Here is a 70,078-nt window from a genome sequence, read left to right on the forward strand (position 1 = left end):
AAAGGAGATGGAGAATAAGCTATCATGCTAATGGTCACCAAAAGAAAGCTGGAGTAGCCATACTTACATCAGACAATCTAGACTTTAAAATAAAGTCTGTAACAAGAGATGAAGAAGGGCATTATATCATAAATAAGGGTTCTATCTATAAGGAAGACCCAACAATTTTAAACACTTATGCCCCCGGTGTGAAACACCCAAATATATAAATCAATTAATCACAAACATAAAGAAACTCATTGATTATAATACCATACTAGTAGGGGACTTCAACACCCCACTTACAACAATGGACAGATCACCTAAGCAGAAAATTAACAAGGAAACAATGGCTTTGAATGACACACTGGACCAGATGGACTTAACAGACCTATTCAGAACATCTCATCCTACAGCAGTGGAATACACAATCTTCTTCAGTGCACATGGAACATTCTCCAGAATAGATCACATACTGGTACACAAATCAGCCCTCAACAACTACAAAAAGAATGAGGCCATACCATGTATATTTTTAGACCACAATGCTATGAAACTCGAAATCAACCACAAGAAAAAATTTGGAAAGACAACAAATACTTGGAGACTAAAGAACATCTTACTAAAGAATGAATGGGTTAACCAAGAAATTAAAGAGGAAATTAAAAAGTACATGGAAGCCAATGAAAATGATAACACCACAACCCAAAACCTCTGGGACGCAGCAAGGGCTGTCATAAGAAGAAGTATATAGCAATCCAGGACTTCCTATAGAAGGAAGAAAGGTCTCAGATACACAACCTAACCTTACACCTTAAAGAGATGGAAAAAGAACAGCAAATAAAACCCAAAAACAGCAGAAGACAGCAAATAATAGACTAGAGCAGAAATCAATGCAATTGAAAAAACAAAACAAAATAAACAAACAAAAAAACAGCAGAACAGATCAATGAAACCAGAAGCTGGTTCTTTGAAAGAATTAACAAAATTGATAAGCCCCTAGCCAGTTTGATCAAAAAGAAAAAGGAAAGGACCCACATAAATAAAATCAAGAATGAAAGGGGAGAGATCACAATCAACACAGCAGAAATACAAACAATAATAAGAGGATATTATGAGCAATTATACACCAATAAAATGGGCAATCTGGAAATGGAGATTCCAGTTCCATGGAATGGAAGAAATGGACAAATTGCTAGAAACATATACACTATCAAAACTGAAACAGAAAGAAATAGAAAATTTGAGCAGACCCATAACCAGTAAAGAAATCGAATTAGTAATCAAAAATCTTCCCAAAAAACAAGAGTCCAGGGCCAAATGGCTTACCAGGGGAATTCTACTAAACACATAAAGAAGAGTTAACACCTATTCTTTTGAAGGTGTTCCAAAAAGTAGAAATGGAAGGAAAACTTCCAAACTCATTCTATGAGGCTAGCATTACCTTGATTCCAAAACCCACTAAAAAGGAGAAATACAAACCAATTCCCCTGATGAACATGGATGCAAAAATTCTCAGCAAGATATGACCAACCGGATCCAACAATACATTAAAAAAATGATTCACCACGACCACATGGGATGCAGGGCTGGTTCAATATCTGTAAAAAAAACAATGTAATACATCACATCAATAAAAGAAAGGACAAGAACCACATGATCTTCTCAATAGATGCAGAGAAAGCATTAGAGAAAGTACAGCCTCCTTTCTTGATAAAAACCCTCAAGAAAGTAAAGATAGATCATAAAAGCCATATATGAAAGACGAACCACTAATATCATCCTCAGTGGGGAAAAACTCAGTTTTCCCCCTAAGGTCAGCAATATGACAGGGATGCTCACTCTCACCACTGTTATTCATCATAGTATTGGAAGTTCTAGCCTCAGCAATCAGACAACACAAAGGAGTAAAAGGCATCCAAGTAGACAAGGAGGAAGTCAAACGTTCACTCTTCACAGACATGATGATCTATATGGAAAACCCAAAAGATTCCACCAAAAAACTGCTACAAGTGATCCATGAATTCAGCGGTCACAGGATATAAAATCAATGCACAGAAATCGGTTGCATTTCTATACCAATAATGAAGTAACAGAAAGAGAAATCAAGGAATCTATCCCATTTACAATTGTGCCAAAACCCATAAAATACCTAAGAATAAAAGTAACCAAAAAGGTGAAAAATCTATACAGTGAAAACTATAGAAGGTTTATGAAAGAAATTGAAGAAGACACAAAAAAAATGGAAAAATATTCCATGCTCATGGGATTGGAAGAACAAGTATTGTTAAAATGTCAATACTACCCAAAGAAATCTACATATTCAATGTAATTCCTATCAAAATAACACCAACATTCTTCAAAGAGCTAGAACAAACAATCCTAAAATTTGTATGGAACCAGAAAAGACCCTGTATAGCCAGAGCAATCCTAAAAGAAAACCAAAGCTGGAGGCATCACAATCCTTCAAGATGTATTACAAAGCTGTAATCATCAAGACAGTATAGTACTGGCACAAAAACAGACACTTAGATCAATGCTACAGAAAAGAGAACCCAGAAATGGACCCACCAACATATGGCCAACTAGTCTTCGACAAGGCAAGAAAGAATATCCAATGGAATAAAGACATTCTATTCAGCAAATGGTGTTGGGTGGACGGTGACATGCAGAAGAATGAACCTGGACCACTTTCTTACACGATACACAAAAATAAACTCAAAATGGATGAAAGACCTAAACACAAGACAGAAAGCCATCAAAATCCTCAAGGAGAAAGCAGTCAAAAACCTCTTTGACCTTGGCCACAGTAACTTCTTGCTCAACATGTCTCTGGGGGCAAGGGAAACAAAAGCAAAAATGAACTATTGGGATCTCATCAAGATAAAAAGCTTCTGTACAGTGAAGGAAACAATCAGCAAAACTAAAAGGCAACCAATGGAACGGGAGAAGATATTTGCAAATGACATATCAGATAAAGGATTAATATCCAAAATCTATAAAGAACTTACCAAACTCAACACCCAACAAACAAATAATCCAGTGAAGAAACGGGCAAAAGACATGAATAGACACTTCTCCAAAGAAGGCATCCAGATGGCTAACAGACTCATGAAAATATGCTCAACATCACTCATCATCAGGGAAATACAACTCAAAACCACAATGAGATATCACCTCACACCAGTCAGAATGGCCAAAATTAACAACTCAGGCAACACCAGATATCAGTGAGGATGTGGAGAAAAGATCTCTTTTGCACTGCTTGTGAGAATGCAAACTGGTACAGCCACCCTGGAAAACAGTATGGATGTTCCTCAAAAAATTAAAAATAGAACTACCTTAAACCTAGCAATTGCACTACTAGGATTTATCCAAAGGATACAGGTATGCTGAAGAGGCATGTGCACCCCAATGTTTATAGCAATACTATCAACAATGGCCAAAGTATGGAAAGAGCCCAAATGTCCATTGACAGATGAAGGGATAAAGAAGATATGGTGTGTATATATATATATATATATATATATATATATATATATATATATACATACCATGGTATATATGGTGTGTGTGTGTGTGTGTGTGTGTGTGTGTGTGTGTGTGTATATATATATATATATATATAATTGGGGTATTATTCAGCAATAAAAAAGAATGAAATCTTTCCATTTGCAACAACGTGGATGGAACCAGAGGGTATTATGCTAAGGGAAATTAGTCAGAGAAAGACAAATATAGTATGACTTCACTCATATGAGGACTTTAAGAGACAAAACAGATGAACATAAGGGAAGGGAAACAAAAATAATATAAAAACAGGGAGGAGGACAAAACATAAAAGACTCTTAAATATAGAGAACAAACTGAGGGTTGCTGGAGGGGTTGTGTGTGGGGGATGGGCTAAACGGGTAAGGGGCATTAAGAAAGACACTTATTGGGAGGAGCACTGAATGTTATACGTACGGATGAATCACTAGAATCTACTCCTGCTAACTAACTTGGGTATAAATAAATAAATAAATAAATAGTTACCATGTAACCCACAATTCCACTAGGTATATACCCAAGAAAATTGAAAACATATGCGCATATATAAACTTGTACACAAATGTTCATAGCACCATTATTCATAGTAGCCAAAAAGTTGAAACAACCCAAGTGTTCATCAACTGATGAACTGATAATTAAAATGTGATCTATCCACACACTAGAATACTATTTAACAATAAAAAGGAAACAAGTGCTACAACATGGATGAACCTTGAAAACATTATGCTAGGTGAGAAATAACAAAAAGTCACGTATTATATGATTCCAGTTATATTAAAAGTCCAGAACAGGCAAATCCATGGAGACAGAAAGTAAATTAGTGGCTGCCTGGGGGATGTGAAATGAGGAGTGACGGCTGATGGGTACAGGACTCCCCCTAGGGGGTGATGAAATGTTCTAAAATTATTCTTAAAATTTATGATGGCAATGGTTGCACAACTCTGTGAGTACACTGAAAACAATCTGAATGTAAACTTCAAACAGGAGAATTGTACAGTATGTGAATTAACAAGCCATTATAAAAACATATCAATATCAGCAAAACAAAAAGATGCACATACAAGGATATACATTTTTATAAGTTATTTATAAGATTTTAAAAGTCAAAAATACCTAAATGCAAAGCAAAAGGGGTCATAAAATAAATTATGTTTTGTCATAATGAATAAGTATTAAGTAACAACTGTAAATCACCTTTTGAATACTTATTAACACAAGGAAATCTCATGCTCTAATCTTGAGAAAGAGGAATAGAAAATCTGCATTTAGACATATATATGTGCAAGTGCACACACATACACACACACATACACATACAGAAAATTTATTTTAAAAATCCACAATCAGTGAACAATGGTTAATATTGGGTGGTGGGGTAAATGGTGATTTTTGTTTTCTTCTCTTTCTTCTATAGTTTCTGTATTTCCTACACTACAAAAATGTTTATAATCAGGAATTTGTTTTTTAAAGATTGAGAAAGAAAAATTATTTCCAAAACTGACTTAAAATGTATAAACTATAAGAGCTGAATTATGGAACATGTAGCCAAGCCTTCTAATTTTACTGATGATGTAACCAGAGCCCCAAGAGGCTCATTGTCAGCCATTTGTCTGTGTATGAACCTGAAATAGTCCTTTTCTCTTCTCTGGTCCTTTTCTTTCTCTCTTCATGAACCCCCTACTCACCTATACACACACACACACACACACACACACACACACAAACAGCACAAAAAAAATTGAGAGATAAACCTTAAGGGCATTATGTTAAGACAAATAAGTCAAACAGAGAAAGACAAATACCATATGATCTTACTCATACATAGATCTAAAAAAAAAAAAAAGAAAGAAAGAAAAAAAAAAACACCTGTGCTCATAGATACAGAGAACAGGGAGTGGGCAATATGTGTGAAGGTGGTCAAAAGTACAAACTTCCAGTTAGAAAATAAATAAGTCCTGAGGATGTAATATACAGCATGGTAACTGTAGTTAATGATACCATATCGCACATTTGAAAGTTGCTAAGAGAGTAGATCTTACTACAAGAAAAAAAAATTGTAAATATGTGTGATGATGGATGTTAACTAGATTTATTGTGATCATTTTGTAATATATACATATATCCAACCGTTATGCTGTACACCTGAAACCAATACAATGTTACATGTTAATTATATTTCAATTTTTTAAAAAACTAACAACAACAACAAAAAGATTTGAGGGATTTCTTTTCTCAAACTGGATCCTGTTCTAAAATTCCTACAGGATTAGATAGAAAGACCCACCAGTCTCCCTCCCAGCCCATTAGAGGGCAGTAGCAAGTCAGGCCAGGCTAAGACCTCAGCACAGTGGATAAATGACAGAGAGAATAAACATCATTTCTTGGCATCAGAAGCAGACAAACTTGATTAAAATCATGCTGACCCTGGGATGACCGTCTTCAACTTTCTTTGGCAAGCGTTAGCTTAAGGAGTCTTTTGAAGTGGGGCATTCTGGTTCCTATCCCACACGAGCAAGAAATGGATGATGCCCCAGGGAACTGCCCCAGTCACAGCTCCCAAGTTTTTTCAGAGCAGCAGCCCATAATCACCTCATTTTCCTGCTCCAAGTGTTGTCAGAGGGATTCTCCAGGCTTTGGCATCCTGGGAGGTAGCACAGATGGAAGGCTGGAAGAACACAGAGTGAATCCTTCCATCTAAATGACCAGCTGCCGATGCTGTTCTTTGAGAGTTCCAAGCCCTCCAAACAAAAAGAAGAGAATCGGGCAAGAGACAAGAGCCTGGTACTGCTCAGCAGAAACAAAAGTTCAGAAAATTTGGCAAGCCTCCCTCTTCCCAAATGATTCCCAGGCAATGGTAAATTTGGAAAGTGGTCAGTGTTGAAATTGAGGCACATGGGCTTGGCTGCAAAGGCTGATGGCTCCTCTCTCTCCACAACGTGTGAAAGTGAAAAACACATTGTTGGAGGGAATAGTGTCCACCCCTTGCTCTTAAGCTCAGTTAAAGAACCTTATCCCAGGCAGGTAGGACTCTACTATAGTCTGGAAGATGACCCACATTCAAATCCCAGCCCTGCCACTCACTGGTCAGGTAAACCTGTGGGCATTTCTCAACTTTTTTTTTCTTCATTTCCCCACATGTAAAAGGAAAGTAATATTGATAGAAGATTATATTAATAGTTCCTACTTCCTAAGAATAAAGAGGATTTACATAGTCCTTGACTCATTATTAGTACTCAACAAATGACAGCTAGTTTCTAGTGTTAGTGGTTACAGGGATAAAATATAGAGCTTTTTCACTCCCATTTCAATCCAACATACTGAGGCCTTTGCTATGAAGAAATCTTCTCTTAAAGGCCCACAAAAAGCTTGTGAGACAATCAGTCATTCAAACCAACTCAGCACTAATACATTGGATAAACCCACATATTATAAAGCTAAAAACTATATCTAAAATCTGCCTCAGGTTGTATATACTGAAGTGCGTTTCTTTTCTCTTCTAAGCTGCCAGTTGTGGAAGTTCCTCCCCAAAGGCAAATTTGCTAGGATTTGATGTGAAGGCTTAGAAACAATGTCTATACTTTTAGAAGTTGCTGCATCAGTAGTTGAAATGCCAAGTAACTCCCCATCATTGATACATGCTAGGACAAACACTTACTGTAAGATTAATTAGTAAGGCTCATTGTATTTTCTAAAATGGTGACAACAATAGTTCCTGTTACACATGGTACTTCTCCCATCAGGAGGTAGGTTTGTGTTCCCTCCCACTGAATCTGGAAAGGGTTGGAATAATGTCATGTGACTTCAAGGCTAAGTCATATAAGACAGTATGGCTTTCTCTCAGTTTTCTTTTGAATGCTCATTCTTGGAACCCAGTCACCGTGCTGTGAGTAAAACCAAGCAGAACATAGAGGAGACATGTGTAGGTTTCCATCTAGCAGCCCAGCTGTGGTCCCAGATAATAACTCCCATCAATTGCCAGACAAATTACTAAGCAATCATTCAGATGTTTCCAGCTTCAGAGGCTGACTCATTTCCAGCCTTTGAGTCTTCCCAGCTGAGCTCCTAGATATCATGGAGCAAACCAAACTATCCCATTGTGCCCTTTCTGACCCACGAAATCTGTGGCACAAGAAAATGGTGGTCATCTTATGCCACTAGGTTGGGGGATCACTTGTTATATGGCAATAATACCTAGAATAGCTAACAAGCATGGTTGTCTCACATTTAAGCAAGTGAGACTTTAATGTCTGTAAGATATCACCTACTTTGCTGAAATCTTGAATTCCACAATGAGATATTTATTCTTTGAGCTTAAAGTATTATCCCTTTTGAAACATAGAGAATAGACAGTAGCCCCAATTCAGGAGCCACCAACTATTAATGGTATGACTTTGAGAAAATCACTTAATATGTGGGTCTTATGTTGCATCTCTTTCCTCCAAATCTAATCTCTGTTCTTCCTCCAACCCCTGATCTGGTATCCCAGATTAACCTCACAAAATACATCAGTGAACTAGCTTCCAGTTAGATGTGACCAATAGCAGGCACCAGCAGGAGACCCAGAGAACAGCAGGGAAGTGAAGTTGAGGTATTTATTCTTGCAAAGGAAAAACACTCCTGTTTCTCCTCTCAACACTCTACTCCCAGTAATTCTGGTCACCAAATATGTGGAGAGGTTCCCACCCCAAGCAATTCTCAGACACCCACTCGGTGTCCTGTAATTTAACTCAATTCTGACACTCTTTACCTGAAGGGAGCATCAGATCCCACGGGTTAAAGGCTGTCCTATAACATTGCCCCCATTTTAGATGCCAATTGCAAATCCAGGTTATCACCTAAGCTTCTGACCAATTTAGTGGCTATAAAATGAAAGTGCCCATGACCCCTCCTCAGGTTCACTCATTTGCTGGAATGGCTCACAGAACTGAGGAAAGTAGTTTACTTACTAGATTGCCAGTTTATTATAAAAGAATACAACTCAGGAACAGCTGGATATAAGAGATACAGAGGGCAAGGTATATGGGAAAAGGCATGGAGCTTCCCTGCCCTCTCCAGGCATGCCACCTTCTTAGCACCTCCACATGTTCACCAACCTTAGAAGCTCTCCAAAACCCATAGTTTATAAAGCCTTCATTATGTAGGCACGATTGATTAAATCATTGGTCATTAGTGATTGAACTCAACCTCCACCCTCTCTCCCCTCCCCAAAGATTGTGGAGTAGGAATGAAAGTTCCAACCTTCTAATCACATGGTCAGTTCCTCTGGCAACCAGCTCCATCCTTAGGGGCTTTCCAAAAGTCACCTCATTAATATAAACTCAAGCATGTTTGAAAAGCGGCTTGTTACGAATAAAAATGACACACTTATTGCTCTTATCACCTGGGAAATTCCAAGGAATAGAGATGAAGATAACATATATTTATTATTAGAAATCACAATATCACAATCCTCTCTCCCTCTCTATGGGGTGGCCACAACTTGTCAGCTTCTCTCAGCCAAGGGTCACAGCTCCTCTGAGACAGCGATCCTTACACTGTTCTTTCTCCAGCCCTCTCCTTCTTCCTCTCCCTTCCTCTGACCACCAGCCTCCTCTCTCTGTCTCTCTCATTGGGTCTGTAATTGCTCCCTTCCCAGCCCCTTCAGGCTTTGGGGTAATAAAAGCACCACTCTACTAACTCCGATGACTTCTCTATGGCCTCCCCACACATCTGCAAATAATTCCTCAAATTGATCAATCATGCCTTCAGTTTCAGAACTCTGAGTTTCTGATTCTTCATTGTCAAAAAAAGATTCAACCCACTCAGCTTCCTAGATCAGTCAAGATAATCAACTGAAAGTCTCAGCCAGGGCCAATAACAAAAAGAGAAAGCACACTGAGCATTTCAAACAGAAGGGATTGAGTAGAAGGAATTGGTAACACTAAATTCAGAAGGCTGAAAGGGCAAAAAGAGGATACTAGGTAACTCAGCTATTAGTGGCTGCAGGACTGGTAGAACCAGTGGAGGAGGTGGTGTTTCTAGGAACTGAGTGCTCCAAGGGGGAACCGCTGCCTGGTCAATGCCCAAACGGGGCATTGTGAAGGGTGGTAGTACATCCTTGCAGGCTGCTTCCTGGTTGGTGCTGAGTGTGGCTAACACTGTCCCCTCTGCAGAAGGATGGTAATAAGAGTGTGAATAGGAAGGAGTTTCCCTGGCCCTCCTACCTCCTTTTCTCTCCCAAATTGGCCTCCCATGGGCAGAATCTAATGCAAAACCAGCTGGCATAAGTGTCTTAAGACCAGAGTCTGAAACTTCCTAGCCCAGCATCATAGATCAGAGTATGAAAGGTGGGGCTTAGGACGGAAGACAACAAGTAAATAACCAATACATATGGGCACTGTAAAAACATTCTGTACTGTAGTTATTGTTACCCATAATTGAGAAAATTTAAGTAGGTATCTACACCTCAGAATGAATAACTTTTCCCAGTCTTTTCCCCAGAGCAGGCTTAATAAAAGCTATGATATTACAGCCCATGATTTCCAACCTTACCAAGGTTTTAAATGTTCTATCTACCCTGTGCTTCCCCCAGAATATCAAAATGTCCCATAAATTCCAACCAAATCTCCCAGACTCCTTTTATAAATAGAGCAGCAATATATAAATTCTTTTTTCACACTACTAATGCCAATGATGGTCTCAGAAAAGATGAGTGCCACCAAGTGTCAGCAGCACCTAGAGCACGGTGATGTCATGGGGGTAACACTCTTGACCAAGGCCAGCCAAAACAGGGTTGCCTGCTGCTGTGCTCCTCCTCCAACTCCCTCAAGAGCTGATGGATAATAGTTCCCCAAAACACCATCTCCATGTGTTGACAAGTAAAGCCCTCAGCCCAGCACCCTTAAAGCTGGAGACTTACAAAAATTTCATTTCTGCAGGTATCAACTCCTGCATTAGAGTAATGGTTTTTAAACTATTTTTATCAATATATGCTTTTCTGTTTTATTTTTGTGAGCACAGCCTGACATAGAACCCCAAATATAAATAAAATAGATAAAGCTGGTTATGCATTAGTTGAAATGGGAGGGTCCCAGAAACTGGCCTGATGCAGCTGTTGCCTGCACAACCTTCCCCTAGAGTTTTCTGGGTCTCTAAAGAGCTCAGGTTGAGTGCTCTAGGACTAGAGCAGTCTTGGTAAAGTTTAGTAACTTCAGACATTCTTTTTTTTCCCTAAGTTTATTTAATTTGAGAGAGACAGAGAAAGTATGAGCAGAGGAGGGACAGAGAGAGAGGGAGAGAATCCAAGCAGACTCCACATGGTCAGGGCACAGAAGCTGACTTGGGGCTCAAACTCATAAAACTGAGAGATCATGACCTGAGCAGAAATCAAGAGTGGGACGTTTAACTGCCTGAGCCACCAAGGTGTCCCCTTCAGACTTTCTTTAACATAGCTATAAAGTAGCTTATAGGTATAATTGTTCTGAATATGCCAAGTATCAAAGGCTTTCTTCTCACCACATTTATGTTATAATCCCATGTAGAAATTCCTCTAGTTTCTCCTATAGACACTCCCATCTTCTCACACAGAAAGCCACAAAACCCCACTGCACAACACATTTTTACACTACAGCTTTTCCAAAGATCTCCAGACTCAAGTAAAATGGAAAAAAAAAAGTTGTATTTTCAGTACTGTATTCATGACACAGCATCTCCAGCTTCAGAGGAGTGGCAGGTGCTGGTCTGCTCATAAGTTTTCTGCAGCCAACACGGAACTTGGAGAACAATGCTGGATGGAGCATCAGCCCACTTGGACTATATGGTGTTGGTATTGTGCTTGAGGTAGTCCATGTATTTCTTCTGGAATGTGCTGCTGTACAAAACCCAGGATGGGATCAGGTTCAGGAAGCTCCGCTTAAATAGACAAAAACATGAGTGTTTGGGGGAAAAAAGAAGAGCAAACAAGTTACAACTAAACATCTCAGTTTATAGTCATTATCTTTAAAAATATTTTTCTTTTTTTTAAGTTTATTTATTTTGAGTGACAGACAGAAAGCATGAGCAGGGAAGGGGTAGAGAGAGGGAGAGAGAAGATCCCAAGCAGGATCCAAGCAATCAGTATGGAGCCCAACACAGCACTCAAACTCACAAATCATGAGATCATGATCTGAGCCAAAATCAAGAGTCAGACACTTAACCGATTGGGCCACCCAGGCGCCCCTAAAAATATCTTTCTGACTACTGAACTTAAGTCTCAAAATCTTTTAAGCATTTGCTAAAATTTAAAAATTTTGTAGCACTTTCTCAGCAAGCAAGATTTTCTCAGAAACCAAAACAGTCACTTGTACAATCGGCCCAGAAGAAATTCTAAATTAAGAGAACTCTGTTCAGAACTCACCCCACACCCCTTTCTCCTTCTCTTAGTAAGCACTTCCTCTTCCTGGTGCCCAATCTCCCCAGTGTCTTCAGGTTCTTTTTACCAAGGTTCTACTAAAATGAGATTCCAGAAAACAGTCAGAAATGCTCTTATTACCTTACACAATGCCTGAGGCATAATAGGTGCTAAGCAAATACACAAATGCATAGATGAATTCACGAACAAAAGTCTGACACAGCAAGGTATAAATTACTAACACAGAGCATTTTCTTGGAAAAGGAGTAGGGTGTTTCAAGCCAAGGCATGAATGCTTAGTTGGCTGCATGTCAGGCATAGGCACAAGCATTGGAAGGCTTCTTGCCCTCAAATCATACCCATGTCCTATAAAACTGGTCCAGACCCCCATAAAAAATCATTTTGTCTACATTGTAATCTTGGGCATCCAACATTCCTGCTCCCCACTAAACAACAGGCTTTCAACCAGAGGAAGATGTGAGCTTTTCAGGGAGTGTTCATATTCTTCAGACAGCTCAGATTCTCAGACCATTGCATTAATTGAGATATTTCTAAGCAGGGGACCAAAGACAGCTTCTGGGAACCAAAGTAGAACTCTTCTTCCACCAACCAAGTCAATGAGTGAATGCAACTTCTTCCTCAAGGACTTCATCTTTCTCTCCTTTAGAGCTTTTTAATCTTACAGCAAAATCAAGCCCTTTCATTAGCTCTGCCTTAAACTAAATATTTTGGCTTAGTGAAGTCATCCATAAAGAAAATAAATGATTCCAGGTCCCTAGAAAATGTTCTAAAAGGTCCCTTCTTCCATCTCCATTGCTGTCTACCCCATACCAACCTAGAAGGATGGTATAGATGAAACCAGGAAAAGCATGACATTGAGCTAAAGTGGACTTAAACCCTAGCTTCACCATTACCAGTCAAGTGGCCTTAGGCATCTGATCTAGCTCTGAACTTAAGTTTCTTCAACTGTAAAACAAGATCCAAATGACCTACCTTACTAAATGATTAGGAGGATTAAGTGAGGTAACCTCAAGTACCACACAGACTCTACCTTAGAGATTCCATTCTAATGTCAGTTCCTGCCCTAAAACTCCTTGGGAGTAAAGAGCATGTTGTCTTTGCCTTGCCTTTTTGTAATGGAATGGTTTTTTGTTTACCAGTCGATTCTACTTGATTACTCATAACTTTAGATTCAACAATCTTTCTAAGTCCCGGCAAACACTAAATTGGCTTTAATGATTTGTGTGTTCTCCTTTGCTTTCTCTTTTACTTTGACAGGCACAAGGACTCTTTTGCCTAGTCTGTACTTGGCATCTGTTTGCCAGAAGAGATCTGATCTGTTACATAAGAAATCAAAAGAGAGGAGCTCTTGTGTGGCTTAGTCAGGTAAACATCCAACTCTTGATGTCAGCTCAGGTCATGATCTCAGTTTGTGAGATCAAGCCCTTCATTGAGCTCTATGCTGAGAGTGCAGAGCCTGCTTGAGATTCTCTCTCTACCTCTCTCTCTCTCTCTCTCTCTATCTCAAAACAAACAAACAAACAAGCAAACATTACCAAAAAAAGAAATCAAAAAAGAAAAGCCAAACATTTTTTTCAACTTTTGACATCTAGAATTGCATTATATAGCAAAACAACATCCCTGAAAGCCAGGCTATTGGCTCAAGAAAACATTTTCTAAATGCTGATGGATTCCATTAAAGACATCAACATCCCAGAGGATGTGTGTCCTTTGATATGTGTGTCCTCTGGGCTTAGGCTGGGTAGAGGGCTGGGGAACAAGGGGATTCAGATAAAGAATATGAAACTGTGTTAAATAAGTAAGGGTGGCACTGAAGGCAAAGGGGGAGATATGGAACATTATCTCAGCATGGTGAGGGAGGTGCTGACATTCGTTTATCCAGCATGAGTCAAGTCCATGTTGATGGTGATGTGGAAGTGAGAGCCAGAGCATGTTTATGAACCAAAGCTGCAGAAGGACTATGCAGGGCTATGGCTGGATGAGGGAAGTAGCAGAGATTCAGAGGTCTGCAGTTATCAGCTGGCAGTTCACTGGCCAAGCCAAATGGACAGAAAGGGTCACCAAGCACCAGGTAGATGTGGGACATCAGCCACACACACTTAAGGACCAGCAGGAAATAGTGGAGATTTTTCTTCCCAATATCATCTCAGTGAGAGAGTCAGGAGAAAGGGATGCTCCCAGAAAGACTGAAAACTTTAAATAATAGACAAAAGCACATTTTCTAAATATGTAGTTTAGATTACCAGATCAAACTAAATTTAAACTCATTGTACATTTGTTTATCCACCACGCAGCAAGTGGTAATCTGGAGAAAGACCAGATCAGCAATAGGCAAAATAAATATCTAACGGTGTTTCTGCATGTCCACTTTGTAAAAGTGTGTGTTAAATTGGTGATTCTGCACACTGTTGGGGTTCTACAGTAAAAGTAGCAAGTAGTTCTCTAAGTCAATTCAGTATCTCTTGTAGAGTCTCTGTAAGTCCCAAGAGGTAATTGAATGCTTTGGGAAGATTTAGTGTATTCACCCATGAATCCTTCTAGCACCTGAGAGAGAAAGAGACAGTGGGGAGAAACCGAATTCCCATGGTAGAAAAGCACATGAGGCAGAGGAGAAAGTTGAAATATGAAGGGAAAGTATAGATCTGTCTAAAATGTGTTGGTGATACCAGCAACAGAACTGCCCTGACACTGTGTGTGTTTGTTTTCAGTATCAGCATGCAACAGTCAAATCTACCTGTGTTTCATGTTTGTGGTTGCTTCTAAAAGCAGCCTAGGGACAGTAGGAACTCCTCATACCGTATGCCACTGAATTTTATTCCCACATTTGGTGGAGTCCATGCTGTGCAAGAGCCAGCTTGTTCTTGCCCAAAAGAGCCAATCATGCACACTCTTAAATTCAAGTGCCATGACAACACAATGGTAGCTATAAACTCAGCCATGGGGGAGCTCTTAAACCATGGAAATCAGCAAACACTATAAATAAAGGTTTTGGGGTTTTTTTTTCCTGGAAAGCCAGTTAGCTAAACATTTCCTAACACAGGGGGCCAGAGAAGACATTAGCAACCCCTTTCACCCCCACCCACGGAAGCTCCCTGTGTCTTGGTCTGCCCTTTCCAAGCACTCAGGAAGCCACCTTACTTTTTGAGGAAAGAAGTGAGGCAGCCAAGGGTGATATTTGCCAATTTTGGGATTATCTATGGTCTGAGCACCCAGGCCTCCAGCTTCTCCTCTTTGCCACATATGCTCTTTAACTGGCTATATTACTACTTAGTAGCATACCCTCTGGCAGCACTAAAGGAAACGGTTGACTGTTCCAATAGCAAGGAAGAGCTCTGCTGGGGTTGCCTGCACACCTGCCTCTCTTGCTTTGAGAAAGAATTTATCAGTTACCAAGATTTCATGGATGAGGCAGCCACAGGTTTCGTCTCCAATCATGACATAATTCAGTGATTCTTTAACAAACTCATCAGCAGTCTTGGTTACCATGTTGGTGTTTAGATACTTTGTCATTGGTGTTGAAACAGCATAGGGGGTCAGCACCTACAATGGGAAATAAAGGCCATAACACAGGAGCAATCTGTCCACACCTGAGCAATTAACACTTATTTTAACCACCTCTTCATTTTCCAATTCTGTTCTTCCTGTAAAAAGTCTCGGGATCTTAACTGATAATGGAGCACTGAAAAGGCATAAACTGGCACAGAGCTGTGAATCAGAAAGGCTGGTTTCTGGTTTAACTTTATCACTAACTCAAGCTGAGACCTTAGCCACAACCATGTCAGGTGGTTCAAATGTACATGGGGTGACTGAGGACATGAGTTATCTCTTAGACATGGTGGCCAGATTTCAACAATAAAAATGTAGGACACTCAGTAAAATTTGAAATCCAGACAAACAAGGAAAAAGATTAAAGTATAATATGTCCCAAGTATTACATGACCTACACCTATACCAAAAAAGAAATTACTATTATCTGAAATTCACACTAAACTGGATGTCCTATATTTTATCTGGCAACATTGCCTGAGAAGTTTATTTCTAACACATACAGCCAAAGCTGGAGCAATGCAAAGCTCTCTGGATTCACACTTTCACGCTTCAGTTAGGAGCCAGGAGTGGCACATACCTGATGATCTTTCCTATTGTGGTAAGAAAAATAAACAATCACACATTGTGCCTTGTAAACTCAACACCATGTTTCCACCTGGGATCTCACCACACTGTGTCCTAGCATGAGATTTCACAATGGGGTTTCTTACTTTATTCCCAGACAGAGACCTCGGCATCTTTAGAAAGAAAAAAAAGATCCATGCTTGTTTTCTTGGTTTTATTTTTCCTCACATCACATTTTCTTCACATTGATGAGGGAGCATAAGGCATGTTGAGGGCAAAATACAAGCTAGCGCATGCATGCACACACACACACACACACACACACACACCCTGTGGGATATGTGTGATATTCCTCAGGGATGCCAGGCTGCCCAAGAACAAAGGAAAGGAAAGAAAACAAATGGTTAACTGTAGAGATCACAGTTGTACAGGGCATGGGTCTCCATCAGTTTATAAATATCTTAGTAAAGTACAAGAAAAAGGCAATCTTATCAATAGCCTAATCTCCAGAAACCTATAGACTCAGTTTCCTGGAGCCCCAACATCATGCCTCCGTAGTGATGTGGGGAACAAAGGCAAGAAGGAAATGGCAAGTAAAATTAAATTTCCTTATAACCTGCAGCCAATTGACAAATACTTGAGACAAATACAGAGTATAACATTTCTCCAGAAACTCCCAACTGTCCTATGCTAATGCCTTACTACAGGAAAACAACCTTAATTTGACAATAGCCAGGCCTCCAGTATCTTTGAGTCCTCTTTAGCATATCAAAGTCCCTCTGGAGGCCTCCTTTTTGACTTTACCTCCCTCAACTCCATAGTATATAACCAGCTACTCTTCACAACCCCAGTGCAGCTCTTCCTGCCCATGGGTCCTGTCCCATGCTTTAATAAAATCACCTTTATGCACCAAAGACGTCTTCAAGAATTTTTTCTTGGCCATCGGCTCCAAAACCACCCCCCCAAAAAACTTAATCAATATCACACTTGAAATTGTGTTGTTTCATAACTGAATCTAATTATAAGTCGATCAATCCAACTGAATTTGTTCTCATGGAAATTAACAGTCATTAATTTGTATAACAGTTTTCTTCTAAAGATCTCAAAGTGTTACTCTTAGAGAAATATAAGAAGCATGCATTCTTAAACCCAGTTTCCGGATAGAGAAATAACTGGGTTTGAGAACGCATGCTTCTTATATTTTTTGACCCAGAGCCCTTAATTATCAAAGCAAGATCTTCAGGAACTCCTCCCACTTTTTCTCTGGCATTTCAACTGACAATATCCAAGATGGCAGCTGCTCCATCTGCCTGGGTCCCTGCATGGCTACAATGAGTTAATCCTCTCTGCCAGCTTATAGTGAATGAGAAATAAATCTTTGCAGTTTGAGGCCAATGAGATTTTATGAGTTATTTTTTACTGCAGGAAACTTAGCCTATATGGGGTAGCACTGTTGCAAAAAGAATCTATCTTCAGCTGGGAGTTGGAGAATGGATAGGAGGGAGAAGTATCTGATAGGTGACAATTAAGTCCATCAGGGCAGAGAACAGAACTGTGGTCTAGTGACAGGGTTGTTATAATCATTCACCATGAAAGACAGTGCTATTTGCAAAGTTTGTACCATTAACTCATATCTGCCTATTGAATATGGCATATTGATATGCCTTTATCCTATAAGTGATTAATTTATAGGAACAACCATCTGAGATGTTCTCACCTGGGTATTTTATTGAAAATCAGTATGTACAGCAATGATTTTACAGATTTAACTGTGAGTGTACCTTTTCATTTCTAATAGTATGTCTTAAAGCTTCTTCCCAAACAATAACAAAAAACCTCTGTAAACTGTTTATTCCAAGTTCCAGAAAGCAGTTAACTCTATTTTGCTGAGCCAAGCACGTATATGTCACTGACACCTCAAGAATCATACTGCACAGTCTGCTGATGGCTGTGACAACCCTCCTCTGTTTAAGGTTGGGACAAGGTCATCTCCACGATGGTTCTGCTGTTGTAGGTGAAAGAGGAAGCCAAGCACTTCTACTCTAACCGCTCAAGAACCAGGGTGGGGATCTTTGTGGCCCATCACAGATGAACAGCTCCCAGAGTACCTGCCACCGCTGCTACTCCCTTACCGCCACTGCTCACCCCAACCGTTGCTACCCCCCCCCCCCACTGCCACTAGCCACCCTCCGACCGCGGCTACCTCCCACCACTACCCCCCCCCCACTGCCACTACCCACTCTCCGACCGCCACTACACCCCTCGATGGCCACTACCCCCCAACAAATACTACCCCCTTCATAAATGCTACTCACCGCCCAACCGCCGCTACCCCCCAACCACCGCCTCTTTTCAATACAGATCTCTTGCCCGGTTTTCTTTTGCTTCTTCTCCACAATTCCTCCTGCCTAAACCTATCTCCTGCACCTGAGTCAGAGAGTAAAGGCTGGTCAGACAAGACCAAGACACTGTCATGATGCAGTGCTCACTCACCCTGCCCCATTTCCTCCTCCAGCACCTAGGGCAACTACGGTGGCAGCTGCCACTGCGAGGGTCACAGGAACTCACGTGGTGTCATCCAGACCCTCCCACCTGGCCATGCATGTGCCACCTGCCCTGCAGGAAGCAGTACCCCAGCTCCATGGGAATCCACACTTCCTAGCCCCAGTCCCACAGACTCAGAGCTGTTGACCTCACCTGGATAATGATTCCTTTCCTTTTATATTCTGCTTGCAGGGCTTTGGAAAACGTACACACAAAAGCCTGGAGCAAAAAGGAGAAAACACTTAAGGGGAGAGCTTGCTTTGTCCTCAGAGCCAACTTATTCAGATCTTAAAGGGACTGCAGGGAGCTGACCTGCTTTACCTTAAAATGCAGCAGTTTGTCTGATGGGAGTTAGGACTTCTTGGCCTGGGAAGAACTCCCTCAGTGAGCAGGAACATACATTTTGGGATTAATACATGCCTAGGGCCACTGCATATAGATGACCTTACCCAGAGAAGGCTCTCCCTTGTCTCAGTGCCAGGGAACACCCCCTCCTCTGAGGGTTTGGTTTTATGACTAGGGCATGGGCCACCTGGCTAGGCCTCCAGGACAGAAGAAAGACACAGTGCTACTTGCTGGCAGCAAAGGAGCAGGGCTATCAAGCAAGAGGCTGAGTGGGGCCTGGAGTCCCATGGGGACTGCGCTTGTCCAGCTGTGCTGCCTCAGGGCTTCATCAACCCATGGGCATCTGCTGACATGGTTCCCAGATGCCTGCTGATGAGCCCTGTACACAGAAGCCCCCTGTACATTTGCTCTCCAGGCAAATCTGTCCATCAGCTTGCCAGATGATCCAAAGTCCAAAGGAAAATGCCAGCTTGGAGAAACAAGAGCAGAAGGAGAAGGAAACTTGGACTGCATGCTGCTGCTCACCTTGGAAGCTGAATACGTGGAGTAGAGTGGCCAGGGAAAGAGGGCCACCCCGGAAGAAATGTTCAAGATGAGCCCTTTCCGCCTAAAAATCAAAGAAGTAAAGTTCTGAATGTTTTGCTGCCTGATCACACACAGCTTGAGAAGAAAGAAAACAAAGGGGCTCCTGTGACCACTGGAAAAGTCCACCCTCTCTAGGCTGCTGTGTGCACTAAGTGTTCTCCCCAGAACCGTGAGTGGCCCTTTCCTATGGTGTAGACCCCAACACCATACAGTGATGTTACCCAACAGTCGTGACATCAAGGGCTTGTGACTCAAAACAGCGGCTCTGCTATGACAAACATCCCCCATCAAAATGCAGAGAACCAACTCCACTCAGACAAGACTCAGGAGAAAGGGGTCTTCTTTCTCAAATGTGACCACATAAGTTCAAGGCCCCTTCTGATTCATAGAGATGACCCAGGATAGGACAGATGTCAAATGCAGAATCCTTTCTTGGGTGGAATTTGACAGTCCATCATCTGTTCACACAGGAACCCATGCACAAGTCTCCAGGGTCCTTACTTAATCCTTTTGAAATTCAGTAACTTTAATCCTTCCCAGTTAGATGGATTCAATTCAGAAAAAAAAAGAAACTGCAAATTAGAATACAAGGCTAAGCCCCTTCTTCTAGGGAAGATAAAACTATCAACCATTTGTGTCTAATGAATACCACCTGAGAAAAGCCAGTTCCCAAAGGGGTGTTGTAATAGGGTAATAAAACCATGGACTAAGTAGAGACACCGATAGGTGGTGATTTTTACTACAAAATTTGAGAAATAACAAAAGATGGCTTTGATCTCAGGCCAACTTCTGAAGTTTCTTTTATGTTCAACATGAGTTAATCTTTTTAAAAATTTTTTTCAACATTATTTATTTTTGAGAGACAGAGTGTGAGCAGGGGAGGGGCAGAGAGAAAGGGAGAACACAGAATCCAAAGTAGGCTGTCAGCACAGAGCCCATCGTGGGGCTTGAACTCACAAACCATGAGATCATGACCTGAGCCGAAGTTGGAAGCTCAACCGACTGAGCCACCCAGGCACCCCAAGTTAATCTTTTTAATACAATGTGTGGGTGAAACCACTGTTCTCTTCCTCCCTCCAGTAGATGCCACATTTGACCTTCAAATAGGCTTATCTGTTTGCAAAGCTGGCCTGGTGCAGAATGCTACATTTCCTGCTGCAATCACCATGTCTTTTCATCACAGTTTTTCCGTTGGTTAAAGCTGCAGCCAGATGAACCCTATCCCCCCACCCTCCCTACCCTGTCCCTAGTCCCCAGGTCAGTTAACTGTCAGGCCAGGGAGGCCATGTTGTTCTGCACTTTTTCAAAAAAAGACTTTACCTTGATTCCATGTGTTTCAGAATTAGCTGTGTCATCTGTAAGAGGAAGGGTAGAATTAAGCCCTCTAACAAAGGAAGTTAGTAGCCAGTGGGTGGGGGCTTAGGGAAGCAGGTGCCAGAGGAAGTAGTAAAAAAGAGCTTTATCTCTCAGGTGGCCTTGAAAATCTGCTGACACTCGTTGGAGATGATTCTGGCAACACTAGAGTCTGAATAAAACCCACAAGAGGCAACCTAGACTAACGGCAAACTGTTAGAGGCTTCTGGTTTCTTCCCCATAAAGCTAGTCTTCCTGAAAAATGAGGGCAGTGAAAAATTATGGAAATTGGCTTCCAGCCATGGGATCAACACTGAAGTTCCCCAGATACTTTTCATTCTGGGAGACAGGCATAAGTAGGTGGGCCATCACAAACTTCACCCATGAGTTAGAAGTAGGAAGGACGTCAGGAAATCTAACAAGTATCTGTGAACGTCTCACATAAAAGGAATGAGATAGAGAAGTACATCTCTTCAATCCCACAGCAGCCAAGTAAGCAGCTCACAGGCGGACTGTGAAATAGCTCCATATACAGATCATGTCTATCTGTCCATTGGAATTACAGCAGTGTGAAGGAATCTGTTCCCTGTCCCAACTTGCCTGGCCCTGGAAGGGGTTTTTCCTACCAGTTCTGCAGCTTAAATGCCCCATTAAAAGAGCTTTTCATATCATAATTATAAGGCACTCATTTTAAGAGTTAAGGAAGAGGCAGAGGCACCTGGGTGGCTCAGTTGAGTAGGTATCTAACTCTTTATTTCAGTTCAGGTCATAATCTCATCATTGTGAGAGCAAGCCAGCTTTCCACTGGTCATGGAGCCTACTTAAGATTCTCTCCCTCTCCCTCTGCTTCTCTCTCTCTCAGGAAAGAAAGAAAGAAAGAAAGAAAGAAAGAAAGAAAGAAAGAGGAAGGGAGAAAGGAAGGAAGGAAGGAAAGGGAGGGAGGGGCAAACCCACAGACTGAAATGTTCTCAAAAGTACAACTGAGTGGAATCAAGCATGTCTCTAGAAGAGGCTTGAGAAGAGAGGATCCAAACAGAAGGGGAGGGGCAGAGACATAAAGGAGACTGAAGACCAGAAGACAAATTTTGCCTATTTTTCTGTGTTGTCTGGGGCCCTACAGGAGCTTCTCAGTAGGCTCTATGCCTGCCACCATCCCTATATCATAGGTCAGGACTTTAATCCCAACCCTGAGGGCCTCCAGATAATGTTTTCACTGCTCTGGGGCAGCAGTGGGGGTGGAGTGGCAGTAGACTACTTCCTGAAAGTCTGGGTTTTGAGGGAGACAGGAGAAGCATGAGGACTAGATGATGCCCTCATCTTCCCCTTGGCTCTCTCTCCCCTCCCCCTAAAGGGCACTATGGGAGCGTGTTGGACAGCACCAGCATTTCTTCAAAGCCTCCCTACTGAAATCACTAGCCTTATTGGATGAATGATCCCAACAGAGAGATAACATTAGACTTTCTGCGTCTCTCTGTCTCAAAGCTCCTGATATTTACTCTCTTACCCCACCTTCCCTTCAGACTCATTCCCACATCCCTGCCCTTGACAGAGAACGCTACTATTTCCAGGTGGCTCCTTTGGGATGACTAAGTGATGCTAGTCATGCTTCCAACCAGTGTGACCAACTGAGGCATGGTGTTCTCAGAAAGCTAATCTGCAATTTGTTTTCTTTGCTATTTAAGGAAGTTAGTGTCTACCAATATATAAAAAATGTTTTAGCAAATCAAAGCATTTGTCTGCTAAAGGAGCCAGAAGGTTGTCAGATATATTTGGGAAACCCTGTGACCAAATGGACCAAGACTGCAAGATCAACGTATAAAATAACATGAAAGATTTTAGTGGTAAAGCTGCAGACAACAGTTGGACATTATAAAACTTACAATTACATCAGCTGGGGTTTTAAAACAACTATTGATTGCTCGGCTTACAAAGGATGTATGTAGCAATAAAAACTGAGCACAACTACAAAACTTTTTACAGAAGAACCACCAATGGTGAACATAACTTTTTGTCCATTTTACATTGGTTTGCTCAGCCTCCATCTCCCTCCTTATACTGATAGCAACTTATTTTTCTTTGGGAAAGCAACCCTTCTCTGCCAGGCCATGTTATAAAAATGAGACTGGGCCCTCCTGTCCCTAATGCCGCTCCCCATGCCATGAAACCATGGCTCGTACTGATTCACTGCTACAGTTCTACTGGACCTTCCAGAGCAGTCAGAAGGACTGTAATGTGCAGTTGTGAATGTTGTGTACTGGGCAAGGTGCCCAGCTGTGGGGGTGACTGTCAGCTGAAAGCCCAGGGTTCACTCACAAGCCATTAGGAGGGCTCTCCCCATTCAGAGTAAAGGGAAACATTGTGTTCACACAAAAGCATCATCTATCCATGCTTAAGCAGCACCTTTTCCCGAATCATCTGCTCTGAGGGGGTGCCTTTTTCTTATTCACACAAAGGCACAATATAGGACAGCTTTGTGATAGTCATGCCTGCAAATGCTTGTGCAGTTGACTCTAATCAAAGAAAATGAGTGCTGAATGGCACCTGACACAACCCTTAGTCCAACATTCTTTCAAGAACAGATGAAGAATCTGAAGTTCAAGGGAGTTAAACCACATGGCCAACACTGTCCAACTAACTAGTAGCTGAGATAGGATCAGAATAAAGAAATCTTGAATTTCAATTCAACAAATATTTGTTGAATGTCAAAAGTCCAGAAAAATCCAAGCCAGGCCTGCTGTCATTTTTCAAACCAAGTGAGATTTCCTCCATTAACAAAGATGAAAATTAGAGGAAGGCACCATTTTTTTTCAAGTTACTCTGGAATCCTGAGAAACTTTCAATGTCTAATATGTTGAAGCCTAATATATCCTGACATGTGACAAAACTTGATGAAAAATGAGATTCAGACACTCTGGAGAATAAATTCATTACTGTATTTTCCTGATGAAAAGAGAGACAATTAAAAAAAACACAGCCTGGTCTCTCAATCAAGTGCAGTTCAGCTTCACAGAATTCTGCTTCTGCAGAAGAAAGCAGTTCTCCTGAGTTGCCAGATTCCAACAGCTACTACATTTTAAGCATTTAGCACAGATATTGACTACATACCTTCACTACTGAGGTGATGTTACAGTGGATGAGACTCTGTAATAAATAATCACAACCATGAATTAGCTGGATGATTTGAGAAAATCTCTTGAGAGGCAGTCAGTGCTAAAGAACCATAAAATGGGCAAAAGGGTGGGTCTGAGCACTGCCCCTCACTCACTCCGCCTGGAAATGAGGTTCTTGATTGATGGTCACCAAGTATGCTCTAGAACAGGGGAGCACCTGACGTCCACTACGATTCTATAAGAATTGACCTTGAGTAAAAGTTAATTAAGAATTTCCTTCAAAATTTAGAGATTTTCCTTCAAAATACAGTTTTTCAAAGGAAGGTGGTTATTTTCCAGCTAAAGGAAGAGAGTTAGCATATGTGGGTTTAGAAGACAACAGCATAGCAAATAGAAAGGTTCTGGGCTACAGATGCCGGGTAAAGAAACTACTAGAATCACACAAGACAGACAGAAAGGAAAGGAGGGACATACAGAAGCAAGCACAAATGCAGACATAAGTAGAGAAACAAAAACAATAATGGATCATGGTTAATAGAGAGACACAGACTTGTGCCAAAAATAGGGATTTAGATGGGGTTAGATATGTGGCTAAGAGGGGAATTTTGCAAGGACATGCAGCAAAGTCCAAGCAATCTGGCATTATTTTTCCATGCAGTAGACTTGGGGATTAAATAGGACCACAGGCACACAATGACAGCCTGTTCAGAACGGGTATAACTACATGATTTTGAAAGTTAGGACCTGGAGAAGAGTCAGCAAATCATGTCTTCAAGGACTATTAAATGCGTAACAAATTCACTGATGACGTGCAATGGCAGCCATGGGTCTGGGTCAAGGTTGCCGGATGTACAACACCCCCAACCACAGAGTTTTGTGTCACAGACTTTCCTCACGCTGAAAGTTGAAAAAAATCTTATTGCCTGGAAAGACAATGAAAGCCAAAGAGCTGGCCTTCTCCCACTTATAACCACAGCTGTAAATGTGTTAGCCAACACAAAGTCCTCAAAGATTATAAAGCAGAACACAGAGCCCCAAGAGAATCGGACAGTGGGCAGGTAAGTTTTGGTGTGCAGAGAAGGAGGAAGATGTCTATATCCTAGAGATGGTCATGGAAAGTGGTGCCCTTGCCTGTGTGGCAAGTACTTAGGTGAAGAGAAAGGGAGAGCTACAGACATCCACCTGGAATACAGAATTTTGGCCAGACAGTCTCCCTTGTACCCTTTCCCAGGCCCTAGTGACTACCCAGCCAGGAGGCCCAGTCCCCAGTGAGAGGAAACCATCCACAGAAAGAGACCAGACCTACCTGGATTTCATCTGGTGTATCAAGGAAGTGGCTCGGGAGAAAGTTTGGAAGCATTCCGACATTGTTGACTGACAAAGGCAAAACAAAATGATGTCAGAGGAGCTGGTAGCAAGTGTTTATTAAAAGCCTTAAAAATGCTTATATTCAACCCCAGAAGTTTCTTCTCTTGGGAAGTTTCCCTGAGGAAACACATACAGAAAAAAAATTATGTTCAAGGCTGTTCTTTGCAACATAATTTGATAACAGTGAGGAAATTGAAGAGGAAAACAATTGTCCAATAGTAGGAAGCACATCATATGGATCATGAGGCAGCCGTATGGCAGAATGCAATGCAGCCATTCAAAACTATGACTGCTTAGAAGTTTAAAGACATGGGGAAGCATTTGTGGTATATGGTTTTTAAAATTGTTACAAAAGAGTATGTAAATTTAATCCCAGCTTTGGAAATATGCGTGTATATGTCTGGAAGGACATGTACCAGAACATTATCTCAGGCTGTGGAGATATTAACCAATTTATGTGCTCATAGATTCTTTCTGGTTTTTCTGTAATAATGTGGTTTACATTTTTTATTAGTAAAAAATGTCTTTATTTTTAAAATTCAGCAGGAAGTTTAGAAATCAAATCTTCCTTCTGTGTACAATATAGAGACTGTGCTCTGTATCAGGTCATAAAATATCTTGTCTATAAGTCACCACAGAAAAAAAATAGTATCTTGTTTTCTGAATAAGAAAGTCAACTCTCAAATAAACATGCTCACTTGCTATTTCATGAATCAATCACAGCAATGTTTGTTTGCTAAACTAATTCTTTAGGCCAACGTTTGTTTGTTTGTTTGTTTGCTTGTTTGTTTGTTTGTTTGTTTGTTTGTTTGTTTGTTTGTTTTTGAGAGACAGAGAGAGTGAGAGAGAGACAGCATGAAGGGTGGGGAGAGGAGGGGCAGGGAGAAGGAAGAGAGAGAATACCAAGCAGGCTCCGAGCTGTCAGTGCAGAACCTGACACAGGGCTCAATCCCATGAACAGTGAGATCATGACCTGAAGAAATCAAGAGCTAACACTTAACCAACTGAGCCACCCAGGTGCCCCAAGGCCAATGTTTCTGAGATTCTGTCTTTCTGTCTAATATCAGTTATCAGTGGGGGAAAAAATCATTTTCATATTATAAAATATGGTTGGGAAGGTTGAAGTATCTTAGTTTCATACATTCCAAAGCCATACATAAATGTGTTAATCCAATATGCCTCTTGAAAAATTGAATTGTAATATTTTGTTTAATGCTACAACTTAAAAGACAGTCATGGGTTAAGTTCAAGTTTACCACAGAATAATCAAGCATCACTAAGATAATTGTTTTACTAATGTATTATAATATGCTTTGCATTTTGCAATTTACTTACCTAAAATTCCAATTTCTAAGCCTTCAAGTTTTTCTCTAATATGCTCGTAGATGTTGTCTTTGGTAAAATCTGCTTGTATAATCTTCACGCTACTCCCTGTGGTACACTCTGCATTAGAGACAACAGATATTCTTTAATGAACAGGAGTTCGAATCCCTCCCTTGCTCATGGACTTCTCCAATGCTCCTGGCACTACCTGAGCAGACCTTTAAAAGGATAAAACCATTACCCCAATTAGAAACACGAAAAAGTCCCCAATAAATGCTGGGACGTGCTAAAAGATTTGTGAGTGATGGTTTCTGGTGTTTCTGAGAGTTACTCTGATGACAAGTATATGCTCTAAAATAAATTTAATGCAATGGTTCTCAAAGTGGAGTTAGAAATTCTCAGGCTCCACCCTGCATGCCCTCCCAGTGACCCTGTTCATGCTCAAGGATGAGACCCCTGGTCTATAGGCCATAAGAGGATAGTGATATGTTGCCTCTCCTCAGTGTCAGGTCCCCGTGGCATAGACAGAGCAATCCTCTGCATTTGTCCAACATGGTAGTATTCATAAAGCATTTACACATATAATATCTTATTTTAAACCTCTCTACAACCTTGTAAAGTAGATATTACACCCATTGCTAAGAGGAGAAAACTAGGGCTCAGAGAAGCTAACTCGCCCCAAGACACCCACACTCTGCTCCCTCCAAGTCCATGCTCGTTCTGCTATTCCATGTGGACTTGGCTTTGTGCAGAAGCCTTCAGTGGATATAAAAGCAACAGGTAGAGTTCAGCAACTGCTTCCTGCTCAACTTTGGAGTTAAACGCAATATTTCTGGGACAAGTGATCTTGAGGCATAGTTTGGCAGGTGGGGGATGTTTTCAGGCCAAAGACACTTCTTGCTTTTCAAGGACAATAAAAAGCACATCTTAGCATTATGAGAGAAACACTGAAGGATATCCTAGTTTTGGTCAAAGTTACTTTTGATATCCAGACATGGAACAAAAGCAGAATTCATTGGTTGAAGGGCACTGAGCCTCCATAGTGTGATTGCCCAGCCCCACACTTCCCACCATCCCACACTATTCCAAATCTCCCCCAGAGACACAAGGCCATCCCCTGACAGCCTGTCACAGTCTTCACAAGTCTTCATAATTGAAGACTCATTCTTTTGAGGTAAGGATTTTACAAATTACTAAATTAATAATTATTAAAATAAAATACCTAAAAAGGGATATGATTACTATTAACTAACAACACCTTGCAGTGGATCATAATGATCAAATATTATAGTATAAATGCTGCCTCATAGAGTTGTACAGTGTACAACTTTTACAACCATACATGGCAGCCCTGGATCAAATATTTTTTAAAAATATGATAACCACCAGCAAGGACTATCCCTCAACTCCCTGCAAGGAGCAGGGCACAGATACAGGGAAATGCCCAAACATAGATTCTGCTTTTGAAGGAAGTAGCAGAAGCAATAAAACAGCTGGGACCTCTGGATGAGCAGAACTAATTCGAGAGATGAAGACACTCCACCAAGGAGAGAGTAGACCTATGTGTGCATGTGTCTGTTCCTATTTCACCCAGCCCACAGAATCCCTGCTGAACTAATGCCACTTATGTCCTGCCCTTAACTTTGTAAAGTCAGCTCCCTGCAGAAGGACCAGTGCATCAGGCATCAGGAGCAGCCTTAGGAATGCTGACGGGGCCTCTACAGACAGAACCTACAGACTTGGTTGGTGGGCTCCACAAACATCTCCCTTATTTCTTTGGGTCACTCACCAATCTCCACAGCAATGGCCTGTAGTTTTTTCAGTGTCCGGCTGATAAGCACAACATTGAGTCCTTGTCTTGCTAGCTGGGAATGGGGGTGGGAAAACTGAAAATGAGCAAGATGATAAGCAGATAGGGAAGTCGTGTTTTAAAGGTGAATTGGAACATCACCCACTTGGTCACAAGGTGATGTGCTTGCTTCTCCTGGGTTTAAATGTGCAGAATGTGACAAAGATTTCTGGATTATGAGCAAAACAGCCACATGGGGCCAAGCTATATGTGACATAATAATAGTTTATTTTTAGGTGTTTATTATGTGCCAAAAACTATTCTAAGAGCTTTTTTATTTAAAAAAATAAAAGACCCACAGACCCTTTTTTATTTAAAAAAAAAAAAAAACCTCTGAATGCGCTCTCATCAGAAATGCCTGGGGCCAAATGTGTTTTGGAATTCAGAATTTAGAAGATTTTATAGTATAATTTATATAACAAGTATAGGGCAGTACCCCCTGTTTAAAAACTGTATTTCTGCAGCAACTCTTGAGCTGATTCCTATTCATAAGGACATTTTTCTCGTGGTTCACTTCACTCGGGCAATCACTGCACTTGGGCATGGGCATGGCCTGAGCCCTCTCTCTTGGCTCCCAGCAGGACAAAAAATAGAATAAGGAACCAGAGGGTAAATAGACGCTTCTCTGAGATCAGGGAGGAACTCTTCTTCAGAGTGGATAGTGCCTCAACTCCAAGGCTAAGTGGCAGTGCACAGAAGAGGTCCACATTAACGTGGCACAGGGGACAGGCAAACTCAGTATGCTGGGCAGTCCCAGACAGGTCGAGACTCCTCACACCTAAAACTGCTACTGTGAGAAAAGCTAGAGCTTTCCCTGAAGACAAAGGGAAAAACTAACATTTGTTTAAACCGAGACTGATAACATTTGAGTTAGTGACAAAAGGGCCTGTTAGTTGAAATCTTTCTCTATGGTTTTAATTAAGTTATTTATACCTTTATCTTTTATCTTAATTGTGGTAAAATGCATATAACATAAAATTTATCATCTTAACAAATATATGGAATGTTTCATGAATTTATGTGTCACCCTTGTGCGGGGCCATGCTAATCTTCTCTGTGTCGTTCTAGATTTAGTATATGTCTTGCAGAAGTAAGCACTGTGCCTTTATTTTCATAAGGAATTACAGATTATAGAAAATACATAAGCAGCTGAATTAAAGACTATAATATGTGATCTCCAATAGCCAACAACTCAATCTTCAAGCCAATGATCTCAAAATCACCCAGAGAGATGTCAAACACACACACACACACACACACACACACACACACACACACACCCAATTCCCACCAAAACCATCCAAATAAAAATTTCAGTGTTTACATCTTTTTCTATTTTAATTTATTAAATTATCTATGCAATACACAAATACAATCTTATTGTAAAAGATGTCTCCAAAACCCCTATACACCCCTAGGCTCCTGCTGCTTACCTTTTTCTCTGCATCTACATACATATATAAGCACATACAGAAATAAACATTCATTTCACACTTTATAAATGGCATTATAAAGATTGTGTTTTTAAGCTGATGATGTGTCTTATTTCTAAGTATCCTATCTATCTCCACATCACTCCAGTTTCATAGTGTCCTGTAGTTCACTTTAGGGTGAGCACTGGAGTTATTTTTAAGTTTTCCCATTACCTATATTACCACAATGAATACCCTTCTATATAACTCTTCATATATACAAGTGAATCAATTCCTAGAGTAGATAGTCAAGAAGTGGAATTGTATCAAAGGGTGCATGCTTCTAAAATTTTAACAGTGTTGCCAAAATACGGTGCCTTAAAACCATACCACCAAAAATACAACTATAGCTATTTCTTCACACTCTGTCCAGTATTTTATATTAGCAACCTTTTCAACTTTTCCCAATCTAATGGTCAAGAAATTATATCCTTATATTGTTTTAATTTGCATTTTTATAGTTATCAGTGGAGCTGAGCATTTTTTTTTTTTTTTGGACATTTGTATGAATTACTGGTGTGTACTCTTTTGCCCATTCTTCTACTGGGTTGTCAGTTTTAAATAAATTTTTAGGTGTTTTGTGGTTTTTTTCACATATTCTGAGTATTAATTATTTGCTTACTATATATTTAGTATTTTCTCCTTTATTTATGGCACCTTTACCATACATTATATATTAATTTTCATGTTATCGTTCGTAAATATTTTCTATGGCTTTTTAAAAACTTCCTTTATGAACTTCCATAACTCCAAGGATATATTTTCCTATAACCTTTTACACTATTTTTATATTTCCTGTTCGTTTATTTTTGAGAATAACCTGAGCGTGAAATCACCTAACATTATTTTTTGCAAGATGGGTGGCAATTTTCTTTACAAAAGTTTTGTATTTCTCCATTCTTTATACTTTTTTAGAGAGAGAGAAAATGGGGGAGAGTGCAAAGGGAGAGAGAGATAGGTAGAGAGAGAGAATCTTAACCAGGCTCCACAGTCAACACAGAGCCTGACACAGGGCTCAATCCCATGACCCTAGTATTGTGACTTGAGCCAAAATCAACCGACTGAGCCAGCCCAGGCATCCCTCCATTCTTTCTTGATTTAAAATGCCAACTTAGGGGCGCCTGGGTGGCTCAGTCGGTTGAGCGTCCGACTTCAGCTCATGATCATGGTCATGGTCTCAGGTCATGATCTCGCAGTCTGTGAGTTCGAGCCCCGCATCGGGCTCTGTGCTGACAGCTCAGAGCCTGGAGGCTGCTTTGGATTCTGTGTCTCCCTCTCTCTCTGCCCCTCCCCCACACATGCTCCATCTCTCACTCTCTGTCAAAAATAAATATTAAAAAAAATTTTTTTAAATGCCAAGTTAGTCATATGCCAAATTCTTACATGTCCGTGGGTCTATTCGTGATCTACCTGTTCTGTTTCACCAATTTGTTAGTCAATTTCTGTGCCAGTGCCATTTATGATTTAATCACAATCTTCTAATAGGCTTTGATATTTGATGTGTGAAAAAGCAAGTTCCTACCATTTATTGTTCTCTTTCAAAATGTTTTTATCTTCTTAGTTTAACTTTCCAAATAAATGATAAAATTGTCTAGTCAAGTATTATATTTAAATTAGAGAAATTTAGGGTAAATAATATTTTGAAATATTACGATATTTGCAGTAATCAGTTATCTCATCCAGACATTTGGTATCCATTTGTCCTAATCCCATGTGTTCTTCTCAAAAATTTTAGAAGTGTCTTCACATAAATCTTGGACATTTTGTATTAGTTAACATAACATTAGCTCACATAACAGAGAACTCCAAAATTTCAGTGGTTTCACACAATGAAGTTTGGTTTTTGTCTTATAAACTCTTTTTCACATAGTCATTCAGGTCCCATGCTGAGAAAGTCTTTGCCATCTTCAACACTAGGTTTCTAAGATTGCCCTGGGTGTTGACACCCAGCCATGCAAGGATTAAGACAGAGAAGATACATCCCCTCCTTTAACCACATTGACCAAGAAGTGACACACATCATTCTGCCTGATTCCATTGGCCAAATTAGTCACATGGCCCCACTTTGGTGGAAAGGAGTCTGGGAAATGCCCTGGCTGGGCAGCCGCTTCTGGCTGTAAGTCTACACCATGGGGGAAAAAAGTAAGGATATGGGAGGACATTTAACTGTACCTGTCACCAATATCTTACATTTATTTGTTGCCATCATGAATTAAGTTATTATGGAAAGCAGAGGAAACTCTAGAATGAAATACCTAGGTTCAGTTCTTGTTTCTACCACTTAAACCTGTGCACACAAGTTACTCAGACCAAAGAGTTTCCGCATTGGCAAATCATGGACACCAATAGATATACTTCATTAAGTTGTTCTGAGAATCAAATAAAAAACCATACCACAAGTGCATGGTGCAGAGCCTGTCACATAGGAAAGCACCCAATAGTATCAGTTATTTTTCTATGTATTCTACATTGTTACCCTTAGTGATTAGGAACTCTGCCCAGCCACCTCGCTGAATTCTTTTATTCATTGTAATAATTTCTTCATCAATGGTTGGCTTTTCATCATAGACAGTAATATTATCTACAGATTACAGTTTTGTCCCTTCCTCTCCAATGTTTGCATACTTTTGGCCTCGTTATCTTGGATAATATCTCTTGTGCTACGTCAAGCAAATATACTGTCTGTTCTCTCCCATACTGAGAACACTTTTATTTTTTTGTTTATTTGAGAGAGAGAGAACGCGCGCGCACTCGTGCACACACAAGTGGGGGAGGAGCAGAGAGAGAGGGAGAGAGAGAATCCCAAGCAGGCTCCATGCTTGGTGTAGAGGCTGATTCAGGGATCAAACTCACAAACCGTGAGATCATGACCTGAGCCAAAATCAAGAGTCGGATGCATAACCGACTGAGCCACCCAGACGCCCCTAATGTTTTTCAGTACAAAGCATGAGGTTTCCTGTTATTTCTGGAAGTTATTTTTTATCAATTTCAGAACACTTTCATCTATTCCTTTTTGCCAAATTACTTTATTTTTAAAACAGCTGGATTCAGTTTGCTAATACTTAACTTGGATCCCAATTTTCTTCTTACCTTTGTCCCATTTTGATATCAGAGTCATGCCAATCTGTCTACACAATTCCTGAAACTTGTCCCAGGATTTTCTCAATTTTAAACCCAAAAGTCCCACACCGCAGGATCTGCCCCAGTCCCAAGCAAATCAAGTTGGTTGGTCATCCTAGAAATATTTTGGTTTTTTGGTATTTCTTTCTTATTCCTTGAAGATTTAGTAATATTTACTCACAAGTAACATCTGGGTGTTTTGTAGATATTCATAAATGCCTTTTCCATCTCATGCATGGGTTGAGCCAACTTTGATTATGTTTCCATAGGAAATGTCTTTCATCTAAGTTTTCACTTTATACAAAGATAGTCTTTTCTTGATACACTTGATACACTTCACCTGATACAAAGATAGTCTTTTCTTCCTTTCTTTTTCTTCTTCCTCTACTTTTTTTTAAATCTCCTTGTCTGTAGCTAGGTTCCCAACATTGTTCCTTCTCTTTCTTTTTCTTTTTTTTTTTTTTTTTTTGAGGTTTTCAAAAATTTGTTCCCTTTTCTGTTTTTTTTTTTAAAGAATCAATCTTGAATGATCAGTTCAGTTTATTCCTATTGTCTCTGTCACCCATTTTTGTTCTTCTCTTTATTAATTTCCTCCTTCTATTTCTTTTGGATTTATTTTGTTCCCTTTCTAGAATTTCTTGAAAGCTAAGACTATCTACAATCTTCCTTATTTTCTAATAGATGCCTTTAAAGCCAAAAATCTTCACTTTGAAACGCATAGCATTTCGACCATAATTCACAGGAATGTCCATTTTTATTTTTTGGAGTTACACTGAGGTATAATTTTTCAATATAGATGACAGGGTGGATATAATTTTCTTTTTTCTTTTTTTTTTCTTCTTTCTTTTTTATGTTTATTTGTTTATTTTCAGAGAGAGAGGGCACAAACTGGGGATGGGCAGAGAGAAGGAGAAATAGAATTCCAAGCAGGCTTTGCACCATCAGCACAGAGCCCGATGCAGGGCTCAAACACATGAACCGCGAGATCATGACCTGAGCCAAGATCAAGAGTCTGACCCTCTAACAACTGAGCCACCCAGGTGTTCTGGATGTCATTTTCTAAGATTTGTTTTAATTTTATTGCATAGTAGTCAGTGAACATAATGGTATGTTTTTTGCCATTGGTAACTTATCACAATTTTCTTTCCAATAAGTGCACTCTTATGAATGTTCCATGTGTATCCTTAAGGAATGTGTATTAGCTCTTCATTGGCTAGGTTTTATAAATTTTTGTCTCTTAAATTAAAAGTGAGGTTTACCAAATGGCTTACCAAGTATTGGTTAAACCTGTATGAGAGGGTATTCAAATTCCTTATAAACTTAATTATTTGTATTTATGTAGTAAGATGTTAAATTAGAAGTTTCAACAGAAGTGCAAAGACCCAATAGAAATTGGATCACAAAATCATTTCAGAGAGCAAACCAAGAAAAAAAATTTACAAAATAATATCTAAGTAACCTGACAATGTGATTCTTGAGCCCATCCACAGGGCACCCTTCACTCATATAAAAAATATGTCAAGATAAGGAGCATAGCAAATCAGAGGGCTTTGTGAAGAGGATTTCTTTGGTTTTGTCTGCTACCAAGCTACGATTCCCATCCCCAAGGGCAGGGTGAGGGAGGAGCCTCAAGTCAAAAGGGGTGGGGGTACCATCCCATCTTATTTCATGTTTTCTATGCATCATGCTATCCAGCTTATCGCCCCCTACCCTCCCTGGTTTCTGCTGATTCAGTTAGTGGAGCATAGGCGATGCTGTGGTCACAAGTTACAGCAATTTAACATGACAAAGGATTATCTCTTACTCATTATGCTCAAACTGTAGACCCATCTGACCAACACTCCCCAAAATCTAAAGAGCAAGAATCATGGCTTATTGATGCTCTGACATTGGAGATTTCTGCTGCCATGAGCTAGGCCACCATTCAGACTTGCTTGACTGTTTCTCCTGGACCAGATGTGGGAAAGAATAGGTATGGGGTTAGAGTCTAGACAAAACATCCACCCCAAGGCAAAGAGACCTCAGCAGAAGCGGAGCTGGAGGAAGATTTCAAGGGCTAAGGAGGTCAGGATGCAAGATGAGAGCACATTCACCAAAGCCATGTGAGGTGTGGAGAACCCAGGAAAGTGCCCCATAAGTCACATGAATGTCAGTCACCAGGCCCAGACAGCCAGTCTCCTTCTTAGGACAGTACCAGGCCTATCCTATCCTTCCTTCTCTTCTCTGCCGACCATCTCCAAACTCCTGCTCCTCACCCCTGGCAGATTCAGACATCTCAGTTGGCAACTGGGAAAGAGAAGCAGACCACAGCACTATGTCATGTCCCCAGAGCATGGTCTCCAAAGCACATCCCAGCTGCAGTAGGGGAGATTTAATTTTATTTCATGTTCAATATTTTCATTATTGCAGGTGACTGGACACTGGGACTGTGGAGTTGAAACCTGTTTGCATCTGGAAGTGACCAGAGGGAATCAGTGAAGTAACGGGACCAGAGGTAGAGAAAGAACCAGAGCTATGGAACAGGTTAAAAAAGACAAAGAGAAACAGTCACAAGTGTGTGCCCAGTGAGTCCTGCAAAGCCCGTTTATCAGTTCTGTTTCTGAAAGAGTCATGGAAATCTCCTACAGTGGTTGCAAATTCATCAAACACTTCTTCTCTGGATCGGTTTCTACTTTCAATATTTCAAAGTTATATTGTCAGAAATAGAATTGGCTCAATATTAATCATATGAATCTTATAAATATGAACATTTCTATTATGCTTTTTTAATGTTTTATTTATTTTTGAGAGAGAGAGAGAGAGACAGCATGAGCAGGGGAGGGGCAGAGCGAGAGAGGGACACAGAATCTGAAGCAGGCTCCAGGCTCTGAGCTGTCTGCGCAGAGCCCGATGTAGGCTTGAGCTCACAAACTATGAGAACATGACCTGAGCCGAAGTTGGACACTTAACCGACTGAGTGACCCAGGTGCCCCTTTTATAATCTTGAATTACATTTTGTCTAATACTGATATTGGGAGCAATATCCTTTCCTGTCTTTTTGCATTTTCCTAGGATATGCAAACTAGGATACTTTCAACTTTACTTTCCTGTATTTAACATTGGATTTTTTTTTTAGTTCTTTCTAGGTTATCTCATATCTATCAGGAAATATAACCAAGTCATATTTACTGCGATTGCAAATATACTGCACCAACTGTCTATCTTGTTTTAGTTTTCTATTCACTGTGTTTCCTTTGTTACTGTACTCAGTCTGTAGTAGGCAAGACAGGACAGACAAAGTTACAGTAACAAAATAGCCCCAAATCTCAGTGGCATAATACAAGAGAAATTTGTTTTTCCTTACACAATGTCCTCTGCAGATAACCCAACAGTCCAGGCCATGCCTCCCTACCCATGCAACCACTCAGGGTCTAGGTTTTTTTCCCAGGGCTCAAATTGACATGAGGCAAGCAAATGACCTACGGTGCTCCATGGTCATTACACAGGGCCTCCATGGCTTTGCCTGGTATTGAGCAATGAGAACTGAACTTAATGATTCTATAGCAAAGACAAATTCATATCTTTTTGAAAAATAAGTTACAAAAACAAGAACACCCCTTTTTTTCCCCCAAACTAAATACAGAAAGACCAGTTCTGTACCTGGATTAGTAAAATATTTTCATAGACGAAAAGATGTTCACAAAACAGTAAACATTTTATAAAAATACATATGAACAAAAGAATACAAATCAAACATATTAGCAAGGTTGCATGTGAGAGGAAGATAAATGGGGGATGGGAATGAAAGAAAAGAAATTGAGAGAGGGAAATGCAAATACATGTCCACACAGAGACTTGAACAAGAATTAGTAACAACTTCATCTGTAATAGCTCCAAACTGAAAACAACCCAAATGTCCATCAATAGGTGAACAGATAAATTATTGTACAGCCGATCCATGGAATACTACTCAGTGTAAAAAGGAATGATTTATATACACAGCAACATGAATGAATTTCAAAATAATTATGCTGAGTGGAAGAACCAAACCAAAAAAGAGTACATACTATATGATTCCATTTATGTAAATTTGGGGGTGCCTGGCTGTCTCAGTCAGTAGAGCATGTGACTCTTGATCTTGCGGCTGCGAGTTCAAGCCCCACGTTGGGCATAGAGATTACTTTAAAAAAAAAAGTCTTCCAGGGGCGCCTTATGGCTCAGTAGGTTAAGTGTCTGACTTTGGCTCAGGTCATGATCTCACAATTGTGAGTTCAAGCCCGCATCGGGCTCTGCACTGACACCTCAGAGCCTGGAGCCTGCTTCAGATTCTGTGTCTCCCTCTCTCTCTGTCCCTCCCCCACTCACACTCTGTCTGTGTCTCAAAAATAAATAAACATTCAAAAAAAAAAAAAACCCACTTCATCCCAAACTTAAATACAGGCACAATGATGATTGTTTGATTTTTTTTTTTTTAAATACCATCCCAGAATGTTTTCTAAGAAGCCTGCTTGACCTCATTGGAAATTTTGGGGCATGTAACTTTGCTGGGCTTTTGGGTTGTTTTTTTAAAATCTTTTTTAACATTTTATTTTATTTTTGAGACAGGGAGAGACAGAGCATGAACAGGGGAGGGTCAGAGAGAGGGAGACACAGAATCTGAAACAGGCTCCAGGCTCTGAGCTGGCAGCACAGAGCCCGACGTGGGGCTCGAACTCACGGACCATGAGATCATGACCTGAGCCGAAGTCGGATGCTTAACCGACTGAGCCACCCAGGTGCCCCAGCTGGGTTTTTTTTTAAGTTTAAGTTTATTTATTTATTTTGAGAGAGAGAGAGAGAACACTAGCAGAGAAGGGACAGAGAGAGAGGGAGAGAGAGAGAATCCCAAGCAGGTTCTTCACTGTCAACCCACGTGGGGCTCAAACTCAAAAACAGTGACATCATGACCTAAGCCGCAATCAAGAGTCAGACACTTAACCAACTGAGCCTCCCAGGCGCCCCTGCTGCTACAGAATTTTTAACAGTCCTCAGCCCTTGGAGGTATGGACAGCTCACAGCCAGCCAGGTGAGGGACGGAGGGTTGTCAGGACTTTATTGTCTAGCAGAGAAGCTAACCCAGAGGCGACACGGTTATACCCCATAGAAAGTTGGCCCATCTGGTACGTAACTTGGCAATTATTATTGCACATTCCTTTCCAACTGACTATATAAATCCTTATTCCTCAGACACTCTCACACAATCAGCAATTTGGCTTCCTTCTGGATCCTTCCTTACTACATTGAATAAAATTTTAACAAATGCTAGCATGTATCTTCGTTTGAGAATTGTGTTTTTACAACCCTGAAGATAAAATATTGGTTAATCCTTTGAATTATTTGCCTAAATGGACACAACAGTTATACTGTAACCCTAATGTCTACAAGATTTTAGAAATGACTGTACTAGCATGTTCTAGTGAAGACAAAGAATATCAGAGAGGGATTTTTAATCTCCCTTTATGTTAGTTTCAAGAAGTACACACAGGAAGGTTGAAACTAAAAAGAGAAAAAAATTATACACAAGATGAATAACAACCAAAAGGAAAAAAATGCATGACTTTCTTAATATCAATCAAAACAGGCTCTAAGGCATGTAAGTATTCCTAGAACTACAGACCAGTAAAAAGTTCAGTTCCTCAAAGTTCAGGATTACCTAATAAAGTAGCTTTACATAAAACTGCAAGAAGAACTGAAAAATACATCACCAGAATAGAAGATTTTAATTTCCCACTTTGGTAATTGTTAGATGACACACACAAACATTTGGTTAGAATACTGACTACAGAATACACAGATATAATACATTTGATCCAATGGGCACATACAAACACTACACAATTGCAGGTAACATTCTTTTGAAAGTCAAGTCTTTGCCCCAAATAGTCAAAGTAATATTGAAGAAGAAAACCAAGGCAGGAGGTATCACAATCCGAGACTTTAGCCTCTACTACAAAGCTGTAATCATCAAGACAGTATGGTATCAGCACAAAAACAGACACATAGACCAATGGAATAGAATAGAGAACCCAGAATTGGACCCACAAATGTATAGCCAACTAATCTTTGACAAAGCAGGAAAGAGTATCCAATGGAAAAAAGACATTCTGTTTAGCAAACGGTGCTGGGAGAATGGGACAGCAACATGCAGAAGAATGAAACTAGACCACTTCCTTACACCATACACCAAAATAAACTCAAAATGGATGAAAGACCTAAATGTGAGACAGGAAACCATCAAAACCCTAAAGGCGAAAGCAGGCAACAACCTTTTTGACCTCAGCTGCAGCAATTTTTTACTCAACACATCTCCAAAGGCAAAGGAATTAAAAGTAAAAGTGAACCTCACCAAGATAAAAAGCTTCTGCACTGCAAAGAAAACAATCAACAAAACTAAAAGGCAACTGACAGAATGGGAAAAGATATTTGCAAATGACATATAGGATAAAGGGTTAGTATCCAAACTCTATAAAGAACTTACCAAACTCAACACCTGAAAAACAAATAATCCAGTGAAGAAATGGGCAGAAGACATGAATAGACACTTTTCCAAAGAAGACCTCCATGTTGGGTTGAGCACTGGGTATTGTATGGAAACTAATTTGACAATAAATTATATTTAATACAAAAAATAAAATAAAATAAAATTTTTAAAAGACCTCCAGATGGCCAACAGATACATGAAAAGATGCTCAATGTCACTCATCATCATAGAAGTACAATTCAGACCCCACTGAGATACCACCTCACACCAGTCAGAGTGGCTAAAATTAACAACTCAAGATACTATAGATGCTGGCAAGGATGTGGAGAAACAGGAACCCTCTTGCACTGTTGGTGGGAATGCAAACTTGTGCAGCCGCTCTGGAAAACAGTGTGGAGTTTCCTCAAAAAAACAGAACTACCCTATGACCCAGCAATAGCACTACTAGGAATTTATCCAACAGATACAGGAGTGCTGGGTCATAGGGGCACATGTACCCCAATGTTTATAGAAGCACTTTCAACAATAGCCAAATTATGGAAAGAGCCTAAATGTCCATCAACTGATGAATGGATAAAGAAGATGTGGTTTATATATACGATGGAATACTACTTGGCAATGAGAAAGAATGAAATCATGCCATTTGCAGCAATGTGGATGGAACTGGAAGATATTATGCTGAGTGAAATAAGTCAGTCAGAGAAAGACATATATCATATGTTTCCACTCATATGTGGATCTTGAGACACTTAACAGAAGACCATGGGGGAAGGGAAGGGGGGAAAAATAGTTACAAACAGAGAGGGAGGAAGGCAAACCCTAAGAGACTTTTAAATACAGGGAACAAACTGTAGGTGGAGGGGGGGTGGGGGAGAGGGTAAAATGAGTGATGGGCATTAAGGAGGGCGCTTGTTGGCATGAGCACTGGGTGTTGTACATAAGCGATGAACCATGGGAATCTACCCCAAAAACCAAGAGCACACTTTACACACTGTATGTTAGCCAATTTGACAATAAATTGTGTTAAAAAAAAAAAAAAGAAAAGAAAGTTGAGTCTTTGAAAAAAACTGATAAAACTGACAAATCTCCAGCAAAATTAATCAAGAAAAAAGAGAGAATGCACAAATAAACCATAAGTAATATTAGGAATGAAAATGTGGGCATAATTAGAGATCCAGCTTGGATTTAAAATATAGAAAAGGGTATGGCCACCTGGATGGCTCAATCAGTTGAGCATTGGACTCCTGATTTCAGTTCAGATCATGATCAAGCCGCGAGTTGAGCTCCACGCTAAGCGGCTAAGCGGTGAGCCTGCTTGAGACAATCTCTCTCTCTCTCTCTCTCCCTCTCTCGTTCTCTCTCCCTCTGCCTTTCCCCCACTCATGCAGCGAACATGCACTCTCTCTCTCTAAAATAAAAAAAAATTTAAATACAGAAAAGGGGTTAAGAGGGGAAACTAAACACATGTAGTTAATTATGCTCCTCCTGAAATCCCATTAAATGGGAAGCATTTTTTTTTAAAAAAACCATAAATCCACAGAGATAGTACCAAAAGACAAGAGCAACCCCAAATTTTGGGTTCCTAGGAAGTAGATGGGCAGGATCCCAAGTCTTACACCAGCCATGGGATAAACTGAGAACTGACCAAATTTGTACCACTAAAATCCTCAAAATTCTCAGGCACTGCCAGCACCAAACCCGGAGTAAAGGGGGTGCCAAATGAGGGGGGATTGGGTAAGAGCTGTTGGAGAAGACGTAGTGCCCGAATGCCCACCTCCATTCCATGTTCCACACGTTGAAGACAGGAGTCCTCTCTGGGAGCAAGGAGTTGCACAAATTATGTCCATACCAGGTCTGACTCCAGAAAGATGGCAGTCGGGCCTTTGCTATATGGGCAGTAGGCTACCTCTTCTCTGGGGAGTCTCACCCACATCAAGACACTGGCTTGTGGGCTCCCCAAGCAGGAGCCAATCACCCTCAGCTCCAAGCTCCATCTGGCTCAGACACTCCAGGCAGAGTCCTCATTCCCCTAATCCAGCTCTCAGACATGGACAGACCAATGATTATCTGTGGAAAGCTGTTAACATGAAAGACAGAGAGCCAAACAGGAAAAAAAGCAACTTGGAAGGGGAACGCAATTTTTTTGAAAGAAGAAAAAAAAATCGATATATCCCCAAAGGGTAAGAGAGGCTGCTGCTCTATGCAAAGAACAGGCAAACAAAACACAAAAGATCTCTCAGAAATGCGAATGATTCTTAATTTATTTTAAAAGTTTTCATTCTTAATTTTTTAGAAACTTGAAATTAAAGAATTTTTTAATATTTATTTTTGAGAAAGGGAGAGAGAGAAACAGACAGAGCGCTAGCAGGGGAGGGGCAGAGAGAGAGGGAGACACAGACTCTGAGGCAGGCTCCAGGCTCCCAGCTGTCAACACAGAGTCTGACGCGGGGCCCAAACCCACAAAGGAAGAGATCATGACCTGAGCCAAAGCCGGACGCTTAACCAACTGAGCCACCCAGGTGCCCCCTAGAAATTTGAAATTTTTTAAAAAACAGCAAATAATGAAAAATTCAATAAAACAGAGGATAAAATTGATGAAATCTTTTTGCAGAGAAGAGAGCAGAGATAAAATGAAAATTATGAGAAAAAAGAGACAAATAGAGAGTGATTTCAAGATCTGAATAATAGGAGTTCCGGAAATAATACAAACAACATCTGAGTAACTGGAATTCCAGAAAGAAGAGAGAAAGTGGGAAGAGAGTAAACACCCTGGCCCAACTTATTTTATGGAGTGACCTGGCTGTGTCCCCCCACTGCCTAACCTCTCAATTTTTCTGCTCATTTTCTGAACATTCAGTTGTTTGGTTAACTAGATGACAGTCTTAGACTAAATTCATTTCCTGCTTTTGTTTTTTAAACTTAGTAAGAGAATGCTACCCAAAAAAAATGCCAATAAATTTTATTTATTTTTTTTGACAGAGAGAGAGGGGGCACAAGTGAGCAAGGGGCAGAGAGAGAGAATCCCACAAGGGGCAGAGAGAGAGAGAGAGAGAGAGAGAGAGACAGAGAGAGAGAAGCAGGGCTCACCCAGTGCTCGTATTTTACCTGAAGTGGGGCCAATAAAGTTTAAAACTTAAGTGAAATTGGGGCACCTGGGTGGCTCAGTCAGTTAAGTGTCAACTTCAGCCTAGGTCAGATCTTGCCAGTGTCATGATCATGCCATTGTCATGATCTTGACAGCTCAGAGCCTGGAGCCTGTTTCAGATTCTGTGCCTCCATCTCTCTCTCTGTGCCTCCCCATTCACTCTCTCTCTCTCTCAAAAATAAATGAACATTAAAAAATTTTTATTTTAAAAACTTAGGTGAAATGGATATATATTTCTAGAAAAATTCAAATTTCCAAAACTTATTCAAGAAAAAATTAAAATCCAAATAGCTCTATAATCACTAAACATAATAATAATAAGGTGATGATGATATAAATGAATAGCTTAAATTGTCCCACGAAGAAAACTCCAGTGGCAGATGGTTTTACAGATAAGTTCTATCAAACATTCAAACAAAAAAGATCATGGCTAAATTGCACAATCGTTGTCAAATATTAAAAAGAGGTAAAATTCCCCTATTCGGTTTATAAGGTCAGTGTAACTTTGACACCAAAACTTTGGAAACTAGTTGGCATTACCTAGTAGTGTTGACAATGTATAACCTGTGAGCCAGCAATTCTGCTCCTGGGAGTGTTCTCAACTCTTGCATAAGACCTTCAGGAGGCCTGGACAAAGTGTTCATACCAGCAAAAGCAGAAACTACTGAAATGTCTCTCAACAAAGAAAAGGATAACTAAACTGGGATGTATTTATATCACAGAGTGATATATATATATATATATATATATATATATATATACTGATATATATACTGAAAATGTTGTACATGTTGTACATGGGTGAACTTCAAAAGCATAATACTGATCAATAAGAAGCAGGTTGCTGAAGACCTGAATCAATCCATGTTAGGTTCAAAACTAACAATGCAACCAATATATTGTTTAGGGATACATGCACATGTAATAGAACTTTTATTTTTTAGTGTTTTTTTTAATGTTTATTCATTTTTGAGAGACAGAGTGCGAGTGGGGGAGGGGCAGAGAGAGAGGGAGACAGAATCTGAAGCAGGCTCCAGGCTCTGAGCTGTCAGCACAGCCCCGACACGGGGCTAGAACTCATGACAAGAGATCATGACCTGAGCCGAAGTCGGATGCTTAACCGACTGAGCCACCCAAGCACCCCTAGAACTTTTTTTAAGTAAGGAAATTGTTTACACAATGTTCATGATCATGTTTATACATATGGGAGTGAGAGAGGGGAAAACACAAAGGCAGGATGTATGTGACTATGGCAAGTTTCAAGGACACTGGTGATGTTCTAATTCTTAAGCTGGGTGATAAGGGACACATTACTCATTTTATTACTTTTTGTAATCACATCTATGGATTATATACACTCTTGTTTGATGCATCTCTGTCTCTCTGTCTCTGTCTCTCTCTCAACACACACACACATACACACACTCACACACACACGCACGCACATACAACCATGACATACTACAATGGACCTAGGATATTCAAAGCCTGCATCAGAAATTACAGGGTTGAAGTCAAGCCACACAGTAACAAGGCAATGAGTCCAGGGGAACATAAAAATAATTCAAAGCTGCTATTTTCACTTAAGGCAAGATGAAAGAGAACAAGCTGGGAGTGCCACTGAGGTACTTTAGATGAGAGTAATTTAGACATTGGGAAGAAATTTCCTTGCTGAAATGACAAAACATCACCATAAATTGCCAAGTAAATGTGTAATGATATTCAAAACAGGGCCAAGCAGTTATTTTTCTTGGGTTGGTCTGAGGCAGAGCTAGTCAAGCGATTTTAATCCAAGGGCCAACTCTGTGCCACTACCTGGAGCTGCCAGGAATACTGACGTGAGAAGAATTCCAACTGACCTGATCTGTCACGCTGGATCCAGGAACTGTGCCTGCACCCGTGTGGTCCCAGATGTTGGGGGGTGCCCAGAGGTGAAGGAATGAAACCACACAATCTTGAGTCTTACATTTTGCTTCTAGTATTCTCTGGGCATTAACGGTCAAGAATATGTGCATCAGAGAAACAAAAAGTAAAATGCATAATATTTAAATGTGTATTATATATTATATTAAATCTATACTTTGTATAAATATTAAACCTTATAATCGGGCACCTGGGTGGCTCAGTCCATTAAGCATCCAACTTTGGCTCAGGTCATGATCTCACAATTGTGAGTTCATGCCCGGCATCAGGCTCTGTGCTGACAGCTCAGAGCCTGGAGCCTGCTTCAGATACTGTGTCTCCCTCTCTCTCTGCCCCTCCCCTACTCACGCTCTCTCTCTGTCTCTCAAAAAATGAATAAACATTAAAAAAAATTTTAAACCTTATAATAATATAAGATGGGTTATAATTGGTTCAGTCATTTGGATAACTATTTAGCAAGGGTATCCAACATTTTTTTATAATTTTAAGTTTTTTATTTTAATTCCAGTCTAGTTAACATACAGTGTTCTATTAGTTTCAGGTGTGAAGGGTATCCAACATTTAAATGCAAATCCCCATTGAGCCAGTAATCTCACTGATAGGGTTGTATACTTGCATGTGTGTAAGTACATATTCAAAAGTATGCCTTGAAACATTATCTGTGAAAACAAAAATAAAAACCAGCCTGAGTGTCTATCCCTCAGAAGCTGACATAAGACATGGTACACCACTGGGATAGGCTAACCCTGAAATCATTTACAAGAGTGCACGCCATCTATATGCCCTTGCTGCAGGAAGATCCCCATGCTGCTATCAAATGAACAAAGAAAAGTTCAGAACAGGATGTGTGCTTGTCCCATTTGTGCCTACATGGGCAAAAACTAAATATACAGGCGTAAATTCTGATGGAGACTGCTAGTGGGCCACTAAAACCTGTTACTCCTTCTTCCTGGGCATGTGACTAGACCACACTCCCAACCTCCCTTGCAGAGAGGTGGCTTGCAGGACACAAACATGCTGGTGACTCAGCTCCAACCTTGAAGATAGAAGGAACCTGGCAGAACCACCTGTCAATCAGGAAAACTCCCATTTTCTTTGCAGTCTCTAGATTACAGTTAGGTCTCTGTTCTGCAGCCAATCTTTACCATAGTATTGGCATGTAAGTATGAATACAGCTATGATTTGTCTATATTTTCTGGAAGGAATCTCAAGACATTTTAATTTTCTTTTAAACATTTATTTTTGAAAAACAGACACAGAGCACTACTTGGGGAGGGGCAGAGAGAGAGGGAGATACAGAATCTGAAGCAGGTTCCAAGCTCTGAGCTGTCAGCACAGATCTCAATGCAGGGCTCGAATTTGTGAACTGTGAGATCATGACCTGAGCCGAAGTCGGACACTTAACTGACTGAGCCACCCAGGTGCCCCTCAAGACATTTTTAATACTGGTGACCTTCACAGAGCAGCATAAAGTAAGGGCAGGGCTGGGAAGAGGACATTATTTTGTGTGTGTGCCTTTCTGTACTGCTTGAGTTTTCTAATTTTATGCCTGCATTACTTTTATCTTTAACAGGAATTATCTGGACAAAGAAATGATGGACTTTTGCTGTTTTCTTCTTTATATCTCTTTAAATTGAAAAAATACACTTAAACAACATTAGCCATCAAAGAAATGCAAATTAAAACCAGAATGAGACATCGCCAACCAGCTATTAGAATAGCTATAATAAAAAATAGTGTCTTCACCAAATGCTGGAGAGCATATGAAGAAAATGAATTTACTTCTCTATTGCTGGTGGGCAAGGTACAGTCACTGGGAAATAGTTCAGCAGTTTCTTAAAAACAAAACAAAACAAAACAGAACAGAACAAAACCAGAGGCTCCTGGGTGGCTCAGTTGGTTAAGTATCTGACTTTGGCTCAGATCATGATCTTTTTTTTTTTTTATTTTTTTTTATTTTTTTTTTATTTTATTTTTTTTATTTTTTAATATATGAAATTTACTGTCAAATTGGTTTCCATACAACACCCAGTGCTCATCCCAAAAGGTGCCCTCCTCAATACCCATCACCCACCCTGCCCTCCCTCCCACCCTGCCCTCCCTCCCACCCCCCATCAACCCTCAGTTTGTTCTCAGTTTTTAACAGTCTCTAATGCTTTGGCTCTCTCCCACTCTAACCTCTTTTTTTTTTTTTTTTTTTTTTTCCTTCCCCTCCCCCATGGGTTTCTGTTATGTTTCTCAGGATCCACATAAGAGTGAAACCATATGGTATCTGTCTTTCTCTGTATGGCTTATTTCACTTAGCATCACACTCTCCAGTTCCATCCATGTTGCTACAAAAGGCCATATTTCATTTTTTCTCATTGCCACGTAGTATTCCATTGTGTATATAAACCACAATTTCTTTATCCATTCATCAGTTGATGGACATTTAGGCTCTTTCCATAATTTGGCTATTGTTGAGAGTGCCGCTATAAACATTGGGGTACAGGTGCCCCTATGCATCAGTACTCCTGTATCCCTTGGATAAATTCCTAGCAGTGCTATTGCTGGGTCATAGGGTAGGTCTATTTTTAATTTTCTGAGGAACCTCCACACTGCTTTCCAGAGCGGCTGCACCAATTTGCATTCCCACCAACAGTGCAAGAGGGTTCCTGTTTCTCCACATCCTCTCCAGCATCTATAGTCTCCTGATTTCTTCATTTTGGCCACTCTGACTGGCGTGAGGTGGTATCTGAGTGTGGTTTTGATTTGTATTTCCCTGATAAGGAGCGACATTGAACATCTTTTCATGTGCCTGTTGGCCATCCGGATGTCTTCTTTAGAGAAGTGTCTATTCATGTTTTCTGCCCATTTCTTCACTGGGTTATTTGTTTTTCTGGTGTGGAGTTTGATGAGCTCTTTATAGATTTTGGATACTAGCCCTTTGTCTGATGTGTCATTTGCAAATATCTTTTCCCATTCCGTTGGTTGCCTTTTAGTTTTGTTGGGCTCAGATCATGATCTTGCTATTCATGAGTTCAAGCCCCATGTCAGGCTTTGTGTTGACAGCTCAGACCCTGCAGCCTGCTTCAGATTCTGTGTCTCCCTCTCTCTCTCTCTGCCCCTCCCCTGCACTCTCTCTGTCTCTCTCAAAAATAAATAAAAACATTTTTAAAACACTAAAAAAACTAATCATGCAACTACCATACCACCCAGCAACTGTACCCTGGAGCATTTATCGCAGAAAAATAGAAACTTCTATTCACACAAAAACTTATATACAAATATTTATAGCAACTTTACTCGTATTGCCAAAAACCGGAAACAACCTAACTTAGATGCCCCTTCAGTAGATGAACAGTTAGACAAACTGGTACATTCATACCATGGAATACTTCTCAGCCATAAAAAGGAACAAACTATTGATACCAGAACCCAGATGGATTTCTAGAGAACTGTGCTGAGTGGAGGGGGGAAAAGCAAAGCCAATCCAAAAAGGTTTCATAGCACATGATTCCATTTATATGAGATTTTTGAAATAACAAAATTATAGAAACAAGGGCAGATTAGTGATTGCCAGGGGTTAAGGATGAAGTGGGGCATTTGTGTGGAGTGGGTGGGTGCTGCGTGGCGCTTAGCTGGGTCCAAGGTCAACTGGGAAGTGATAGGGACTGGCCATGTTTGGGGCCAGGTGGGCAGCTTTTGGTCTGGCACAGCAGTCACACATGCTCCTTTAGGGAGCCCCGCCTGTGACTGGGCAGTGCTTCCAGGAACCCTGAATGGCTGGAGCCCTGGGAGGCAGTAAATATGTTGCCTTTGATGTAAGCATATTTGGTTGTTTGTAATTATTGGGATTTTCTTGTAGCCTCCAGTAACTGGAGGTAGATGAAGACTACAGCTCTCCTCCCCCACAACCCAGCCAGCAGATGATGAGTTACAAAATGCAAGCAAGCCTCCAACCAAATTCCACCACACAGAAACATTTACTAGGAAGCCAGCATCAAAACAGTCATGAACCTGTTCTTATAGATCAGTGGATCCCAGCTCTCTGTTCCTTAGGCATTCTGTGAATGCCTTGCATGAAGTTCTTCCCAGGGGAACATGACAATGTGCTGGGACAGAATACAGTCAGCCTTCTAGTGGAGTCAGGAATCCTCCACTAAGTGGTAGGACAAGGGACCAAATCAGTTCAAGGCCTAGGGCCTACTCTGCCTCACTCACGGATACAACATCTCTGTTCCTACAAAAGTGGAAGTGCCTGTACAATATTTCTAGCCAATTCACCTATCTTCAACTGTATTTCTTCAGGAAGCTCTTTGTAACATCTGTTAGGCTAAGGGGAAAACCATCTAATGAAAGTCCTGTTAACTTAAGCATAGATGTAGATGAACTTTGATTTAGCATCTTTAAAAATTAACTAAAGACTGGATTTAGCTACAGTCCTGGCCAGAAACAGCACTGTCAAATTGGATAACTTTAAGAGAGTTTAATTAAAGAATGTTTTACAAAGTATAGGTATGGCATAAAGAAACCACAATACTCTGGGGCTAATAACAGCAGAGCCTCTTTCCCCTGTGTGCCCCAAAGAGTTAGGGAATGAAGAGTCACCAGAATGGGAGAAGACAGCTGTGTGGAACAGATCACCTGACAGAGCTACACCTGCAGCAGAGGGATATAGCTAGCCCTCTAGACCCACAGGGAGACAGCTGGAAAAGAACTCCACCTGACTCTCCTCTCCCTGTCTTATCTGTTGCCAGTGTCTCCCACTGGCCAAACCCACCTGAAACCAGAGGCCAACCGAGCCCGTTGGTGCTGGTCAGCCTCCTGGGGCACAGAACAGGGTGAGAAAAGGCAGAGGGTAGGTCTGGAGGGGCAGAAAGTAACCCAACACACACCACCTTTAGTTTTAACTGATAACCAACCACTGCAGAAATATGGACTAAAACTCACCTAACTTAAACAAAAATTTACCATATGACCCAGCAATTCCACTCCTAGGTAATCTACCCAAGAAAAAGGGAAACCTGTATTCACACAAAAACTTGCATATGAATACTCACAGCAGCATTATTATACAGACTGTCCCTGACTGTTCAACTTAGGATTTAACAACTTTATAATGGTGCAAGAGCAATACATACTTTGAATTTTGAATTTTGATCCTTTCCCAGGTGAGTGATATGTCATCCAATCCTCTCCCATGATGCTGGGCAGAGGCAGCTCCCAGTCAGCCAGAGATCATGAGGGTGAATGACCCCTACACTAACAACCACTCTGTATCCACACAACCATTCTGTTTTTCACTTTCAGTCCAGCACTCCATAAATTACATAAGATGGTCAATACTTTATCATAAAATACACTTTGCTTTAGATGATTTTGCCCAACCACAGGCTAACGTAAATGTTCTGAGCTCATTTAAGGTAGCCTAGGCTAAGCTATGATGTTTAGTAGGTTAGGGTTATTAAATGCATTTACTACTTATTGTATTTTCAATTTACAATGGGTTTGTAGGGATTTAATCCCATTGTAAGTTAAGAAAGATCAATATAACCAAACAATGGGAATCCAAGCATTCATCAACTGGTAAGTGAGTAAACAAATGGTGGTATATCCATACAATAGAATATTATCCTGCAGTAAAAATGAAAACACCACCAACACATAACAACACTGATAAATCTCAAAAACATAACAGCTAAGTGAAAGAAGCCAGTCATATTGTGTGGTAGCATTTATACAAAATGTTCAAAAAGCTCAGTAGCAGCCCACAGCTGGGATGGAAATAGGGGATTAAGTGTAACAAGGCAGGAGGGATCTTATTAGAATCTTACTAGGGTGATGGAAATGTTCTACAACTGGATGGTGATGATGGTGAACAACTTGGTTAATTCACTAAAAATCATTCAATTGTACACTTAAAACAGGTGGGTTTTATGGTGTGTGAATTAAATCTTAAGCTGTTTAAAATAAAAAACTGACCCACATGCCTATCATATTATCAATTCTAAAGTATTTTATTTTTTAAATGTTTATTTATTAGTTTTGAGAGAGAGAGAGAATGAGAGGGGTAGGGGAGGAAAGGGCAGTGAGAGAGAGAGAGAGTGAGAGAATCCCAAGGCTCCACACTATCAGTGCAGAGCCCAACACAGGGCTCAAACTCATGAACTGTGACATCATGACTTGAGCCAAAACCAAGAGAGTCAGATGTTTAACTAACTGGGCCACCCAGGCACCCCTATGCTAAAGTACTTTAAAGTAAATTTACATTCACTTTAACCTATGATCTCAAGCCATAAAGTATCATCACAAGTCCTACCCCTGGCCTGTAATCTGTACAATGAGGAGTCACTTTACAAAAAGATAATCAAGATCCAGACATATAAAAAAAGATAATGAAGGGTGATCCTCTACATCTAGTGTTCACTTTAAATAGTCAATTTCTTTATACATTTACACATGACGTACAAAAAAAGTATATTTACTGATGGTTTGTCTGGAACACAGCTATTATTTAAAAGGAAAAGACACAGAAAATCTCTCAAAGACATTGATGTCAATTTTGGCTGACTCTAGATAAAGCTCCATTCTGGCCAGACTGAGCAAAGGAGGGGAAAGTGGAAATGAGGTTCTCTAAAACAAAACATCTTCAGCTGTGCATGTCTCATGCTTTCCTCAAAAAATAAGAAACAACCACCACAGAAAAAACAAGTTAAGAAGGTGACCCCTAAGGTAAACTATGGGCTCTGGGTGGTAATGAAGTCATCAGGGTGGGTTCGTCCATTGTAACAATGTCCCACTCTGGTGGAGTGTATGTCAACAGTGTGGTGGCTGCACATGTTTGGGGTTAGGAGATATATAGGAACTCTCTGTGCCTTCCACTCAATTTTGTGGTCAGCCTTAAACTGTCCTTAAAAAGTAAGTCTTTAAAATTTTTAAAATAAATGGAAAATAAAAAGATTGAAAAATAAAAACCAAGGACTGTCCCATTTCAAGACTGACTCTGCTAGAAAACAATAGATGTTGACAAGGAAGTAGAGACAGGGGAAGCCTCTTACCCTGTTGGTGAGAATACAAACTGGTGCAGCCACTCTGGAAAACAGTATGCAAGTTCCTCAAAAAAGTTAAAAATAGAACTACCTTATGATCCAGCAATTGCACTACTACTATTTACCCAAAGGATACAAAATGCATATTCAAAGGGATACATGCACCCCAATGTTTATAGCAGCACTATCAACAATAGCCAAACTATAGAAAGATCCCAAATCTCCATTGTCTGATGAATGGATAAAGAAGATGTATATATATATATATATATATATATATATATATATATATGTATACGTATACATATATATATATATATATGATGTATATATATATGTATACGTATACGTATATATATATATGTATATATATATATACATATATATATATGTATATATATATATACAATGAACTCTTACCATTTGCAACAACGTAGATGGAACTAGAATGTATTATGCTAAGTGAAATAGGTCAGTCAGAGAAAGACAAATATCATATGACTTCACTCATATATGGAATTTAGGAAACAAAACAGGTGATTATATGGGAAGAGGGGAAGGAAAGAGAGAGGAAAGTAAACCATAAGAGACTCTTAAATATAGAGAACAAACTGAGGATGATGGAGGGAGGTGGGTGGGGGATGGGCCAAATGGGTGATGGGAATTAAGGAGGGCACTTGCTGCAATGAGCACTGGGTGTTATATGTAAGTGATGAACCACTGGGTTCTACTCCTGAAACCAATATTACACTGTATGTTAACTGACTGGAATTTGAATAAAAAATAGGGAGAAAAAAGAGAGAGAGAGAGAGAGGAGGGAGATTTCAAAGTGCTCAGGAAGAAAGAAAGAAAGAAAGAAAGAAAGAAAGAAAGAAAGGCCGGCTTTGTCAGTGATATCCCAGAGTTTTCTCTCTTCCTGTGGAAAACAACCCCCTCCCTCCCCACCTCCAACCCTCATTTTGAGCCTTGGAATCCATCAGAATGGTGGCCAAAGAATTAAGCACCTTTGTCTCACAATTCATTTCATCAGCCTCCTGAAGAGAAGATTGTCCATTAAATGGAAAACAATTTGCATTTTTTAGCACAAAGGATGCTTGCTTCCTGGTGGGCTTCCAGCCTCTCCAGAATTGTGCCATTTCTCTCAAGAGCCACAGACATTTTAAAGGTTCTATGTGAAGTGGTGTGGGCCAGGAGAGGGAGGGAGAGGGCAGAAAACACATATTTGTCTGGGACAGCATTGTTCCCTTTGTCCACTCGAGCAGGGCTCAATTTTATTTCCAGAATGTCCAGGCTGACAGGCTCCATATGTGGGTTTTGCCTCTTTCCCTTCAGGGAGGTAAGCCACAGAAGCCCTCCCTTTCCCAGAATGCACTGTGGCACCGTGCTAAAGAAGAAGGGCTGCTGCTGAGAAGAATGTGCCCCTTTCCTTCTTTATGTTAGGGCCTGCCTCAGGGAAGGTACTTGTTGCTGCTAATCTCTAACAGGTGGTGGGAACACAGAGAAAACAAGGCTTCCTCTGTATGGCAATGAATAAAAGAAATTCAGGTGCTTAAAGAGCAAAAATGGTGTGAAGACAGGGTGAAGCAGTGGCCTCAGAAGGGTGGAAGAGTAGACCCCTCTCCTGCTTCCTCCCCCTGCCCATCCTCACCACAATTGTTTTCCACCTTGTTCCAGTACTGCTCAAGATTCCTTTAGCAGGAGGCAAAGCTTCTCTTGCCACACTAAATATAAATACAGATTAGGTTAAAATGTAATATAGAATAGGCTTCCAGGAAAATGGAGAAGTACTTTTCCCCACTCCTACCATGATATGCAATTAAATTATGCAACCTGGACATAATACATAAAATAAACATAAAAAGATTCCAAAAGATAGGGAGATCAGCTAGGGGCCTCAAGACCCAAGAAATAAAATAGTGGTGATTTCCTGGGTTTTCTTTTTGCCTCACATATTCCAAACTTATTGGTGGAAAAATTGGCAATTCAGAAACACCACAGGTGCAGACCTAAAAAGTCCCAACAAAAGCCTGCTCTCTCTAACCAAAGGACCAGAAAAGACACAACTTAGTAAGGCAGAAAACTTTAAAAAGAACAGCTTTACTCAAGGCAAACAGCTCAAAAAAAAAAAAAAATCTGTTGTCCCACCCCCACCCCCAAAGGCTGAGTCAGGAACTGAGACTTCCACCCTGTGAGACTGCTGGAACAAGTGTCCCTACCCCCTACCAGGCTGGCATCAGAGAAGGCTGAGTAGAGAGACAGGACATTCATCCCAGCCACCCCTTCCCATGTCAGCAGACCTGAACTCTACTTCCACCTGGCAGTGCCAAGGCCCTCCATCCCTTCTCTCCTCTCCCTTCCTGGGATAGTAAGAGAGGAAGCCTAGCGGAGGGCCAGGGCTTTCATTACCACCCCAATGGTATTGAAGCCATCTCCTCCAATTACCATTGGCAGCCTCTTGGGGAGCAGGAAGGAGGCATTCTTGCCTCTCCCACGCAGAGTGCCTAGCGGGGAGCCAGTACCCCCACCCCCAACCAGCAGTAACAAGGAGGCAGCACCCTCTAATGGAGGCCAAGTGCAAAGCCTGTGGGGCTTCTACCTTACCTGGTAGGAACATGTTGGCACCTCTCCTCCCCCTGCTGAAGCAATGTTGGTATAGACCCCAAACAGATTTAAACAAGATTCAGAGTCTCATAACAAAATACCAAAAATGTCCACAATTCAAAAGTCAGTCATCATACCAAGAACCAGGAAGATCTCAACTTGATGAAATAAAAACAATCAACAGATACTCACATCATGATGACACAAACATTAGAATTCTGACTAGGATTTTAAAGCAGCTATCATAAGAATGCTTTAACAAGCAATTACAAATACTTTTAAAACAAATGAGAAAAGAGAAAGTTTTCATAAAGATATAGAGGATATAAAGAAAAGCCAAATGGAAATTTTAAGGCTGAAAAATAAAATAAATGAAATTAAGAACTTGATAGATGGGCTCAGTAGCTGAATGGAAGGAACCAAGGAAAGAATCATGAACTTAAAGATAAAATAATAGAAATTACCCACTCTAAGCAACAGAGAAAAAAGTACAGTGAAGAAAAATGAACAGCATCTCAGAAACCCATTGGACTATAAGAATCTAACATCCATGTGATTGAAGTCCCAGAAAAAGAGAAGAAACCTGGGCAGAAAAAAAATATTCAAAGAAATAGTGAGTGAATTCAAGAGTCTGAGAGAACCTCAAGCAAAATAAATGCAAAGAAATCCACTCCAAGAAACATCATAACTAAACTTCTGAAAACTAAAGACAAGGGAAAAAATCTTGAGAACAGTGAGTGAGCAAACCTTACTTATGGGGAAAAAACAATTCAAATTACATTCATTCACCAGAAACCAGATAGGCAAGAAGGAAGTGGCACAATATTTTTCGAGTGCTGAAAGCAAAGGACTATCAATCCTAAATCCTATACCCAGCAAAATTATCCTTCAGGAATGAAGGGGAAATCAAGACATTCTCTGATAAAGGAAAACAAAGAGACCTACCCTAAAAGAATAGCTAAACGTAGTTCTCTAAACAGAAAGGAAATGACTAAAGAAAGAATCTTGGAACACCAAGGGGAATGAAAGAACAATGGAAAGAGTAAAGCTATGGATAAGTACAAAAGAAAAAGTAATACATGGGAAAGGAGTAACAGTTTAAACATCTAATAATATAATGGCTAACATTAGAGAGCTTACTCTAGGCAAAGCATTTTGTTCACCTTATCCCATTAAACCTTTCCAAAAGCCCCAGTGGAATTACCACCACCTCCAGTTTATTAATGTGGAAATTCTGCAGTAAGCATATGGAGTAGCATTTGAACACACAAATGTCTTGGGCTCTTAACCCTTGTGGTCAGTCTGCAGCATCCTGGACTCTGAACTGCTTTCCTTGGAGAATTTTAGCAGGAAGACATGAACAGCCTCTCTGGAAGGCAAAAAGCCTGAATGAAGGAGAAGTAGGGATCCCAGAAAATTGTTTAACACAGACTTAGGAAAAGAACAAAAGGAAACAAAGAAAAAGACTCTACAAGAAAGAGAAAAGCAAGAATTAGTATGTAACAGAAACAATTTAGAACTTCAGAGGTATCTTTTGTGCTAGTAAAGACACAAAAGCCCAGAAAGGATGGGCAACTTGTCCAAAATCTCCAGACAGTTAGTGCCACATTGAAGACAGGAACCCACAGCTCCTGACCTCCAGGCCATTGTTTTTGGAAACAGTAAAGAAACAAATGGCTAAGGAGGACATGGTCTCCTCTAAGTCGAAAGAAAGGTATCTGAGTCTTAAGACATCAAGGAGACCATTAGGTCAGCATGAATTTCAGGAAAGAATCTGGAAAATCATGAAGAAAGCACCTGGATTTCAAAGCAATCCAGAAAACTGAGAGGTAAGGCCATGGATCTTTTGGATGAGGGATTAGGCCCTTTCCAGAAACCTGGTCGAAGGTAGGCAGTAGTTATATAACAGGTGATATAGTTCTAATGCAAATAGCTAGAAAAGCTTTCCTTCTGATTTTTGGGTAAGGAAGACACAAGGCTTTGGAAAGTGGTGGCTGATCGGTCTCCCCAAACTCCACACTCAAATATGACCACCCACCTACTGAGTGTTGGGCACTACCGATCATCAGAAAGTTGCTATGTACAAATTAGGATAAGAGCAAAGAACCCTTTAGCTCAAAAAAACAGAGTTGAAGCAGAATGTCAGTACCAAAGAGATGATCATTGGAGGATAGGGGACAGACCTGAAAGAGTGCTAGAAGCTTTTTCAACTGGCATGATTTAGGTTTGTTGACATTTTAAAAGTTTCTATCAAGTGCCTCCGATACAGGTTGTGCTGTCCATTTCACACAAGATGGTTAGGCGTCTATCAGGACACAGGCCTTTGGGGACCAGAAGACACATGCGTACTGCACTGTTGTTGAATGTGGTTTTTGTAACTGAGTGCTTTTGTTATATTTTTAAGATGTTATTGGTTTTTTTCATCCTCATAATTTCCAGGATTCTTTCTGTTTCTTCCGTTGTATTTTACATGGTTCTAGGGGTTGGTGTAATAGTCATGACGAAGAAATAAAATAATAGGAATTCCAGAAAACAATATTTCATTAATAAAAATGTGGAATTTGTAAGAATAATAATCATAACAACAATGACAACATATGCTGTAAGTACATTTTTTAAAAGTATAACTACCCCTATATCTGTCTATCTGCAGATAAACAAGAAGCCTGAAAGGAAATACTCAGAGACACTAATCATATTCCAGTGACTCTCAGCCCTAACAGATCCTCTCTTTGTATAATATTTTATAATGCCCATTAATCTTCTGGAAATGAAAGTTATAGATAATATGTCCTTCCTACACAAATAATTTTTTAAAAATCAATATATGCCCCAGCTACAACATAAGGATAAGTAATAGGAAAGTAGTTCATAGTTTTAATTGTATTTGGGTATATAAATTCTTATGGTACAATTACACTAGAAAACAACAATGCCCCCATGAATTCCTAAAACAACTCCTAAGGGGTGATACTGGTACCACTGAGTATCATAGTGTTTTTAAAAAAGGTATCCAGAGGGTGAGATTATGATTTTTAAATTTTCTTTTTTATCAAAAATATTTTCCTTCATAAATGAATGTCTATTGCTTTTGTAAGCAGAAAACTAGAGTTTGGGGTGAGGGGGTCACGTGATCATGATATGTTCAACTCAAGGGAAGGGGAAATTCTCCAGGAACACAACTTACCTCAAATGAATAAGCTTTCCCAATCCCATCTCCCGCTCCAGTGATCACTGCAAAAAGAAGAAATGGTCTTAAAGGGCAGAATTAATCTTTAAAATGCTCTCTCTCACTGGCTACTTTTTTTTGCAGGCTTACTGCCTAAGGCACAGTATTTCAAAGCAGCGCCCTTTCACTCTACAGCACTACTCCACTCAACTCTGGAGCTTCCAGCCCCGACTCCCCTCACTAAACGTTCAAAATGAAGCTTTTTTTTCTTGGAGGTGTTGGTGAGGCTGTGGAAGACACCCTCCAAAACGAAACAAAGAACCTCAGCCAGGGAACATTTCGCTCAGACCCCGAACAGTGTGCCCTATTATCTCTCTACCCACACACCCAACTATCACTGTAAGACATTTCAAGGTTCTTCCTAAAAGTGGAGTTCTTCCCTCTTCCCATCCCACCCCCCACAGGAGAACAGTACTCAAAGCCCATGGGAGATAAGAAACTGAACAAAGAGGAAAACACAGAAATGCAAAAAGAGGATGCGATGACATAAAGAGACCTGAAGACTGCATTCCCTGTATCTATTGATTAACATATAACAATCAGATGGACCTTCTAGTCCTTTTATGTCCAACATTACACACTTATTTCATGACTAAGCTCTAGGGCAAACCTCAGTCGAGTGCATGTCATGATTTCAAACTGTTCAGTATATGCATATCTGCAATTCACCTTTGCACAACAATCGAAGGGTATGCTTTCCAAAAGTATGAAGAGAAGATACATTTAGTTTATTGAAAAGTAAGGACCAGCCAAGCTGTACAAGCTTCCAGAAACACATTGGCAGTGCATGCTCCTTTTCATAACTGCTAATGGTTTAATCTGCTCACTTGGGTACTTTAAGGTGAATCCATGCATATTACCTGCTCCTCTTGGTACAGGTGCTATGCTCAGGGTGAACTTCTGCTTCCCCTTCCTCACCGTTTTGGGAATCTTCAAAATCACCCAATACAAGGTCTGTACTATAGTTAAGATAATAACATCAATAAATGGCTGGTCTCTAGTGAGGGCTTACTTTCTGCCATGCACTGTTGCAAGTGTTGCAAGTGTTTGCAAGTGTTTAGCTAAAACACTAAAACAGTAAAACACTAAAACACTTAAATCATCTCATTTAATATTCAAAACAAACTCATAATGCAGGGACCATTATTTTCCTCAGTTGATAGAGGAGAAAGCTGAAAGAAAGTAACTCAGTCAAGGTCACGTTGCTAAAAATGATGACAACAGGGTGTGAAACCTGCCTATCTGAATTTGGGGCCACAAGTCTATAAAGATACACCAGTGACATAATTTTCTAATCAGTCACAGAGTTCTGAAGAGTTGAAATTTTTGGTCTTTAGTCATTGGATTTTCTTCTCATTCCCCTTCTTGCTCTTGTTCTGTCTTCTCTCCCAGATATCTGCCTATGCCCAAGGACATTTTACTCTTGCTAGTGATAACTCTATTCAATATTGACTCAAAGGACAGATTAAGATTATGAGTTTTTTAAGTTTATTTATTTTGAGAGAGACAGAGAGAGTGCAAGTGGCAGAGAGGCAGAGAGAGAGAGAGGGTCAGTGAGCAGAGAGTCACTGACAGGGTCAGTGAGCAGAGCCCGATGTGGGGCTCGAACTCACGAAATCGTAAGACCGTGACCTGAGGGACGCATAACTGACTGAGCCATCCAGGCACCCCAAGATTATGGTTTTTTTCAATGTGAACCAACAACTACTCTGGTCTCTGACCCCATGTGAACTTTTTTTGGAGTGTGTATTCTCAGAAGGGCTTGGCCCTGCATTGACGGGCAGCCATTGTGCAGAGTTCTAAGCACCACCCTACCCCCATCCACCTGCCAAGCGCGTGGGCATTGGGAATCTGTGTGAAGTAGGACGTTTGGATCCAGAACACTCAAGTTCAAGCTATTTAGCAAGTTCTCTGGAGATAGCATACTGCCCCAAGAGCGAAGGAGTGTTCACCAACACACACACAAACACACATTTCAAATATAACATGCAACAGTTAAAAACCCATTTTTCATTCCAAACAATTTTCATATGGTAATGTTTTTATCTGTGTTGCTTAGGTTGTATGGTTGTCAGCTTTAGCAAATAAAGATACAGCATGCCCAACTAAATTTAAATTTCAGGTAAACAAAAAGTAATTTTTTAGTATACGTATGTCCCACATAATATTTGCGATGTCATATACTAAAAAATTATTCCTTGTTTATCTGAAATTCAAATTTAACTCAGTATCCTATATTTTATCTGGCAGCCCTATAAGGTTGTTTGTAATCTCTCCTATTTAGCCTAGCATGGTACTTTTAAAGCTGCTTAAATTCTTTTTTTTTTTTAAGTCACTAGATTTCTTGGATTTCTTCATGTAACCTTAGCACTTCATTCAAGGAGATGCTGAAACCATGCCTCCTGCTTTTCACCTTAAGCCCAGTCGTGGGGCTGAAAGTCTGCGTGGTAGTTCCAGAAGGCAAATCCCATTAGTAGGCAGTGATTAATCTATTTGGGACACAAACCAGATCCAGATTCCATATCTAACCATCTCAAAAATGTGTCCCTATAGGGATCTTTGTTACTTTGATTTTGTAATACCTTCACTTCATGAAAAGGTTCAGAGAAATGTTTTTAAATAAAGTGAATTAAAATTATTTGTATTTCCGATTTTGAAACACCCTTCCACAAAGTGGCAGTACCCAAGGCCTTCAAAAATCTGTAGAAAAGGATGCAGAAATTTCTGTCAAATTTGTTATTTATATCACCAGAAACTCCAAAAAAGGAGCCAACCAACTAGTAAGGTTGAGAGGGCAAGCACAGAGGCAAGAATTGAGTGGCATTCTTCCAACTAATTCTCCTCATGCCCCACATCTGGTTTTTTAAGGAATTCCAATTTCACTCCTGCTTTCCAGGCACCCAAATAAAAGTCACTCAAAGGCAGTATATCTTTGCTCTCAAAAGCAAAAGATGCAGTTTATGTTTTGAGACGTAGATAATAATAAGCAGGAACAACAAGAAACAAGAGATGGAAAGCTGTTTTTACCTGCCCATTGTCCCATTGACTTCAAGAAAGACCTTGGCAAAACTTTCCAGAAGTGCAGAAAAATACATTTGGAGAATCTCACACACTTCACCAGGTACACCAGGCACGCCAGCAGCCCTACAAAAATGAAGAACTGCTCCAGAGCTACCTCCATGACTGCACTGGACCAGCTTCAGACCTGGCCTGGCCCCTCCACAGCCCTCCGAGGGCGTGGCTGCTCCGGAGGCGTGTCAGTCACCCTTTGGAGTTACCAGCTGCATTCCACTGTGTGGAGACATTTAGATTAGAGTAACTTCTTTACACAATCCTCTGATTCACAGGCTTTGGAATAAAGTATTCTTTCTAATATTTTTGACAGCATTGTTGGGCTTTTGTGACCATGGGGGAGCTGGTGAAAAAGCAAAAGGACATGAAGAAAGATAAAGCCCAAAGAAAAATGGCCGCCCAGGTTCTCTCCCGGAATTTGGAAGCTAAAAATGCATGCTAAGAAGGATACAGAATCCTGGAAGTCATGCATTTATTTATTCAACAAATATTTACTGACTGCCTACCAGGTAGCATTGCTGTTCAAGGTATTGGGAATACATAATAATAAACAAGACCATGTCACTGTCGTGGGGGAGCTGAGATTCTAGTAAGGGAGACAGACAATATGCAAATAAGTAAGATAATGTCAGATATCAGTGCCATGAATAAGTGCTATTGAGTGACCTGTTCAAGCGACTAGTGGACAATTACTTTAGAGAGTGTGTTCAGGAAGGGATCCTATGGAGAAGCAGCATTTAGAGCTGAAATTTGAATTAAGAGACAGAGCTAGCCCTATGAAGATGAGGTTCCCCATCCAGGCTGAAGGAACAGCTAGCACAAATGCCCGGAGAGAGATCCATGTATTTGAGGAATAAATAACACTACATAGCAGAAGGAATGGTCTGTAGAGAGCAGAGAAAGAGTCAAGTAAGGTGGAGGCCTGGGGAGGAGCCAGATCCTCTAGGTGAGGAGTTTGGACTTTAGTCTATAAGCAACAGGAAGCCAACTGAAGAGGCTCAGGCAATAGAGTCATATAACTTGAATCATGCTTTTGGAAGGTCAGTCTGGATGCTAACAGATCATGACCTTTTGAGGGTGGGAATGGAGGGTGAGAAAGACAACCAAAGCAGGGGGTGTGAGGAGACAATGGCAGCCATCCAAGAAGACTGTCCCAAAGCTCAGACCTTGACCCTCTTCTCTTTCCTATCCATGCTCACTCATTTGGTGACATTACCTGACTTTTAAGTCAGCACTTTAAGTCAACTGCTTGACTTTAAGGACTTTAAGAACTCTCTCTATGTTGAGGACCTCCAAACGTATAATTTCAATGGTAACCCAGGCTGATCATCCAGACTTGCATATCTAACTGCCTACTTAACACCTTCATTTGAATGCCTAAAAGGCATCTCAAATTTAATGTATATAAAACTGGCTTCTAAGATTATCTCCAAATGTGAAAACTGCTCCTTTTTCAGACTTTCCTATCTCAGAGAATGGTAATTCTCATCTTCCAGCTATTCAGATTAGAAATCTTGGAGATATCCTTGACTCCTCTTTCTCTCACATACCGCAGCCAGTCTGTCTCCTATTGACGAAGACTGGATTTGTTTTCAGTTTTAGATTATGCTGAACAACACTGCTGTTGATATTCTTGTGTATCTATGTTATTATACATGTGGAAGTTCCTCCCTGTCTCTGTCTCTGTCTCTCTTTGTCATATGCACACACGCACACTCACACACATGATTTCTCGGTCCCACATGTTATATATATGTACAACTTCAATTCTACTAGTATATTGGTCAGATCCACTCAGAAGACACAAACCACACAGCAGTTTGAACAGGGACTATTAAATTATTAACTATTTATAGGGAATTAGCTACTAAAAGGTCACATAAAAGAACTCAAAGTAGTCTAGGGCTAAAGGAAAGTATCTAAGAAACAAACAAATGTGAACCCAAGGCTGGGTTTCAGACCTCACCGGAAAGAGTGTGATTGCAGCCAACTGGATGGTGAAGAAGTTCTCTGGGTTGCCTGAGACAGAGCCCTTCACAGTCAGGAGGATAAGACTGGTTGGCAGGGAATTGCTGCCTGAGACTGGAAATATTGACAAATGGAGATATTGACAAATGTGAGGGTGCTGTAGAACTCACTGAAGTGAGCCCTACTGTGACTCAATTTAGGAAGAATTGACATTTTTGCAATATTGAGTCTTTCAACTATAAACATGGTCTATGTCTCCTTTTAGGTCTTCTTATTGTCCTTCTTAATGTTGCTCAATAATTTTTTATAATTGCTCCTAAAATTCTTGCAATCGTAAAAGTTTATATTAAGACAAATATCAAAAACATACAAAAGTAGGAGACTAACTTAATGAACTCCCATTTACCCATACTTTATGGGTAACTATAATGTAACATAAGAAACTATAGCATATTAAATAAATGCCCTTTATTTACTGTGCTTTGTGTACCAGAAATTAACTGTCATTTCATTGGCCATTGTTAGTTTGTATATACCCACTTTCCTTACCCTCCTCACTCCATGACAGCAAGGACTCTTTAAAAGAATAACATAAAAGCTGGGGTGCCTGGGTGGCTCAGTCGGTTAAGCATCTGACTTCAGCTCAGGTCATGATCTTGTGGTTTGTGAGTTTGAGCCCTGCGTCAGGCTCTGTGCTGACAGCTCAGAGCCTGAAGCTTGCTTTGAATTCTGTGTCTCCCCCTGTCTCTGCCCCTCCCATGCTCATGCTCTGTCTCTCTCTGTCTCTCAATAATAAATAAACATTAAAAAAAATTTTTTAAAGAATAACATAAAAGCAATATTGTTGTTACAACTGAACAATTAATAGTAATTCTCTGGCACTATCAAATATTCAGTCAATACTTAGACATCTCTGATTGTTCATTCATATTTTTAAGTTGACTTTTGAATCAGGATTTTTCTTAAAAGCCTACACTTTACATTAAGTTGATGTGTTTCCTACAGGTACTCTCTCCCACTCTTCTTAAAATATTCTTGGGGTGGGGCACCTGGGAGGCTCAGTTGGTTAAGCATCCGACTTTGGCTCAGGTCATGATCTCACGGTCTGTGGGCTCGAGCCCCGTGTCAGGCTCTGTGCTGACAGCTCAGAGCCTGGAGCCTGTTTCAGATTCTGTGTCTCCCTCTTTCTCTGACCCTCCCCTGTTCATGCTCTCTCTCTCTCTCTGTCTCAAAAATAAATACATGTTAAAAAAATTTTTTTTTAAATTCTTGGGGCACCTGGTGGCTCAGTTGGTTAAGGGTCTGACTTCGGCTCAGGTCATGTTTCCCCAGTTTGTGGGTTTGAGCCCCATGGCTCTGTGCTGACAGCTCAGAGCCTGGAGCCTGCTTCAGATTCTGTGTCTCCCTCTCTTTCTGCTCCTCCCCTCCTCACACTCTGACTCTGTCTCTGTCTCTGTCTCTCTCCCTCTCTCTCAAGAATAAACATTAACAACAATTTTTTAATTATTTTACTAGCATTTACTTGTTAAAGAAATTAATTTGTTTTATTTCATAGATTATTTCACATTTTGAATTTTGCTGATTACTCTCTATGGTGTCACTTAAACATGTTCCTCTGTCCCCTATATTTCCTCTAAACTATTAGAACTAGAGCAAGGAAAGCAAACTGTTTCTTTAAGAGGATAGATAGTAAAGATTTTAGGGTTAGTGGGCTGAAGGGTCTCTGTTGCAAACAAAGACCCTGGCCATTGTGGTTCAAAAGCAGTCACAGGTATTTAGTCACAAATACAATAACTATATGAATGGGTGGATCTCAAGAGTATTATGCTAAATGAAATAAGTCAGAAAACAAAAGACAAATACTGTAATATCTCTCTTACATGTGTGAATATAAATACATGTTTATAATTTATATATAAATAATGTATTAATAATTGAATAATAATATGTGAAATATATACCTATATATACATACTAAGCCCATAGATGTAAAGAACAGATTGATGGCTGCCAGAAGTAGGGGTTGAGGGATGGAAGAGATGGATAAAGTGTTTTTGTTTTTGTTTAGTTTAAATAACTTAAACCTTTTTAAAAAGAAAGTAAGAAAGGGGTTGAGGAGAGAGATGTGCAAGAATCATGTATAATCAAAATGTTCCCACCTTCTCTGAACTTCAGAAGTTATAAATGCCTAAATAACATAGTCTAAGTCTCTATTCTACTGCCATCAAGGAGTTCAGTATTTTATTTTATTTTTTTTCAATATATGAAATTTATTGTCAAATTGGTTTCCATACAACACCCAGTGCTCATCCCAAAAGGTACCCTCCTCTATACCCATCACCCCTCCCTCCCACCCCCCATCAACCCTCAGTTTGTTCTCAGTTTTTAAGAGTCTCTTATGCTTTGGCTCTAGGAGTTCAGTATTTTATTAGGTTTTTCCTCCTCAAGTAATATTTGGGTACCCCTAAAGAAACTCTTCCCCAAATCATCTCCTTCCAGCCAGGCAATTCTATAGTCTCTGGGTCAGGACAATGCTCCTCTTCTGCTGGTCACTCCTTGCCATCCTGTTGCTTATCCAGGCTGTTGTCTCTCTGCTTCTTCCCAAGGGCAAATAAAAACATTTCATTATAAAACAGCTTAAATCTACATTTAAGGGGGAAAAAATAATGCTGTAGACCAATAATTCAGCTAGCTATATTCAATTTTTATTCCAAAACAGAATATTTAACATCTCAGTCTGAAGCATTTGCATATATATATATATATATATATATATATATACACACACACATACATACATACATACATACATATATGAATTTAATGGGAGTCAGAAGTGGTAGATGCATTAGCATTACCAAAAGATTCATCAAAATGTTGCTTCTGGAATTAAAGAACAGTCTGCACCCTAAAATACAACCTTCAAATGACAGTTCATTGTAACCCTCCAAATGACAGTATTCCAACTTGAAAAAATTTAAGACCTTGTCTCTACCAGCTATAGAGGTGGAAATGTAGACTTTGTTAATCAAAGAGAAATTTGGTAATAAGTGATGTGATCCCTGGATTTTGTTTACATGTACAGAAACAGTTATCATCAGCTTGGCTAAGCTGGAGCCAAACATATACTGAAAGAGAAGTCTAAAAGGTCCTTGGCAGAGAAACTGTGTGCTAATCTGATGACTGAAACTTCCTACCTTGAGTTAAAATGTCCATACTACCCAAATTAATCTACTGATTAATACCTGCAGCATTTTTCACAGAACCAGAACAAATAAAACTAAAATTTGTGTGGAATCACAAAAGAACCTGAATAGCCAAGGCAATCTTGAGAAAGAAGAACAAAACTGAAGTTATCACAATTTCAGACTTCAAACTATACTACAAAGCTGTAGTAATCGAAACAATATGATACTGGAACATAGATCAATGGAAGAAAACAGAGAGGCCAGAAATAAACCAACACTTATATGGTCAGTTAGACTATGACAAAGGAGGCAAGAATATGCAATGGGGAAAGATAGTCTCTTCAATAAATGGTGTTGGTAAAACTGAATAGCTACATGCAAAAGAATGAGACTAGACTATTTTCTTACACCACATACAAAAATACCTAAATGTGACATCTAAATGTGAGACCTGAAACCATAAAACTCCTAGAAGGAAACATAGGCAGTCATCTTTTGGACAGCAGCTGTAGCAACATTTTCTGGATATGTTTACTCAGGTAGAGAAACAAAAGCAATAAACTATTTGGACTACACCAAAATAAAAAGCTTTTGCACACCAAAGGAAACCATCAACAAAATGAAAAGGCAGCCTAATGAATGAGAGAAGATATTTGAAAATGATATATCCAAAAGAGGTTAATATCCAAATAATATAAAGAACTTATATAACTCAACACCAAAAAAACAAATAATCCAATTTAAAAATGGGCAGAGGACCTGAATAAACATTTTTCCAAAGAAGACATACAAATGGCCAACAGACATGTGAAAAGATGCTCAACATCACTAATCATCAGGGAAATGCAAATCAAAACCACAATAAGATATCAGCTCACACCTGTCAGAATGGTTAAAATCAAACAGAGAGGAAATAACATATGTTGGCAAGGATGTGGAGAAAAAGGAATCCTCATGTTCCATTGGTGGGAATATAAATTGGTACAACCACTATGGAAGACAGTGGTTCCATAAAATTCAAAAAAACACTAATTCAAAAAGATACATGCACCCTTATGTTTATTGCAGCCTTCTTTAAAATAGCCAAGATATGGAAGAAACCTGTGTTCATCAATAAATGAATGTATAAAGAAGATGTCACACACACACACACACACACACACACACACACACACACACACACATGGTGGAATAATACACAGCCATAAAAAAGAATGAGATCTGGGGCGCCTGGGTGGCTCAGTCGGTTAAGCGGCTGACTTCAGCTCAGGTCATGATCTCACGGTCTGTGAGTTCGAGCCCCGCGTCGGGCTCTGTGCTGACAGCTCAGAGCCTGGAGCCTGTTTCAGATTCTGTGTCTCCCTCTCTCTGACCCTCCCCCGTTCATGCTCTGTCTCTCTCTGTCTCAAAAATAAATAGACGTTAAAAAAAAATTAAAAAAAAAAAAAAAAGAATGAGATCTTGTGCTACCTGGGTGGCTCAGTCAGTTAAGCGACTGACTTCAGCTCAGGTCATGATCTCGCAGTTCATGAGTTCGAGCCCCACATCAGGCTCTGTGCTGATAACTTGGAGCCTGGAGCCTGCTTCAGAGTCTCCCTCTCTCTCTGCCCCTCTCCCACTCACACTGTCTCTCTCTCTCAAAAATAAAATAAACATTAAAATTTTTTTTTAAAAAAGGATGAGATTTTGCCATTTGGGACAATATGGACTAGAGAGTATGCTAAGTGAAATAAATCAGACAGAGAAAGACAAATACTGTATTATTTCACTTATATGTGGAATCTAAAAAACAAAACAAATGAGTAAACCAACAAAAAGCAGAAACAGACCCATAAATACAGACAACAAACTGATGGCTGCCAGAGGGGAGAGGGGTGGGGGGATGGGCAAAATGGGTGAAGGGGAGTGGGAGACACAGGCTTCCAGTCACAGAATGAATAAATCATACGTATAAAAGGCACAACAGAGGGAACGTAGTCAATGGTACTATAATAGTTTTGTAGGGTGGCAGATGGTAGCTACACTTGTGAACATAGCATGCAGTATAGAGTTATAAAATCACTATGTTTTACACTTGAAACTAATGTAGCATGTGTGTCAACTATACTCAAATTAAAAAAACTTGTAGGAGCTATGAAGAAGCAAAGAGACTATAGATAGTTTCATATATATATATGAATATGAATATATATAATTTATATATAAATATTGGGAGATAGAATCTAAAAGGAAAGACCAGCATATAAATAGTGAGACCATCTTAGTCTGAGTTTTTCCTGATATAAAGGCCTTATGAAGGTAATTATTTTGGAAAGTGATTCCAATGAGCAAGACTTAGGTTGGGACCAGGAGATTAAAAACAGAGAAAGATGGAAAGATGTGTCCCTTCAGCTGGTCACTGCTAAGTTTCCATCCTGGAAAGGCTCTGAGAAGCCATAGAATGCACTGCAGCCCCTTCTGCCCTAAGTACAGAAGCAAAGTGTGTTTATGTATTGGCCCTCATGCCCATTGATCAAGGTTACCCTGTGGACTATTACCTCCCTCAATTCCAGGTTTGCCTGTGTGTCAGGTGACCAAATGAATTTCTGTGGGTAAAGAGAAGCCCCAGGGACAAAAGTGAGACATACCAGCTACTGTTAAGTTCAGCCTGCATTCCTTCCAAACTGTGCCATTTGTTGATCATATCACTTTCAGCTAAGATCTTTATCTGGAGCATCTTCTCAGTGCAAGGGTCAATTGCTCATAAAGCTACGAGATGCCTGAAGAAAGCACAAATAGTGTGAAGAGTGAGCTAAAAGTAGAGCAAAAGAGATGGACTTTGCCAATGGCAGCTCCCCTCTCCTTCCCATTTTTTCTGGCCACCCTGTATTTAGTATGCTTTTTGGGTTTTTTTGTTTTTTTGTTTTTTAATTTTTTTTTCAACGTTTTTTATTTATTTTTGGGACAGAGAGAGACAGAGCATGAACGGGGGAGGGGCAGAGAGAGAGGGAGACACAGAATCGGAAACAGGCTCCAGGCTCCGAGCCATCAGCCCAGAGCCCGACGCAGGGCTCGAACTCACGGACCACGAGATCGTGACCTGGCTGAAGTCGGACGCTTAACCGACTGCGCCACCCAGGCGCCCCTTAGTATGCTTTTTGTATCAGACACTGCATTAAGTACTTTACAAGGACTACATATCTTGTTTAATCTTCATGAGGTGAATATTATTACTCCTCCCACTTGAGGGTTGGTTGGCAAAAGCAGGTGTTGTTGATCAGTTATCTCAATACATCCACACCTGGGGATGTCTGGGTGGCTCAGTCAGCTAAGCATCCAACTTCAGCTCAGGTCATGATCTTGCAGTTTGTGAGTTCGAGTCCCCCCATTGGGCTCTGTGCTGACAGCTTGGAGCCTGGAGCCTGCTTCAGATTCTGTCTTCCTCTCTGCCCCTTCCCTGCTCGTGCTCTCTCAAAAATAAATAAACATTTTTTAAAAATTAAAAAAATTCAGTGCATCCACATCTGTTGCCAAAGGAGTAATAGACTTAGACATTTGATAAATATGAAGACAACAAGTAACTATTTTTGCTAAGGTTTGGTAACAGGCCAAGCCAAGCCCACCTCCCATCACTCTTTCCCATGACTCTGCTTCTTTTTTCTTCTGAGTATATTATTTATTGTTTTATTTATTTACTTATTCTTGGCCTCCTGCTGATGCTCCACTGGAATGAGACTTTATCTGTTTTGTCAGAACAGTGCCTGGAACATAGTAGGTAGTCAATAAATATTTACTATTGAATGAGAAAGGAAAAATGAACTTTCACTGGTGTGGGTGCCATGAAGAACTTTTTGACGAAGATGTGATATACACTTGTACAGGTAAAGGGAAAATCGCAAAGTCTCAGAGACCAAGTACAGACCTTAACTGGAAGCCCATGAAATGAGGAAATGAGAAAAACAGGATGAAAAAGGAAAAGATAGAAAGGTATTCATTCATAATCACCCCGCTATTCAAATGTTTATTTGGGTGTTTTATCTATCCCAGTACATAATAGAGGACACAAGAGTTTGCCTACAATGTGATAAGGTATTTAGGAGAGAGCAAAGGGGAACCAGAAGCTGAGGCAATTTAGAGGAGGAAACAGGTGTGAAGAAGTTCCGAAGAAGGCTCTCTGTAGGCTGTTTGTAAGGGCCTGGTCTTCTCTCCAAAACATCTGTGTAAGTGATCTGTGGTATGTGTTAGGGAAAAGGATTACAGGAAGTTTCGCACTAGAGAGACCTGAAGGGAATTTGACTTTGTGGCCAAGTTTTCAGAGTCGAAGAGGGCAAAGCTGATGTT

At 40.2% G+C, this 70,078-nt stretch overlaps 1 protein-coding gene and 1 non-coding gene across 2 annotated transcripts; both read right to left on the reverse strand.

Moving 5' to 3' along the window:
* Positions 1-5,596: 5,596 nt before the first annotated feature.
* HSD17B3 (hydroxysteroid 17-beta dehydrogenase 3) lies at positions 5,597-60,726 on the reverse strand. The gene is made up of 11 exons (XM_019423438.2): positions 60,558-60,726; positions 57,489-57,535; positions 28,451-28,526; positions 26,674-26,781; positions 25,277-25,344; positions 23,966-24,001; positions 20,828-20,862; positions 19,448-19,529; positions 18,731-18,796; positions 15,311-15,460; positions 5,597-11,421 (listed from the first exon to the last, which is right to left on the reverse strand). The coding sequence occupies exons 1-11, from the start codon at positions 60,709-60,711 to the stop codon at positions 11,323-11,325; spliced, it is 921 nt and encodes a 306-aa protein (XP_019278983.1). The 5' UTR covers positions 60,712-60,726; the 3' UTR covers positions 5,597-11,322.
* On the reverse strand, positions 29,503-29,606 carry LOC128778781 (U6 spliceosomal RNA). Its single transcript, XR_008424492.1, has one exon. It is a non-coding gene; the product is annotated as a U6 spliceosomal RNA (small nuclear RNA).
* Positions 60,727-70,078: the final 9,352 nt, after the last annotated feature.

The sequence above is a fragment of the Panthera pardus genome, unplaced genomic scaffold (assembly GCF_024362965.1).
Source record: "Panthera pardus isolate Hobbes unplaced genomic scaffold, ASM2436296v1 HiC_scaffold_20, whole genome shotgun sequence".
Taxonomy (NCBI): domain Eukaryota; kingdom Metazoa; phylum Chordata; class Mammalia; order Carnivora; family Felidae; genus Panthera; species Panthera pardus.

Excerpts from the sequence above, each read along its gene's own strand:
- HSD17B3 (XM_019423438.2), bottom strand. The coding sequence starts at position 60,711 with ATGGAGGTAGCTCTGGAGCAGTTCTTCATTTTTGTAGGGCTGCTGGCG. Across the intron at positions 25,345-26,673 it reads CTTAGAAATTGGAATTTTAG|TCAACAATGTCGGAATGCTT; the intron begins GTAAGTAAATTG and ends TGCCTTTGTCAG. Across the intron at positions 18,797-19,447 it reads CCACGTATTCAGCTTCCAAG|GCTTTTGTGTGTACGTTTTC; the intron begins GTGAGCAGCAGC and ends TTTTTGCTCCAG.